The sequence below is a fragment of the Lactuca virosa genome, chromosome 7 (assembly GCF_052849685.1).
Source record: "Lactuca virosa cultivar CGN04683 chromosome 7, Lactuca_virosa_CGN04683_v6, whole genome shotgun sequence".
Taxonomy (NCBI): Eukaryota; Viridiplantae; Streptophyta; class Magnoliopsida; order Asterales; family Asteraceae; genus Lactuca; species Lactuca virosa.
Genome location: NC_136432.1, coordinates 60906100 through 60978188, shown reverse-complemented (window position 1 = coordinate 60978188; position 72089 = coordinate 60906100). Strand labels below are relative to the sequence as shown.

General features: G+C 36.4%; 2 protein-coding genes across 2 annotated transcripts; one reads left to right on the top strand and one right to left on the bottom strand.

The window, feature by feature from the left end:
• Positions 1–52987: 52987 nt before the first annotated feature.
• On the top strand, positions 52988–57636 carry LOC145124232 (phytochrome E-like). The gene is made up of 5 exons (XM_079059499.1): positions 52988–53328; positions 53414–55625; positions 55790–56585; positions 56905–57198; positions 57338–57636. The coding sequence occupies exons 2-5, from the start codon at positions 53588–53590 to the stop codon at positions 57537–57539; spliced, it is 3330 nt and encodes a 1109-aa protein (XP_078915625.1). The 5' UTR covers positions 52988–53328; positions 53414–53587; the 3' UTR covers positions 57540–57636.
• A 391-nt stretch (positions 57637–58027) lies between these two features.
• ML5 (MEI2-like protein 5) lies at positions 58028–65684 on the bottom strand. Its single transcript, XM_079061140.1, has 13 exons — positions 65345–65684; positions 64386–64428; positions 64143–64289; positions 63637–64058; positions 63202–63360; positions 62998–63114; positions 62108–62259; positions 61454–61545; positions 60362–61370; positions 59811–59895; positions 59659–59727; positions 59369–59548; positions 58028–58771 (listed from the first exon to the last, which is right to left on the bottom strand). Exons 2-13 carry the CDS (start codon positions 64414–64416, stop codon positions 58661–58663), a joined length of 2574 nt encoding a protein of 857 aa, XP_078917266.1. The 5' UTR covers positions 64417–64428; positions 65345–65684; the 3' UTR covers positions 58028–58660.
• Between the last annotated feature and the right edge of the window lie 6405 nt (positions 65685–72089).

The following is a 72089-nucleotide window of genomic DNA, read 5'->3' as shown; positions in this document are numbered from 1 at the left end:
GTGTCCTTGAATCATTGTAATAGAGTAGTGTTCTTGAAATCGTAAGATAGCGTAGTGCCTGTTGGGTTATGAGCATTCTAACACTCCTAAGTGTACATGCAACCCTAAATACCTTGGATCTATGTTTTCTCTATTATACATACAATTATGAACATCCAAGTTATTATCCTAATCTAGCATACAAAATAATAAATATGACAAGATAGAATACATACCTCTTTGATGTAGAATGTCTTCATGAAGCTTGAGTGCCTAGTGCCCCAAGTGTGACACCTCAAATGGTTCACACAACACCAAATACACTTGGAATAACTTGAGAGAAACTTGAACACTCCTTGAAATCGTCTAACCCTCACACTCACACATTAGTGTACGATTTCTTGAGCCATGGGATTCTTTTATATGGTGGCTATTAGGGTTACACCATGTAACTCATAACTTTACCCATTCCTTATGCTCCATGGATTTTAACCTCCATGGAGTATCCATGGGTCACCCCATGGACTTAGTCCAACATAAGGAATCTTGGATCACAAGCCCACATATATAAGAATGAATGATTTACACAATCAACCCATATATTTAATTAGTCTCCTTTTGATCACTTAATTAATTCCAAATTAATTCTTGATCAATACTAATTAAATAACCTTATTAATATATTAGAACTTATAATATATTAACCAACCTTAAGTGTTATTTCTCTCATTATAGTCTATCCAAATGCATGATGCCATGCAACCCAAATGGACCATGCCGGGTCGGGTCAAGTCTTACCAATTATAGTTATGGACTTAGACATTAATCCAACAGTCTCCCACTTGGATAAGTCTAAAACTATTATTGCGTATGACTTCAGGAACCGATCAGCAATCGTAGCTCTCAAAAGCTTCTGTCGAACTCTGACCTTGTCGATGAACTCTGACCTTTGTCAATGACTTGTCCATTAGATAAGGGATCATATATTCCTCCATTCTAGATATCATATGGACTGAGACATGGATTATCAATCATTCTCTCTGTCCATTTGTTGTTTCCCGATTTCCGATTCATGATGACTGACTGATTGAACAAATCAAATCAGTCCTGGCTTGGCCAAGCACTCACATGTATCATCTTTAAATCATCGAGGGCCCCACAGATATCGTTTTTATCCCGAAGGTAAAAGGAATGGATAAACTTCGACTCATATGGCTTGTTCTACTACTTGTTGAATCATACACAAAGGCACGTTTTATAACATCGAGTTACCAATGCGTTTTCGTGCAATCAATGTATAACCAACTTATAGTAACAACTCATATCTCTAGGTTTGAAGAATATAAGATATTATCGTCTCATGATCACTCGTGATAAAATCCATGAAGTGATTCAAATGAGCGCGGGTTGAATCCAATACTCAGAACTTATGAGCACTCATGAGTGTTGTAGCACCAGTTTGTCCACCAACTTGGACCTCTACAAACCAACCCATGACAGTTTTGATTCATATCTACTTCCAACATATGACCGACTGTGGATGGTTTGAATAACTTAATCATTCAGGAAGAGCGACTTAGTTATTCTGGAAGTCAAAACATGCAAAGTGAAACACAAGAATAAATGAATCAAATATGGTATCAAACCCTATGAATATAAATAAACACTTTTATTTATCACCATACTGATTACTCATTATTCATTGTTTCGGTTTTATCAACTTTATACTTGAATTTAAAACAATAGTTGTCCCATGCTCCAAGCATGTACACTATGTTTTCTAAACACTAGTCATGCCATACACCAAGTATGCATACTATGTTTGTCTATGATCTTTACTTTGTAAAATAGATCAATTGAACATCACTCCAATGATCCTCTTTTCACAGTCCCAAATCCTTACTGCAAATGCAAGAATTCCAAATTCATGCCATTTACTGAAATCTGTTAGATTCTAAACTTATATGCATTGATCCTCTTAATGATTATGCACGAAGTCAGAAAGACTTGACAACAATCATTACAGAGCATTCCAAAGGAGATCAGCTCCTTGGAAACATCCTTCTTTCATTAAGTTTCCTAATCTTACACAGACTGAATAATTTCTAACTTTGAAACATTTCCATATTCCATTTTGACTATCACTTCTGAACAAGAGTTGCCTCCTTACAGATTATGTCAATATGGTCCTTCCAGAATTAACATTATACTTCCAACTGTCCTTGAGCAACCAATCTTTGGTAAACCTTAGATTGTCCTCGACAATTGCTTAATCATTTTAGTCATATCCAATTCTAGACCTTTCTTCATAATGCCCCAGGCATTTGGAAAATTTTAGAAAGGATGAATATAGCACATGTAATCGATCCTATATCTGAAGCATATGGGACACGATTCATGTTGTCTCACATAAAGACTAAACCAGTCTTTTGCTATAATATTTCCATTTCAATTTGCCAAGTTCTCAAAATTCAGATTATGAAAAGGGATGTCGTAATCATAATCGAATTTTAGAACGCAAATAATGGACCCATATATAGAATTTCCTTATGTTGAGCCATTCCAACATGAAATTCATATATATATATCCTTGATTAAATACGATTAAAATCTCAATCTAAGCTTTTAGAATTGAAATGAAGTATAATTTCCTATCCCTTAATTATAGCAAAACAACTTTTTCAACCCCTGCAACCTCACAAATTGAAACTTTTGTTTTCTATAATTAACATTGCTAACTTGCAACCTTTGTCATAATTATCATGCTCCCACTAACATGATGATTATTAGCATAACACTTATGCTCCCACTAGCTTTGACATGTACTCAGAAATCAGCTGACTTTCTTACCAAAGTTCAGATTTCTGATACTAGATTGTTTTGATAAAACTTTATCAAAATCATACACCTCTCTTAGATAGCTCACATGTGTGTCTAAACAATTTTAGAACTATGAAAAGGGATGCCGTAATCATAGTCTCAATTGTTTAGACCTTTGCCACTTCTCACAAGTCCATGTTAGTGTGCCGGTAAACCACACACACTCCACTAACGACTTTGAGAATGCAAATATCACAATTGCTATCTAGCTAAAATCTACTTAGTGAAAGTGTTTCCTCACCATCATTTTCATGAATCGGAGAGAAACCTTATGACACTTAGATTTAATAGTGTATGTGTTCTTATCCATGTGATTTTGTCAAAACCATAATCACAAGACAAGGTTAGTGACAAATCCAAACTCATATTGATTAAACTTGTGCAATCTTAAATTCTTGCCATTTGGCAGCTCAGGTGCCTGCCATTGCTTCCAAGTAGTTGTGCAACCAATTGAGAACTCTCAGAACTCCTATGCAAAGCCAACTTGAATAGGCACAAAAATTTCAACACGATAGGTTATAAACCTCAAGTCGTGTGCTAGTGAAGGACTTTAGGTTTTATTCTTGATTAAGTCTTGAAACTTTCAAGAGCTTTAAGACTCCCACTGTCCTCTTGACATATAAGACTCCCTTGTCAAATATTCAAGAGATAGTGCAGATTCTTTATCAAGACTAACACTTTACACAATTGGCCTAAGTTGGTCCTTGTTTTATCCAAAACATCACAACTTACCAATTTCAAATGTACAAGAGTAGATAACCTTTTACTCTTACATTTGACTAGTGTTAACAAACCCTCTTTAAGATATGTCACTCAAGTTACAATCTTGGAGTATGACTCTAAGAATTGTTTTGTAACGAAGTATGACTCATCTTTTTGATTTAACCATTTCAACAATTCATGACTCCTCTTCTTAGTCATAAGAATGCACTAAGATGACTTTAGAGGACCAATTGTGATATGGTATCTTAATCATTAAGATGATCATAAACATGATACTAAAGTACTCTCCCATCTTTTCAGATTTGAGAAACTTTTATCTTTCTGCCATACTTTGATTCTTCTTATTCGTTCTGTCTCACATTGAAACTTCTCCAATGCTACAGACTTATACTTAAACTTATAAGTATAACCATATTTACTGAACTTAAGTAAATCATGACGAATAGTCTTCTTGATCTTTTGTGGTTGACTTGACCAGTGCACAAGAATGTGTACTCGATCCCTTAGTCCTTTCCTTATTCACATAAGGAATTAGTCTTAATTTTCCAAGCTGAAAGTTCTCATTCATCATACTATACAACTTGCATGATTCCAAGTTTCGGTCCAATTGAACCTTGGGTGATGAGAATCTTTCCTTATTTGGTAATATTAGACACTACCACAACCGAAAGAATCAAATCCATTTTTCCAATATTGCTATCAATGGAATCTTATAAGCAACAACTTTTCACAAATGCCATTGTAAGGATACTTAAAATAAATAAAATCAAAACCTTTTTCTTTTATTTTAAAACTTTGCGGAAAAACTTATCCTTACAATCCATATGAAAACCATGTTGTTATCTATTCCTAAGCAATATAAATATCATAACTCTTAAGTAATAGCCCAAAATTCTGATCACCGAACCATGCGATTGAAATCCATCTTCGCGATCAGAATCAGCATGTACTTAATAGAGTTAGACAATGGACTTTACCTGAAGTAAAGCCAAACTTATTGACTTTAACATCCTTAGGTAAATTTGGCAGCTTCGTAACCAATGCCCCTTCCTTTGGCAATAGTTACCTATGGACCCTTGATAATGGGACTATCTCAGACTTCGTCTCTCTCTTTACCATTGGGTCAACCGAGTTGACTATGGCCGATCCCTTTCCATTGGGAAGAGAGAGCTTTACTGGATATCCAATGTCATCATTGTCAATGTCCATAGCGTTTTAGGAAGTTGATCTTAGCAAATAGATAAGATCATTAAGGGTCTTGTCTTAGTCTGTTTCATAGGATTCCCAAAAGAACTCACTATGTGACTTAGAAAGTAGTTGAGCCACCAACTTTCTCAAGACTTTGACACCCAACTCTCCCGGCTTGTCAATATGTGACTACATCTCCAAGATGTGATCACACCTAGACCTTGCCTTGCCAATAGGGCTTGAGTGACCTTAAACTTTTTAGGAACTTGTGGGTTAGGGAGAATAATTGGAGGAGGTGAAAGAAGTATGATATCCATGGGACATCATCTTCATTTAGGAAAGCTTGTTTCAAGAGATTTGGGAAGATCATAAATGTCTAGACCAGACATCTTTTTGGGAGATATTCAAGATAGTTGATTTAAAGTCCTTAATATGACACCCAATATGAAATATTAAGGCTAGGACCCAACAAACTATTTTATAACTTAGAAGAGGGATGCCGTAATCCAAGCTATAAAATATTTGAAGGTAGGTGAATGACGATTCACCAATTTCCACCATGAAAAACGAAATAATTTATTAGGTTTTAATTGGATTTGAAAGTCCTAGATCTTTGAGATTCATTGAACTGTTCAAAGGCATGTTTCAATCTCGAATGTGCCCTTCAGGTTTTGTGACTGGGATGCCGAGGATCACAAAACAAGGTGTGAATAACCATGCAAATATACTTGGTACCCTTAATATTTACCCCTTAATCAGTGTGCCGGTTAACCACACACGCTCCACCGATACTATGATAAATATTAAGTTACCCTTTGCCTACCTTGTTAAGTCCAGGTTAGTGTGCAAGTTAACCACACACGCTCCACTAACGACTTAAGCAAAGTGCAAAGTGTAATTTCATGGGTTAGCACCAAATTCACATTTTCATAAGTAACTAAGATTGGGTATTAATAAGAGTTTAGTTACTTAGTATTTATCATTAATACTTTTATTGAAAGGAGAATTATAGTCCTTGTCCTACCCGTTCGGCTAACGACCCTCCACCAGTCAAGGAAGCGGTGGGTGAGAGTGGACACCCATTAAACTGCCATTTTATAGGCAGTAACCTTATACCCCCCCTTATAGACCGGCTTCGTGAATGAGGCCTACTAACGGTAAGACTGACTTTACTCTTATACATATATATAAATATTATTAACTTATAATATTATAAAGTATAAGGGTTGAATTTTAACTTTTAAAATTCTAAGGGCTAACTTGGAATTAAAGTATTCATAAGTGAAAACTTTTCAAATTCCAAAACTTGAGGGCAAGTTTTGAAACTATTCAAAACTAATTAATTCCATAACTTATGAGTTTAAAGTAGTTTTAATTAAAAAAAAAAAAACTCTTCAAGTTCCATAACTTGAGGACAAGTTGTGGAAGACTAAACTAATTAATAAAAAAAAATAACTTTTTTTTATTGTAACTTATGGAACTAATTAAGGTTACACTTTTTTTTTAATTTAATGAAGAGACTCTTGAACCTCCATAACTTGAGGACAAGTTATGGAGTCATAAAACCATTTAATTAGAACTAGACTCTTCATTTTGTAACATTTGCCAACTTTTATGAGTTTTATGATTCTTAAATGTGACTTTTCATATAACTTGAGGACAAGTTACAAAAACACACTTTGGAATCAACTCTTAGATTAAAATGGATTGAAAACAACTATTTCACACAACTTTTCTATTAATCTAAGAACCTCATAAGAACAAGATAATTCAAATCATCAATCTTCAAGAAATTAGCATAAACATACAAACTAATACAAATCTTGAAATTATGACAATTATCTTAGAAATTGGATTAGCATGAACATTACCACATCAAAAACAAGTTTATAAGTCCAAAAACATCTTAGGGTAATGTTCCTAGTCCAATTCCAGCCAAAACAATCGAATATATGCATCCAACTCGATTTTTCAGCTACTTTTGCAAGTATAACAAGAAAACAAGCCTAGTCTCTGATACCACTATTGGGTTATGAGCATTCTAACACTCCTAAGTGTACATGCAACCCTAAATACCTTGGATCTATGTTTTCTCTATTATACATACAATTATGAACATCCAAGGTATTATCCTAATCTAGCATACAAAATAATAAATATAACAAGATAGAATACATACCTCTTTGATGTAGAATGTCTTCATGAAGCTTGAGTGCCTAGTGCCCCAAGTGTGACACCTCAAATGGTTCACACAACACCAAATACACTTGGAATAACTTGAGAGAAACTTGAACACTCCTTGAAATCGTCTAGCCCTCACACTCACACATTAGTGTATGATTTCTTGAGCCATGAGATTCTTTTATATGGTGGCTATTAGGGTTACACCATGTAACTCATAACTTTACCCATTCCTTATGCTCCATGGATTTTAACCTCCATGGAGTATCCATGGGTCACCCCATGGACTTAGTCCAACATAAGGAATCTTGGATCACAAGCCCACATATATAAGAATGAATGATTTACACAATCAACCCATATATTTAATTAGTCTCCTTTTGATCACTTAATTAATTCCAAATTAATTCTTGATCAATATGAATTAAATAACCTTATTAATATATTAGAACTTATAATATATTAACCAACCTTAAGTGTTATTTCTCTCATTATAGTCTATCCAAATGCATGATGCCATGCAACCCAAATGGACCATGCCGGGTCGGGTCAAGTCTTACCAATTATAGTTATGGACTTAGACATTAATCCAACAGTGTCTTCCAAACCATACCTATTATAGTTTAAATGTATGTCGTGTTTTGTGTATTGTACTTAGCAAAATAGTGTAGTAGTTCACAAACTATACCAATTATAGTTTAAATGTAATGTTCGGTAATGTACTGGAAACTTTTGTAATTAATTGTTTGTATAAAGTAGTAGTCAGAAACTTGTGATAAACACCCTCTTGCTCGACATGTTACAAAAGGGTTAAAATATATAAACATATGTTTTATTATAAAATGTATTGATAAATCATTTTGAATCAATTGCAAATGGTTTAGAAATTGTTTGAATATTAACACAAGAATCCTTGTGTTTTACTTATATTCTCCCCCTAAAAATTATTGAAAAATAGTGAAAACGTAGGGGTATGAACTCACCTCTAGTGTGTGTGATTGATCGGACTCGAAGTGATTGCGAATGATCCTCGGGTTAGAACACGTGAAAGCAGTCGTATCAATAATTATTGGAATGTAGAAAGGGGGTTTTCGGTGGACAAAATGGGGTTTTCAGTGAAGGTTTGGGTGTTCTTGGTCAAGGCTTGAAGACTTGAAGATTGTTCTTGGTGTTCTGGGTGGATTTATGAAGATCTGGGCAAAGTTTTAAGAAGATGTGAAGGTTCTCGGATGAGTTTTGAGAGCAAAATTGGCAAGGAATTCAGTGTGAAAAGTGGGAAATGAATTGTGTGTTCGGTTGGATATAAATATATAAGGAGTAGAATTCGGTCTTAATGGGCTAGGCTATTAGTGTGTTCGGTCCTAATGGGCCTTTTTCTTTGTGTGTTCGGTCATAGCAAGACCGAAAACACCCTTGGTTGATTGTTATGGCGGAACACATCATTTAAATTAGATTCCAAAAACCGAATTCTTGTTGCTTTTGATTTCCATGACCGAATTCATGTTGTTTCTAGAATATATGGACCGAAATCCCTTAATGATGTATTCATTTATGGTTTAAGGCTTAGAATTTTGCCTTAACTTGATTTATACTAACCTAAACCAACTTAGTTTTCAATCCAAGCTTAGTTACTAGCTTATAAACAAGCCCTAAGGCTATAGAGAATACAATGCAACAAGGAGTGCAATGTAGATTCACTTGTGCTAGGTTAGGGTTTAAACTTTGCTAGGTTTAAAATTTCGAGTTGTGACATCATCCCCCCGTTAGAGGGAATTTCGTCCCGAAATTCGAATTCTGAGTGGTTACTAGGAACTAGGAAAGAGGTGGGTACATCTGTTCCATTTGATCATCTGGTTCTCCAGTGACTTCAGATCCTCGCTTGGCGTTCCAGCGGATCTTCACTGTTGGGTCTATTGTTCTGATTTGTAGAGTGTGTGTGGGTTTGACTTACTGGTCTATGTTCATCCGAATGGTATAATGTTCACTCGTAGTACTGGGCATCCTTGTTCTGGAACTCATGGTAGGACTCATACCTGGTCCATCTATCATCACCTCGTATATAATTAAGATTGATAAGACAATCGGATGTGCGACTCTGCCCCAGGTCCATAACCAGACAAGGAACAGGAGATAGGGCGGAAGCACACATCCTAAGTCTGTAGAATCTCAATTATATACTACTCTCGCGTATACATTTAGTAGTGATAGGTTAACCGTATTTGTCCCTAGCTTCTGTGCTTGAACTTGACTTGCTGCACGAGGGATATTCCCGAAAGGTCTGTGGGGAATACTCCGGGAGGGTTTCAGGAGGTATGGTACTCCTCGCATGAGTACTTCGGAGGTTTGAAGTGAGAGAAAATTTTGAGGTTCGTATCCGGTTTGTCGTTATGTGTGACGAGAGTTTCGTTAGTCGGTTGGTTAAGGCGAAGGGTCATTCCAGTAACATATACGATTGGTATGGTGAGGACCGAGCCAATCCATGTCGAATGACGATGTCGGAACTTCATAGTGACACATGTGTTAAGTCTATTCTGAAGAAGTGTTTGCTAGAGCGATAGTGCATCTGTGTGTACGTTTCTAGTGCTTTCAGTTTTAACCTTGTTATTCTTACTACGAACGCTTTGTACTGCGTTAAGCATATACTAGTAGTAAGAGTGCTCTGATAGGTAGTGATGATACTTCACGTTATGATCCCCACTAGGTTCGTCTGTAATCGCTTGGTGTCTACAAGTCATATATAATTAAGGCTGAGAAGACAATCGACTGAGCGACTCTGCCCTAAATCCACAATCAAACAAGAAACAGGAAATAAGGTGGAATCACGTACTCTAAATCTGTGGGTTCTTAATTATATATGACCCTAGCGTATACACTAATCCATCGTAGTTTACCTGCAAGGATCTTTAGTTTTTATACGGGTGCTGTAATTTGTTCAGACGATAGAGCAACTTGTTATTACCATTTAGGTGTTGACCGTTTTCGTAAAAAAATTTAAATTTTTTATTTTGGAAGACGTACCGCTGTCTACAGGTGGTTCCGGAAGAGTCTCCCCTGCGGTGATCATCAACACTCTTCCATCGGTGCCAGAGTTCTGTGTTATCGGACAGTCCCTCTTGTAGTGTCCCGTTTCGTCACACCCGTAACAGGCCTGGCTTACTCCAGTGCATGGGACTTGGGAGATTGGTCGTGTCGGTGCCCTGCAGAAACGAGCAATGTGCCTCTTCCTGAGGCAGTTCTTGCAATTCAACTCTCGACACCCTCCAGTGTGATGGATGCCACACTTGTTACACTTCGGGAGGTTTCTGACATATTGTCTAACCGGTGCTGGAGTGGTAGGTGTTGTGGCAGCATGAATCACAACAATCTATTGTCCTTCTGAGGGTTCTTGCGTTGGTTGCCTCTTTTTCTTGTTCTTGGACTTTTGATTATAGTCGTCCCCTTTCTTCGGCTGGGGAGTGGGATTCATCAAGCCTTGGCGGACTCCATGGTCCACCAGTGTTTGAGCCAGACGTTTGGCACTGTCAAACGTGAGGGGTTTCGATGCTATCACGTTTCCTTGGATGGGAGAAGATGGTCCCCAAATGTATCTCTCTATCTTCTTGCTCTCCGGGGTAACCATCCTGGGGCATAGTGTCGCTAGATCACTGAATCTATTAGTGTAGGCTACTATGTTTGAGCCTGCCATGGTAAGGGTCCACAGCTCTTGCTACAGTTTTTGTATTTCGCCCCTCGGGCAGTATTCTTCTATCATCATCTCCTTAAGATTTTCCTAGCCCATGGCGTTTGCCACTGGTAGGTTCAGTTATTTGACATGGCTATTCCACCATGTTAGGGCCCTGTCGGAGAAAGTACAGGCAGCAAACTTGACTTTGCTCCCTTCTGGGCACGCGCATATTTCGAAGATGGACTTCGTTTTCTCGAACCATCGCATTAGAGCAATGACTCCCCCACTACCATCAAAGTATATAGGTTCACAACTCATGAAGTCTTTGTACGAACACTCTCTTGTGCATCTGTGGCTTTCTCCATGGTTAGAGTTGTTAGTACCACTACCCACCCCGCTCGCACCACTTGCATGTATTTGAGTCATGACAGCTGTCACTGCGGCTGTTACTGCCGTCTAAAAGACAATCAGATCATATTGTAGAGGTGGTGACGGTGGTGCGTTGTTTTTGTTTCTGTTCGACTTCTTCGGTGGCATCTTTCTGCCATAAGGTTTAAAAGATGAAACGGTGGTAAGCCTTTAGTAGTGGTTACAAGTCGAGTGTTATTTGAATCTATGTTATCTTAGTTCTGAGTGAGTTATGTTCCGACTTTTATAGTGTTCTGAAAACAATTCATAACAGAGGGCTATGCAAAATAGACTTATAAATTTTTGATAGTGACCACCTTGTAGTAAAATTTCGCGACCTGTTTTACTGTTACTAGTTGTTATGAAGGAGGCGGTAAGTATAACACACAGTGTGAGCAGTGTAATCACTAACTCACTAGGTTATATTAGTTTATTAGTTATTAGTGCGACGCGTAAGGTGTTCTACCTTCTCGCATGATCCGCGAATTATTCCTTCTCGGAATTCTCTCCGGAAACCTCTTCTTGCTCTTCCTTGGCTCTTCTGTTGACTAACTTAGTGGAGTGGCTATACCTAGCTATGTTGTTGGTGCGAGAATGGGGATGTCTAAAGAATCTATGAGACTAAATAAAACAAATTTTATTCTTTTGGGGTGATCCTTACCGGGTCCTCCTATAATCACGCAGTGTATACAAGTTGTATATAACTTAAGATTAAATAGACCTTCGAATAAGTGACCCTACTCTAAAACCACAACCAAACAAGGAACAGGAAGTAGAGCGAAGATCACAAATTCTAAGTCTATAAAATCTCAATTATATAAAACCCTGAGGGTATACACTCCGCAATTATAGACCTACCAGTAAAGGTCTTTTAATTCTCACATAAATTGTTTATAGTGCCTAAAATACTCCTATAGTATTTTAATTTTATGTTTGATTCTAGAGCTTCTTGGTATATGAACTTCGTAAGTTTTTAGACTTGTTGTTATCTTATAGTACCATAAAATACTCCTATAGTATTTTAACTTTTATGTTTTGTTCTCGAGATCCTTTGTATATAGAGTTAGGTAAGTTTTAAGCCTGTTGCAACACCACCATCACTCCCAAACACATGTTGGTCGTATCTCAAATAAATATATTTGATCAGGCTATATTTATCCCATATATGATTACATAACTGTCCAGATTTAATTGTAGTGCCCAACATCTAAATACTTATGTTTTATTCTTCTTGTGATACTTGTTCTAGTATGTATATATGCATGTATGTATACTTATATTTTAAAAGTATACTTTTAGTCAGAGCACTTCGACCCCATTGTATTTATAGTTGTCTATTTTTTATGGGTTGATATACTTGGTTCACTATAAACAATGCTTTGATACCAATCTGTCACACCCCCAAATCGGAACAGCGGAAACATTCAGGGGCGGAGGACTTCATGTACAGTATCACAACAATTGTATAATAGTAATCAAAGCAACAACAACCATTGTATTAATAATATAATGTTTACATTATATTCTATTCACACATGATTGACTCCAAAAGTAAATAGCAAAGCAAGACTTGAAGCTACTATACTCCATATTCTAGAACCTTGTACGTGTACCTTTCTACTAGTGCCCTGAGAATACAAGTGGTTTTGAAAGTGTCAACATTAAAGTTTGTGAGTTCATAAGCATTTTGTTTTAGAAAGCATGTTCTTTATTCCTTGAAAACTTTAATGTGTTCCTCCAGAAAATCCTATATTTTCTAATGTAAAGAAGGTAAGAAATGTAATCCATGCTAGTTCCTTCTACAAGTACTTAGTGGATACAAGTTATATAAAATTTTGGATAGAGCAGACAATCGACTGTGTGGTTCTGCCCTAAGCCCACAACCAAACAAGGAACAGGAAATGGGGCGGAAATCACACATTCCACTGTCTGTCGTATCTTCATTGTATATAACCCTAACGCATTTACTAGGTACTTATAGTGTTAACAGTAATGGTTCTTTTTGAAATGTAAGTATATTCTTCCAGAAAATCCTATATTTTCTGATGTAATGAAATGTAAGTTCTGTTGACTCATGCTTGGAAAAGTAATGTAATACGGTTGTGTTTGTAATGCAACCCTTTTTGTATGCATGTACCTTGTTATACGTACTTTCAGAAAAGTATGTTTGTACTAGAAAATAGCGTACTGTACTTGTATATAGTGGCCTGACCCATACCTGTTTCCCCCTATGATTAATTGGTGTATACAGGTCATGTATAACCAAGATCAAATAGATAGTAAAATGTGTGAATCTGATCTAAGCCCACAACCAAACAAGGAATAGGAAATGAAGCGGAAATCACCCATCCTACTACCTATCGGACCCTATAAATATAAATAACCTTTAACTCATAAAATAGGGAATCATAGAGTTAACATTATAGCTCCCTTCAGGCTTGTATGTTCATGTTACTTGTAAAACGGTGTGGCCTTATTATTAGAATAAAATCTATGAAGTAGTGTTAATCCCGTAAACACCGTTTATTTAATACTATTGTGAGTTTCATATAACCATACTAATATGACCTAGTGGCTTCCACGGCGTTCTTCAGGTGTCGGTATATTATGACATTTGTCACCCCGGGTCTGTCGGCCTAGCTGTTGCAAGCAGCTCAGGTGTGGGATTGTCAGTCCCGTATAGATCTATACACAAATTTAATGCTCTCCATCCAGGAGAATCTGGTTATAAATTATAGGACTTGAACTTGTACCCAGATGGGTACCCCGAAGTAGTGCCTCGCAACCCTGTATTAACTAGTTTACGTGTAGTGTTATAGTGTTCTCTTGTACTTGAAGGTGTATCTATTACCTAGTAATAATGTACTTTGTAATGTAAAATAATTATACTTAAATAAATATTTAGTAGTGTGTCCTTGAATCATTGTGTAACGCCCGCAGATCCGGGCTAGTCAATTTAGAGACAATAAGCATCAAAAATGAGTTTTTGATGGAAGATTATTTAGAAGGATTAATCTTTTCCAAGTGGTAGTATATGTTACAAGGGTTCCGTACATATAAAGAACGCCAAAATCCGAGTTATAACGAAGAAGTTATGGCTCGTCGAAGTTGTACGGCAAAACCGGCACGGCACCGGGAAACGTAAATAGTGAATTTATGATAGAAAACTTTTTAGCCTTATAAATATAAACAAAAGTTGTAGTATACGTTAAACCGAGAGCGTGCATAAAAAGAACGCCCAAATCTGACTTCGTATGAGGAAGTTATGATTTTTCTAAGATTTGGCATAGCAGTGCACGGCCCGAAACTCGAATTTTAGTTCGAGCAGTTTTTGGCCTACACGACCTAAATGAGAGTTGAAGATCTCATTAATAGGAACTCAACGGTAAAAAGACAGACGAAAACGGAGTCCGTATGAAGGAGTTACGAATTCTTCGCGGTCATTTAACAGTCTAATCTCTTCGTACTGTTAAATTTAAGATCGGTCGAGAATTAGCAGACGGAGTCAAAATGAAAGTTGTAGATCTTATTTTTACCTACGTGTGGATATAAAGAACGTCGAAAATGGAGCTCGTATGCGAAAGTTATGAATTTTTGAAAATCGACTGATTTCTACCCTGTGTGCGATGCCACGTGTCAGCACCAGGCTGTGACTTGGAGCCCAAGCTCACTCACGACGTGAACATCAAGAGATTCACGACATGAGAGCCATTTCAGCCTCCTATAAATAGATGTTCGGGGGTAGAGCATTCTTCACACCTCTCAAGCTTTCTTTCTCTCTCTAAAGTCTCTCTCTAAGCCCCCTAAAGTCTAGGTAAACCCCCTAGCACCCGAAGGAAGCCCCGAGGCTCCCGGAGTCCCGAGAAAAAGGGTCTTTCGGTTCAGAAACGTTGCTCCAAGCGAAGCCCGGTTTTCTATAAAATCCGCTGTAAGTGAGCTACGCCTACGCTATTTTTAATATAGCTTTTATTTAATTATAGTAACGTTATTAGGGACTTATAATAAGTACTTGGGCTATTATTATGGGTTATATGAGTGTTGTTTAACGCTTATATAATAATAATAATAATAATAATAATAATAATAATAATAATAATAATAATAATAATAATAATAGCTACACTATTAATTAGTCACGGTTAACGTTAGACTAAACCCTAGTAGTATTGACACTAGGTTTTGTCGAGGGAAACTTATTTTGAGATAACGAAGCGTTGTTCGAGTGCAGAGTCACCACCTTTCAAGTGAGTGCATAGTCCCTTTCATGAACATGATTTTAATACAAGTATTGATTGAAGTATTAATTATATGTTTATGTGCGAGTTAATTGATGTTGCGTGAAATACGTGTTAAAGAACGTACCTGATTATATATGATGATTTAGGATAAAGAGTAAACCTAAATTAATTATGAGGAATATTGGGTAGTATTTTCTTACGAGTACGAGTGAGTTATACTCAGAGAATAGAACTTTAGTATATGTCATTGATCCGGGAGCATGGATTAGACATAGTCATTGTCCCTAGTCCGAGAGTATGGATTGTACATAGTCAATCGTCCTTAGTCCGGGAGTATGGATTAAGACCTAGTCAGTCGTCCTCAGTCCGGGAGTATGGATAGGACATAGTCATTCGTCGTTATTCCGTGAGAATGGATTTACACATAGACACTTGTCCCTAATCCGAGAGTATGGAATGGGCACAATTATTGATCCGAGAGCATGGATTAGATCTGAGAGTATGGATTAAGTAAGAGGTAAAATTTAAGGTCCAGGAGTATGGATAGTCTCGTTGTGAGGATTAACGGGGTGGGGTAAGAGTTGCTATTATATATATGGCAAAATTGTATATTTGTGTGAGTTCTAAATTGTATATATGATATGACATTGTGGGATTGAAAACCCTATGTATTCACCAGGTTTCCCAACCTGACCCACTCAGTTTATTTGTATCACAGGTGTCAATATGAAGTTACATTACACTGAGAGATTAAGGAGATATAAATCACTAGTGATAATGAATGTAAGTTATGTTTATGCTTATGTTTCTGTATTGACGATGACATCCCAAATGTTTTAAAATGAATAAAAATACATTTCTTCAGAAATGCTTTGATAACGTATTTATCATGTTTTACTGGGAACAAATTCCGCAACATTTTTATTAAAAGAGGTACTCTGATTTTTATAAAGCATAAACAAAATCGGTCTTTTCTGGTCGTGAAAATGGGGATGTCACAGTTGGTATCAGAGCATTATTTTAAGCGAACTAGGAATATGGATTTATTTCTAGACTTAAACTTAGAATGCTAAGCGATGATTGTGAGATGAGTGTCTGCTATATTTTAAACACGAGCACTAGTTTATTTTAGGAAAGATGCCTAAAATGTTTTATGTGCTAAATGTTTTATGTTATAGTTATAAAGATGCCTTATATGCTATTATTTGTTCGGATCTATGGTCTATTGCCGACCGGATCTGGAAATTTTATGTGTTCAGATTTCTAAACGTTTAATTACGATATTAGAACTGGCATGTAACTTTTTGGAGTAATAGGGAGATTTATACGTCTATCGTAAATAAAACTTTCCTATCTTAAATTCTCGCCTCGGTACACCGAATGTCTGCTTTGGTGTACAAAACGTCATGGTGAAGACAGACTAGGAAATATCCGAGGAAGATGACAACCTGAGCCAAAGAATGTGATGGGTCATGCATCGGTCATTGCGCCTGCACCCGAACCTATCACAATGGCAGAAGTTCAGGAAGTGATGCGAACCATGATAGACTGATAAAATAGAGGAAATAATAAGGCTTACGATAGTGAATGATACCTATCAGAAGATATCGTAAGAGAGGTATCTTGCCTTTAGAATGCGTCTAATAAATAATACGTCTAGTACGGGAGAATTACGCTTTCGATTGGCAGAAAGAAAGAATTTTTGGTATAATCCATAAAGTTATCCCATGGTTTGGAATTTCCAATACCAACCGAGTTGAAGCAGAATTGATGATTGAAGATGTGCATGGAAGAAGTCCTAGTAGAGTCTAGGGAAATTTTTTATGATTATTTGGACACACTCGTATGTGTTAAATTGTTTTGTGATTTTAGGACTTGGGGACTGCGAGACAATACTTGGGACGAGTATGAGTAGGTGTGAAAGGTAGTAGATGCATATACTACCGGAAGCACAGGACTCACGCTTGGATCAGGGAAAGTCACAAGGTTACCAAGAAGCCAATAATTGATTCTGTTTTATTCAAGCATGTCGTTACCATCGTTTCGGTAATGACTAAGAAGATGATTGTTATTCCGACCCTAGTGGTCATATCAAATTGAGTCCGACTACGCTGAGTATGTTATGTGGTTCAGAGAATCAAGTTCGATGTAGCATCGGACTTAAGACGGAAGATTGAAATAAAAAGCGATCAGTAGAGGTATCGCGATAGTTGCTTGTAGCTAGAAATGTTACCTTTTAAGATGTGATTATATCCCATTAGAACAATAAGGAAGGTATAGTCTGTTCTGGAATTTGACTCTAAGAGACCTGAGTCTAAGCGTTGCAACATACGATGATAGGTCATTAGAATATGACACATTGGTCCATTGTAGTAATAAAAGAACTTATCTTAAGTTCGTGTCCAGTGAGGATCGAGATTGTGACTTGAAGGTCATAATTTGGAGTATAACGTTAGATAGGGAGCAAGTGCAAGATCGAGCACCACCTGCAGACAAGGAGTCCAAGAGTTAGATACTCATTCGAAGGAACTAAGAAGTTAGGATTATTACCTAGGATGAAGAGATAATGTATGGAGTCATTATACAGCCCTGTTTTGTTGATGAGTCCGGGACGTAATCATCCTAAGGGGGAGATAATTGTAACGCCCGCAGATCCGGGCTAGTCAATTTAGAGACAATAAGCATCAAAAATGAGTTTTTGATGGAAGATTATTTAGAAGGATTAATCTTTTCCAAGTGGTAGTATATGTTACAAGGGTTCCGTACATATAAAGAACGCCAAAATTCGAGTTATAACGAAGAAGTTATGGCCCGTCGAAGTTTTACGGCAAAACCGGCACGGCACCGGGAAACGCAAATAGTGAATTTACGATAGAAGACTTTTTAGCCTTAGAAATATAAACAAAAGTTTTAGTATACGTTAAACCGAGAGTGTGCATAAAAAGAACGCCCAAATCTGACTTCGTATGAGGAAGTTATGATTTTTCTAAGATTTGGCATAGCAGTGCACGGCCCGAAACTCGAATTTTAGTTCGAGCAATTTTTGGCCTACGCGACCTAAATGAGAGTTGAAGATCTCATTAATAGGAACTCAACGGTAAAAAGACAGACGAAAACGGAGTCCGTATGAAGGAGTTACGAATTCTTCGCGGTCATTTAACAGTCTAATCTCCTCGTACTCTTAAATTTAAGATCGGTCGAGAATTAGCAGACGGAGTCAAAATGAAATTTGTAGATATTATTTTTACCTACGCGTGGATATAAAGAACGTCGAAAATGGAGTTCGTATGCGAAAGTTATGAATTTTTGAAATTCGGCTGATTTCCACCCTGTGTGCGATGCCACGTGTCAGCACCAGGCTGTGACTTGGAGCCCAAGCTCACTCACGACGTGAACATCAAGAGATTCATGACGTGAGAGCCATTTCAGCCTCCTATAAATAGATGTTCGGGGGTAGAGCATTCTTCACACCTCTCAAGCTTTCTTTCTCTCTCTAAAGTCTCTCTCTAAGCCCCCTAAAGTCTAGGTAAACCCCCTAGCACCCGAAGGAAGCCCCGAGGCTCCCGGAGTCCCAAGAAAAAGGGTCTTTCGGTTCAGAAACGCTGCTTCAAGCGAAGCCTGGTTTTCTATAAAACCCACTGTAAGTGAGCTACGCCTACGCTATTTTTAATATAGCTTTTATTTAATTATAGTAACGTTATTAGGGACTTATAATAAGTACTTGGGCTATTATTATGGGTTATATGAGTGGTGTTTAACGCTTATATAATAATAATAATAATAATAATAGCTAGACTATTAATTAGTCGCGGTTAACGTTAGACTAAACCCTAGTAGTATTGATACTAGGTTTTGTCGAGGGAAACTTATTTTGAGATAACGAAGCGTTGTTCGAGTGCAGAGTCACCACCTTTCAAGTGAGTGCATAGTCCCTTTCATGAACATGATTTTAATACAAGTATTGATTGAAGTATTAATTATATGTTTATGTGCGAGTTAATTGATGTTGCGTGAAATACATGTTAAAGAACGTACCTGATTATATATGATGATTTAGGATAAAGAGTAAACCTAAATTAATTATGAGGAATATTGGGTAGTATTTTCTTACGAGTACGAGTGAGTTATACTCAGAGAATAGAACTTTAGTATATGTCATTGATCCAGGAGCATGGATTAGACATAGTCATTGTCCCTAGTCCGAGAGTATGAATTGTACATAGTCAATCGTCCTTAGTCCGGGAGTATGGATTAAGACCTAGTCAGTCTTCCTCAGTCCGGGAGTATGGATAGGACATAGTCATTCGTCGTTAATCCGGGAGAATGGATTTACACATAGACACTTGTCCCTAATCCGAGAGTATGGAATGGGCACAATTATTGATCCGATAGCATGGATTAGATCCAAGAGTATGGATTAAGTAAGAGGTAAAATTTAAGGTCCGGGAGTATGGATAGTCTCGTTGTGAGGATTAACGGGGTGGGGTAAGAGTTGTTATTATATATATGGTAAAATTGTATATTTTTGTGAGTTCTAAATTGTATATATGATATGACATTATGGGATTGAAAATCCTATGTACTCACCAGGTTTCCCAACCTGACCCACTCAGTTTATTTGTATCACAGGTGTCAATATGAAGTTACATTACACTGAGAGATTAAGGAGATATAAATCACTAGTGATAATGAATGTAAGTTCTGTTTATGCTTATGTTTCTGTATTGACGATGACATCCCAAATGTTTTAAAATGAATAAAAATACATTTCTTCAGAAATGTTTTGATAACGTATTTATCATGTTTTACTGGGAACAAATTCCGCAACATTTTTATTAAAAGAGGTACTCTGATTTTTATAAAGCATAAACAAAATCGGTCTTTTCTGGCCGTGAAAATGGGGATGTCACACATTGTAATAGAGTAGTGTTCTTGAAATCGTAAGATAGTGTAGTGTCTTCCAAACCATACCTATTATAGTTTAAATTATGTCTTGTTTTGTGTATTGTACTTATCAAAATAGTGTAGTAGTTCACAAACTACACCAATTATAGTTTAAATGTAATGTTCGGTAATGTACTGGAAACTTTTGTAATTAATTGTTTGTATAAAGGAGTAGTCGGAAACTTGTGATAAACACCCTCTTGCTCGACATGTTACAAAAGGGTTAAAATATATAAACGTATGTTTTATTATAAAATGTATTGATAAATCGTTTTGAATCAATTGCAAATGGTTTAGAAATCGTTTGAATATTAACACAAGAATCCTTGTGTTTTACTTGTATTCTCCCCCTAAAAATTATTGAAAAATAGTGAAAACGTAGGGGTATGAACTCACCTCTATTGCGTGTGCTTGATCGGACTCGGAGTGATTGTGAATGATCCTCGGGTTAGAACACGTGAAAGCAGCCGTATCAATAATTATTGGAATGTAGAAAGGGGGTTTTCGGTGGACAAAATGGGGTTTTTGGTGAGGGTTTGGGTGTTCTCGGTCAAGGCTTGAAGACTTGAAGATTGTTCTTGGTGTTCTTGGTGTTCTTGTTGGATTTATGAAGATCTGGGCAAAGTTTTAAGAAGATATGAAGGTTCTCGGATGAGTTTTGAGAGCAAAATTGGCAAGGAATTCCGTGTGAAAAGTGGGAAATGAATTGTGTGTTCGGTTGGATATAAATATATAGGGAGTAGAATTCGGTCTTAATGGGCTAGGCTATTAGTGTGTTCGGTCCTAATGGGCCTTTTTCTTTGTGTGTTCGGTCATAGCAAGACCGAAAACACCCTTGGTTGATTGTTATGGTCGAATACATCATTTAAATTATATTCCAAAAACCGAATTCTTGTTTTATACTAACCTAAACCAACTTAGTTTTCAATCCAAGCTTAGTTACTAGCTTATAAACAAGCCCTATGGATATAGAGAATACAATGCAACGAGGAGTGCAATGTAGATTCACTTGTGCTAGGTTAGGGTTTAAACTTTGCTAGGTTTAAAATTTCGAGTTGTGACATTAGACTTCTTTTTCTCTGAGCTTTGATCAAAGTGTGAGACAGGAGCCATAGAAATTTTGTGTCCGCTCCATGTAAACATTAGCACATTATCTCTTCCTTGATATGTAATATCATTTTCATACTGCCAGGGACGACCAAGTATGACATGCCAAACATCCATATCAAGAACATAACAGAGTATTTCCTCACGATAATGCTTCCCAATGGAGATTGCAACTCTACAAGTTAGTGTTACTTGAGCTTGAGAGCCTTTACTTATCCACCCTAGGGCATATGGCTTCTCATGTGTGGCTTTGTGGGTAACTTTAAGAATTCGACCAGTTTATGAGAAACTAAATTTTATGTGTTGCTATTATCCACAATCAAGTTACACACTTTGTCTTTAATAGAACATCGTGTTCTGAATAGATTTTTCCGTTGACCTTCTTCATTAGATGATAACAATATCCTTTGAAGAATAATATTTATCATCTCATTCAAATCTGCAAATTCAACACCTGCATACTCATCTTTGTCTTCATGCTCATCCTCTTCCTCAGGAAAAGCTACAGTTCTTCTACTCGGACAAACATTCGACTTGTGACCATGTCCCTGACAATGGAAACACTTGTCAAGGGTTGGCCTTGCATAAGTATTACCCTGTTTCTGGTTTGGTGTTATACTTTGTTGAGCTTTATCATGACCATTGTTATAACTACCGTATCCTTTGTTACTAGGGCTAGCATTCTTTGATGCGACATTCTTCTCCTTATCTTCAGTTGACTCAAAATTACTTTGAGGGGTGTATCTTTTGAAAGAGGAGAAGTTACTGTTGGATTAATGTCTAAGTCCATAACTATATTTGGTATATACTTGACCCGACCCGGCATGGTCCATTTGGGTTGCACTTCACCGGCACAATTTATATGGATAGTCTTTTGAGAATAGTATATTTATGATTTATATTAATATATTATAAGTTCTAATATATTAATATATAATCATATTATTTAATTAGTATTGATCAAGAATTAATTTATAATTAATTAAATGATCAAAAGGAATTAATTAAATATGGACTCTTAGATATATATGTGTAGTGGGCCAAGTTCATTTAGGTTGGGCTAAGTCTTCATGGATAGTCCATGGAGCTTTAACCCATGGATCCTAGGAAATGAAAGGTCATGGGTTTAGGGTTTAACCTTAATCCTCCACACTATATAAAGGGTCTTATGGTTCATGAAATTAGGCTAGTGGCTAGTGTGGATACACTAAAGAGGGCAATAACCGATTTCATAAGTGTGAGCCAAGTATCCATATTCTCTAAAGGTTTTCTAAGGTGTTTTGGTGATTTGTGATTCCACTTGAGGCTTCCACACTATTGGGGCTAAGCTCTTAAAGTTTAAGACTTCAAGCTTCATTAAAAGGTATGTATTCTAACTTGTTATATTACCCAAGTATCAAGGATTGTATGCTAGATAGGGTAATACCTTGGAATATTCATATTTGCATGTATAATAGAGAAAACATAGATCCAAGGTATTTAGGGTTGCATGTACACTTAGGAGTGTTAGAATGCTCAAAAACCCAACAGTGGTATCAGAGCCATGGGTTGTTTTATGTTATATTCATGCAAATGTTTGAGTTTCAAAGTTGAAAAAAAAAAGAAAAAAAAACATGAAGTTTGTCAAATTTTAAGATAATTACTTGTTTTGTGAAAAACTAATTATTTGTAAAATTTGAATCATTTGTCACATGAGTTGAATTAGGTCAAATTTAGTAAAAGATAAAATGATATGATTATTTTATTAGTTTTAAAAGTTTGATCTAAATGTTTTAAGGAGTTACAAATTTTGTCATAAAATTTTGGAGATCAAAAGTTTTTTTAAAGTTGTGATCTTAAGTGTTTTGAAACCTCCATAAGTTATGGATATGAAAAGGTTTTAAAAAAAATTGATTCAAAGTTTTTATGGAGTTACAAAATTTGGTGTTAATGTTTTAAAGAATTCCATAACTTATTCTTAAGTTGTGGAACATGAAAAGTTTCATCATAAAACAAGCATTTAACTCCATAAGTTATGGATTACCAAAAGTGTTTATGTTTCCTTGATTTATGAGTTAGTTTAGATTAATGGAAAAAAAAATTTGTGCTTTAGTTGTTTTCAATCTTAATTAATCTAGAGGTAGTTCATAAAATGTGTTTTTGTAACTTGTCCTCAAGTTACATAAAAGGTCACATTTATGAATCTTAAAACTCATAAAAGTGCCATAGGTTACATAAAAAAAATGAAGAGTCTTTTTCATTAAATAGTATTATTACTCCATAACTTGTCCTCAAGTTATGGATGTTTAAGAGTCACTTCTTTAAAAGTGTTATTAAAGAATAAGAGGTTACATAAAAAATAAAGAGTCTTCATTTTAATGAACCATTAAACTCATAAGTTATGAAATGAAAAGTTTTGAATAGTTTCAAAAACTTGCCCTCAAGTTTTGGAATTTGTAAAGTTTTCACTTATGAATACTTTAAATCCAAGTTAAGCCCTTAGAATTTTAAAAGTTAAAATTCAACCCTTATACTTTATAATATTATAAGTTAATAATATTTATATATATATATATATAAGAGTAAAGTCGTCTTACCATTAGTAGGCCTCATTCACGAAGCCGGTCTATAAGGGGGGTATAAGGTTACTGCCTATAAAATGGCAGTTTAATGGGTGTCCACTCTCACCCACCGCTTCCTTGACCGGTGGAGGGTTGTTAGCCAAACGGGTAGGACAAGGACTATAATTCTCCCTTCATTAAAAGTATTAATGATAAATACTAAGTAACTAAACTCTTATTAATACCCAATCTTAGTTACTTAGGAAAATATGAATAAGGTGCTAATCCATGAAATTACACTTTGCACTTTGTTTAAGCTGTTAGTGGAGCGTGTGTGGTTAACCGGCACACTAACCTGGACTTAACAAGGTAGGCAAAGGGTAACTTAATGTTCATCATAGTATCGTTGGAGCGTGTGTGGTTAACCGGCACATCGATTGAGGGGTAAATATTAAGGGTACCAAGTATATTTGCATGGTTACTTCACACCTTGTTTTGTGATCCTCGGCATCCCAGTCACAAAACCTGAAGGGCACACTCGAGATTGAAACATGCCATTGAAAAGTTCAATGAATCTCAAAAGAATCTAGGAGTTTCAAAACCAATTAAAACCTAATAATACATTTCGTTTATCTTGGTGGAAATTGGTGAATCGTCATTCACCTACCTTCAAATATTTTATAGCTTGGATTACGGCATCCCTCTTCCAAGTTATAAAATAGTTTGTTGGGTCCTAGCCTTAATATATCATATTGGGTGTTATATTAAGGACTTAAATCAACTTTACGTGAATTTCTCCCATTGTTGATGTCTGGTTTAGACAACAATGATCTTCCCAAACCAAGCTTTCCTAATGAATATGACTTCCCGAGTTTGGCTCATGGAAGTCATACTTCTCTTCCTCCACCTCCTCCAATTATTCTCCCTAACCCACAAGTTCAAGGTCACTCAAGCCCTAATGGCAAGCAAGGTCTATGTGTGATCACATCTTAGAGATGAAGTCACATATTGACAAGCCGGGAGAGTTGGGTGTCAAAGTCTTGAGAAAGTTGGATGTTCAATCACTTTCTAAGTCACATAGTGAGTTCCTTTGGGACTACTATGAAACAGACTATGACATGAACCTTAATGATCATATCTATTTGCTTGGTGCTGCTGAATCAGCAATGATTTGGAACGATAGTAAAGCAAATTTGATTAAAAGATCAACTTCCCAAAAACTTTATGGACAGTGACAATGGTGACACTGGAAATCCAGAAAAAGCATTATCTTCCCAATGGAAAGGGATTGGTCATAGTCAACCCGGTTGACCAAATGGTAAAGAGAAAGGCTAAGTCTGAGATAGTCCCATTACCAAAGGGTCCATATGTTTATTTTGCCAAAGGAAGGGGCGTTGATTGCAAAGCTGCCAAATTTACCTAAGGATGTTAAAGTCAATAAGTTTGACTCTACATCAGGTAGAGCCCATTATCTAACTCTGTTAAGTTCTATTCTGAGATCCTCATTACATGATGTGACTGGGTCAAATGTTGATGTTTTAAGAATCAAAGAATAGAGAGAAATCTTAAAGGAAGTATATGCTGATTCTGATCGCGAAGGTGGATTTCGATCGCATCAGAATTTTGAGCAGTTGCTTAAGAAGTTATGATATATTGCTAAGGAATAGATAACAACAATTTTCCATGTGGATTGTAAGGATAAGTTTTTCCGCAAAGTTTTAAAATAAAAGAAAATTGTTTAATTTTATTTATTTGAAGTATCCTTACAATGGCATTTGTGGAAAATTGTTGCTTATATGATTCCACTGACAGCAATATTGGAAAATGGATTTGATTCTTTCATTTGTGGTAGTGTCTAAATTTACCAAATCAGGAAAGTTCCTCATCACCCAAGTTTCAATTGGACCGAAACTTGGAATCATGCAAGTTGAATAGTATGATGAATGAGAACTTTCAAGCATTGGAAAATCAAGACTAATTACTTGTTCACATGGATGTGTGAGTCAAGTGAAGGACTAAAGGGATCGAGTACACATTCTTGTGCACTGGTCATGTCCACCACAAAGCTCGTTAAGACTATTTGATTTACTAAAGTTTAGTAAATATGGTTATACTTACAAGTTTAAGTATAATTCTGAAACATTGGAAAAGTCTCAATGTATGGCAGAACGAATGGGAAGAATCAAATTAGGCAGAAAGATAAAAGTTTCTCAAATCTGAAAAGATGGGAGAGTCCTTTAGTATCATGTTTGTGATCATCTTAATGATTTATAAATCATATCACAATTAGTCCTCTAAAGGTCATCTTAGTGCATTCTTATGACTAAGAAGAGGAGTCATGAATTGTTGAAATGGTTAGATCAGGAAGATGAGTCATACTTCGTTCCAAAACAATTCTTAGAGTCATACTCCAAGATTGTAATTTGAGTGACATATCTTAAAGAAAGGTTTAAAACACTTGTCAAATGTAAGAGTAAAAGTTTCCTACTCTTGTACATTTGAAATTGGTAAGTTGTGATGTTTTGGATAAAACAAAGACCAACTAAGGCCAATTGTGTGAAGTGTTTGTCTTGATAAAGAATCCGCACTATCTCTTGAATATTTGGCAAGATAGTCTTATATGTCAAGAGGATAGTGAGGGTCTTAAAGATCCTAAAAAGAATTTCAAGAACTAATCAAGAATAAAACCTGAGGTTCTTCACTAGCACACGACTTGAGGTTTATAACCTATCGTGTTGACATATTATGTACCCATTCCAGTTAAAGTTGGCTTTGCATAGGAGTTCTGAAAGTTCTCAATTGGTTGCATAACAACTTGGAAGCAATGGCAGGCCCTGTACTGCCAGGTGGCAAGAAGTTAAGATTGCATAAGTTCAGTCCATATGAGTTTGGATTTGTCATTATCCTTGTCTTGTGACTATGGTTTTGACGATTCACATGGATAAGAACACATACACCATAAAATCTAAGGGTCATAAGGTTTCTCTCCGATTCATGAAAATGATGGTGAGGAAACACTTCCACCAAGTAGATTTGAAGCAGATGGCAAAAGGTCTAAACAATTGAGACTATGATTACGGCATGCCTTTTCATAGTTCTGAAATTGTTTAGACACACATGCATGCTATCTAAGGAAAGGTGTATGATTTCGATAAAGTTTTATCAAAGCATCTCGTATCAGAAATCTGAACTTTGGTAAGAAAGTCAATAAAGTATTGATTTCTAGAAGTCCAGCTGATTTCTAGTACATGTCAAATCTAGTGGGAGCATAAGTGTTATGCTAATAATCATCATGTTAGTGGGAGCATGATAATTATTGTTAGTGTTGCAAGTTAGCAATGTTAATTATAGAAAACAAAAGTTTCAATTCGTGAGGCTGGAGGGATTGAAAAAGTTGTTTTGCTATAATTAAGGGAGAGGATATACTTCATTTCAGTTCTAAAGGCTTAGATTGAGACCTTAATCATCTTTAGTCAAGAATATATATATGAATTTCATGTTGGATTGGTTCAACTTAAGGAAATTCTATATATTGCGTTCTCAAAATTCGATTATGATTACGGCATCCCTCTTCATAGTCAAATTTTAAAAACATGGCAAATAAATCGTGTACCATTTGCTTTGGGTACAGGATCGATTGCATGTGCTATAATATTTGTCATTTCTTAATTTTTCCAAATGCCCAAAGGCATTAAGAAGGGAAAAGGTCTAGAATTGGATATGACTAAAATGATTAAGCAATTATCAAGGACAATCTGAGGTTTACCAAAGATTGGTTGCTCAAGGACAGTTGGAAGTATAGTGCTAATTTTGGAAGGACCATATTGACATATTCTGAAAAGAGGCATCTCTTATTCAGAAGTGATAGTCAAAATGAGAATATGGAGTTGTCTCCATAGGTGGAAGTTATCTGTGTAAGATTAGAAAACTTAATGCAAGAAGCATGTCCAAAGCAATGTACTTTGAATATGAGACTTAGTTTCCATGGATTTGATCTCCATTGGAATACCTTATAATGACTGTTGACAAGTCTTTGTGACTTTGTACATATTCATTACAGGAGGGTGAGTGCATATAAGTTTAAAATCTAAACAGATTTCGATAAATGATAGGAATTTGAAATTCTCACATTTTTCGATAAGGATTTGGGAGTGTGAAATTAGAATCATTGAAATTATGTTCAATTGGTTTATTTCACAAAGTAAAGATCATAGACAAACATAGAGTGCATACTTGGTGTATGGCAAAGCTATTGTTTAAGAAAAACATAGTGTACATGCTTGGAGCATGGGACAACTAGTGTTTTTAATTCAAGTATAAAGTTGATAAAACCGAAACAATGAATAATGAGTAATCGGTATGGTGATAAATAAAAGTGTTTATTTATATTCATAGGGTTTGATACCATATTTGATTCATTTATTCTTGTGTTTCACTTTGCATGTTTTGACTTCCAGAATAACTAAGTCGCTCTTCCTGAATGATTAAGTTATTCAAACCATCCACAGTCGGTCATATGTTGGAAGTAGATATGAATCAAGACTGTCATGGGTTGGTTTGTAGAGGTCCAAGTTGGTGGACAAACTGGTGCTACAACACTCATGAGTGCTCATAAGTTCTGAGTATTGGATTCAACCCGCGCTCATTTGAATCACTTCATGGATTTTATCACGAGTGATCATGAGACGATAATATCTTATATTCTTCAAACCTAGAGATATGAGTTGTTACTATAAGTTGGTTATACATTGATTGCACGAAAACGCATTGGTAACTCGATGTTATAAAATGTGCCTTTTTGTATGATTCAACAAGTAGTAGAACAAGCCATATGAGTCGAAGTTTATCCATTCCTTTTACCTTCGGGATAAAAGCGATATCTGTGGGGCCCTCGATGATTTAAAGATGATACATGTGAGTGCTTGGCCAAGCCAGGACTGATTTGATTTGTTCAATCAGTCAGTCATCATAAATCGGAAATCGGGAAACAACAAATGGACTGAGAGAATGATTGATAATCCATGTCTCAGTCCATATGATATCTAGAATGGAGGAATATATGATCCCTTATCTAATGGACAAGTCATTGACAAAGGTCAGAGTTCGTTCACAAGATCAGAGTTCGACAGCGGCTTTAAGAGCTACGATTGCCAGTTGGTTTTTGAAGTCATACTCAATAATAGTTTTAGACTTATCCAAGTGGGAGACTGTTGGATTAATGTCTAAGTCCATAACTATATTTGGTATATACTTGACCCGACCCGGCATGGTCCATTTGGGTTGCACTTCACTGGCACAATTTATATGGATAGTCTTTTGAGAATAGTATATTTATGATTTATATTAATATATTATAAGTTCTAATATATTAATATATAATCATATTATTTAATTAGTATTGATCAAGAATTAATTTATAATTAATTAAGTGATCAAAAGGAACTAATTAAATATGGACTCTTAGATATATATGTGGAGTGGGCCAAGTTCATTTAGGTTGGGCTAAGTCTTCATGGATAGTCCATGGAACTTTAACCCATGGATCCTAGGAAATGAAAGGTCATGGGTATTAGGGTTTAACCCTAATCCTCCACACTATATAAAGGGTCTCATGGTTCATGAAATTAGGATAGTGGCTAGTGTGGATACACTAAAGAGGGCAATAACCGATTTCATAAGTGTGAGCCAAGTATCCATATTCTCTAAAGGTTTTCTAAGGTGTTTTGGTGATTTGTGATTCCACTTGAGGCTTCCACACTATTGGGGCTAAGCTCTTAAAGTTCAAGACTTCAAGCTTCATTAAAAGGTATGTATTCTAACTTGTTATATTACCCAAGTATCAAGGATTGTATGATAGATAGGGTAATACCTTGGAATATTCATATTTGCATGTATAATAAAGAAAACATAGATCCAAGGTATTTAGGGTTGCATGTACACTTAGGAGTGTTAGAATGCTCAAAAACCCAACAGTTACAAGGTAACTTCTCAATCAACTCGGCCTTCAAATCTAGAGTGGAAGCCTCTTGAACGGTCCATACAGTTTGCAAACCAATATTTTCATGTATAGAACCCTTTAAACCGCTGATGTACCTGGCAACTTTCTGATTTTCTGTTTCCCCAAGATCATTGTGCTCAGAGAAATGCAAGAACTCAGATGTGTACTCTGTTAATGTTCTTTTTCCTTTAACACATTCAATATACATCTTATAAAGGATCTTCTCATAATCTTCTGGTAGAAATCTAACCATCATGAATTGTTTCATTCGCCTCCAAGTCCTGACTGGTTCCTTACCTTGTCTTTGTCTTTGAACAACAAGTTTATCCCACCACACAGCAGCAGTACTCTTCAATCTGATGGCCACCATCTTGACTTGCTTGTTCTCAGGGACACCCATGACTTCAAAGAATCTGTCAACACTTATCTGCCAATCTAAAAAATCCTCCACTCCCATTGTTCCATAAAACAAAGGAATATCAGCCTTTACATGATAATCATGATTATTCTGTCGATTCCTTTGGTCAATCCTATCTTCTATAGGATCTTCTTCATAAGAACTTGAATTTTCAAAAACAACACGATTGTTTCCGGCTCTTTGATCCCTATTCCATTCTCCTCCTTTGTTTCTTGGTTGATCTGTGTTGTTAATATGAGTTGTTAATGTTATTACCTAATCGGTCAAAGCAGTTAGGGCCATGGTAATAGGCTCCGTAAAACCCTGAAGATCTACTCTGCTCAATTCTTGGCCTTCCATTGATGATCAAGCTTCAAAACGAGACAGGAGAAAGCCTGCTCTGATACCACCTGACGCAGTCGGAAAATAAACCTAGAATGAAAACAAGTTCACAAGCGATGAACTTTGAGAAGAAGCGTTCTGGAAATCCACCAGAATAGAGAAAATCACGACCTTAAAACTCAATATGTAACCTCTTGCATGAAATAACATATTGAGGTTACATATTGAGTTTTGTAGTGAAAACGGAGTATTTTCATCTTAAACTCAATATGTAATCTGTTGATGATTAAAAAAGGGAACTTACGAAAGATAGAATAGACTAGAAGCAAGTTTTTGTTAACCTTATTTCATATTTTTGGGGAACAAAAAGTATGATTTTTTGTCACGTTGACAACAATCTAGTCTTGGTCAACCAAACACAGTATAATGTCATGTCGTGGTAACAAAACAGACCCATAAAGTTAAACATGTTATAATGCATAATACATACTTTACAACATCAAATACAAGTCATTACATCACAATATCAACATATTCGACCTGTAGGCCCATAAAGTTAAACATGTTATAATGCATAATATATATTTTATAACATCATATACAAGTCATTACATCACAATATCAACATATTCGACCTATAAAATGGCTTCTACAAGAAACCGTTTTCTAATTGCAAATTCTGTAATTTTCGTTGATCTTATCCGGATTCCGAATAAATGAGTATATATACTTATATTTTGCTCATTTGGAACTCTAAAGAAATATAACAAGCCATATACTCTTCGGAATGGTACTTACTGTTTTGTGCCTAAAACTTTGAGTGTTCCTCACAGAATATCTCAAGTTGAATTTCTCAGTAGCCCAAGCATAGAGAAGAAATATCAATACATAAAGTGAACCTACAAGATACGTGAGATATCCAAATTCTTGATTACCAAACTCATGTTTTCGCCCCTGTAACACCCGTTTCCCAGAATGGATCAGTTGATGATAAAAATGAGTCAAAGGCATGGTTTTTTAGGAAAACCATACGCCACGACATGGTGCATGGAGTGTCACAACGTGGCATGCCAAATGAAGAACGTGTATTTCTGATGGACACCACGACATAGAATGAAGAAGGGCCACGACATGGTGAACGATGCAGCCCAAGCCTAATATTTTTAGGGTTTATTCCATATTTAAAGCCATTAACTCATGATTTAGGACATCCTTTTCAGTCTCCAGCCTCCCTAAACGAATCCCGAGCCCCCATTTCATGTTTGTGAGCTTGTTTGATTGATTGGAGGCCTTATTATTGGTTTTGGTGAAACTTGAAGAAGAAGGAAGTTCATTGTGGTGCGAGGAGGTAAGGATTTAGCTTGGATCCATCTTTCCCTTCAGATTTCTGAGTTGTTGGAGGTATAAATTTCACATCTTGACCTTTGTTCTTCTTGTTTCAAGTTTGAGCTCATTTTAGATGATTTTGGTCCTTTCCATGAATGTTGTTGGAGTTTGAGGAACTCTAGAGCTTGCTGTGACTCTCAAATGGTCCTTGGGTTTCTGAGAATGAGAAAATAGTCATGTTTGGAGCTATTTTGGGTCCATAAACAAGTTAGGATCATATTAAGGACTTAATGGACTTAGGATTTTAGATCTAGCTTTAAGATGAAGTCCTAATGGATAAAGTTGGAAACTTTATCCATTAGGACTGTAAAAAGAACTAGATCTGAAGTTATGGGCTTTTATCTAAAGGGATTAAGCACATAATGAAGATTTTGGCATTCTACTAGAAGCCACGACGTGGCTTAGGGTTTTCCATGACGTGGCTTAGGGTTTTCCACGACGTGGTGGTGCTCAAAATCACGACTGTATTGTCCTGGCATTGTCACGGCGTGGAAAAAGAGGTCCTACGACGTGGAAATGTCCTGCGTATCGACTGTTTTGTCTTTTCGTTCCCACAACGTGGCCAAGGAGGGACCACGACATGGCGTTGACTTTGACTAGGTTAACCGTTAACTTTGTAGACCTTTGACCGTTGACTTTTGACCTTGGGTCAAACTTGGGGATTTGTGTTGCTGATTAAGGATTTATTTGTTTTGGTGTTAGTCGGTTCGAGGGATTGATCAGTGCAAGGAGTTAGAGTGTTGTTGTGCTTCTTCGGTTTTGTGATTCAAGTGAGTTTCTCACTATGCCACATATCCAGGCCCGGCCTAATACATGGGTAAGATGGGCAAAGGCCCAGGGCAGCATAAATAGGGGGCAGCAGATTAGTCTGATAAGCAATAGTATGTTTTAGCCCAAAACAAGTAGCTCAATACTCTTTTCCAGTGCAAGGCGTAGGATCTAGGCGCGGGAAATCGCAAAATAATTGGCAATAGACAAAGGGCGCAAGCTGTAATCCCCGTGATTGGTTGATTGCCAATCGGTGCCTCGAAATCCGAAAACTGTAGAAGATCAAGGAGCGTCGTCATCAAATTTAAATCGACATAATCTTTGTTTTAAATTCGACTTTTGTTTTATTTTCTTCTATTCTGTTATTCTAACGATTTGGCGATTCCCGTTTCCCTTTCTTTGGTGGTTCATTTATTCTTGTTTGAGTTATACCGATTTTTTTATTTGCTGATTCCCGTTGAGGTATAGCATGTTCTGATTTAGTTATTCTTTTCTTCCATTCTATTTAGCTTTTCACTATTCTGATTTGGTGATTCGGTTTCCGATTTGTATGATTAGTACACTTGGAGTTTGAAGTTAGATTGTTGGAGACTAGGAGATCGAAGCTTTAGTTCAAATTTCCTAATCTGAAAGTGTTGCATACTATAGTTCGAGGCCTTATTATTTGGTAATTCCCACATCCTTTTTTCCCATCACTTGTCTGATTCCATTTTGACGTAAACTATATATTAATCATTTGAACTTCTGAATTTTTGTGTTATGTCTTGTGATTCAGTAGGCTGGAGCGTGGAGGTATAGAATACTAATTAATTGAATTTCTAAGTATACTGATTTTTGATTAGGAGGCATTACTAGGTATATAATTTTCCATTGTTACTATTATACAATAGTTTTTAGAACAAATTACTGAAATCGTCCCTGTGGTTTGGTCAAAATTGCGTGTTTGGTCCCTAACTTTTTTTTTGCACTCGGACCATCCCTAACATATCATATTCTTGCGTTTTTCGTCCATAACATATCATGTTTTTGCGTTTTTTGTCTTTTGTAAAGATAAAAAGACTATATTGCCCTTTGTATTTTCTTTTTCAGTTTTTTGTTACTTATTTTTATTGATTAATTAAAATAAATGAATTATAAGTAATTTATAAATAAGTGGGTCCACCTACTCCACCCCCCCCCCCCCAATCGGTCTCCCTTCCCATCCACCGCCACCATCCACCTCCGACAACCATTCCGACAGCACCTACTTTCAAACATGGTTCATCTCCGACAACCACCACAATTTACACAAAATCAAAAGAAATTAAACCAAAATCAAACTCCAGAACAACTACTAGTCTACCACACCCACCACTCTTTACAAAATAAAAACCAAACAAAATCAGGAATCAATGTATACATAATCAAAGCCTACAATTAACACTAAACCGAAACCACAGATCAAAACTAAATTCAAAGCTCAGAACCAAACCAAAAAAAGATAAAACCAAACTTGTAATCAAATCTCAAAATTAAACATAAAATGGGGGTTTGTATCTTGGTACAAACTACAAAATCAAACTTGAATCAAAATCAAACATGGAAACTGATGATGAGAAGCATGGTTCTGGTAAAAATTGTGACATCCCCATTTTCACGGCCAGAAAAGACCGATTTTGTTTATGCTTTATAAAAATCTGAGTACCTCTTTTAATAAAAATGTTGCGGAATTTGTTCCCAGAAAAACATGATAAATACTTTATCAAATCATTTCCAAAGAAATGTATTTCATTCATTTTCAAAACATTAGGATGCCATCGTCAATACGGAAGCATAAGCATAAACAGAACTTACATTATTCACACTAGTGATCTACATCTCTTTTAAATCTCTCAGTGTAAAGTAGCTTCGTATCGACACCTGTGATACAAATAAGCTTGAGTGGGTCAGGTTGGGAAACATGGTGAGTACATAGGGTTTTCAGCCCACAATAATATAATTATTATGTTTAAACATCAAACAATCAACCCAATTACCCATCCCCATTATCTTCTTTACTCTTAAGGATCTACCCTAAGAATCAACTATTCCTCGTTTATTCATTCCTAAGGATCACCCTAAGGAATCGGCACGAAGTCCATCATCACCGGGGTTTAGGCACTAAGTCTGCATAGTCGCCGGAGTTTATACAACAGACACTAAGTCCGCATAGTCGCCAGGGTTTTGGCACCAAGTCTGCATGATTGCCAAGGTTTATACAACAGGCACTAAGTCCGCATAGTCGCCAGGGTTTTGGCACCAAGTCTGCATGATCGCCAAGGTTTATACAACAGGCACTAAGTCCGCATAGTCGCCAGGGTTTTGGCACCAAGTCTGCATGATCGCCAAGGTTTAGGCACCAAGTCTGCATGATCGCCAGGGTTTAGAGTACACCGGGTGAACACATCGTTCACAACACCTACAGGTTGCGAGCCTGCTAGTGTTCCACTGGACTGTCTAGAATAGTCCGTGGTTGTCATCCATACTCTGCTAGATGACGGGGCCATCATTTGGGAACAAGGCTTCTCACATCGTCCACCTCTCACCCTTACCTCATGGTCTATATCACCTCTCAACTCATCATCCAACTCATATTTCATCTACCCATGTTTTACCCAACATATTATGTAGATATAAATACATATACATTTTAAATCATATAAAACTTGTATAAAATCGTTCATCCAGCATAGATAGCAAGTATACAGATAATATGCACACATAGCACGTAACTTATATAAAATACTTCATATCTATGTGTAAGATGAAAGTAACTATGCACTCACCTGATAAGGTGGTGATTCTGAATTCGGACAGCGCTTCGTTACTTCTTAAAACAATTTCTCTCGACAAAACCTAGTATCATTACCACTAGGGTTTAGCTCAATATTCATCGAGATTAATTAATAGTCTAGCTATTATTATTATTATATAAGCGTTAAACAACACTATATAACTCATAATAATAGCCCAAATAATTATTTTAAGGTCCTAACAATGTTACTATATTAAAACATAAGCTATACTAAAGATAGGGTAGGCATAGCTCACTTACAGCGGGTTTTTCGCAAAAATCGGGCTTCGCTGGAGCAGCGTTCCCAAGCCGAAAGGCTCTTTTCTTGAGACTCCGGGAGCCTCGGGGCTTCCTTCGGGTGCTAGGGGTTTTACCTAGGCTTTTAGGGGGGTTAGGGAGCTTAGAGAGAGAGTCTAGAGAGAGAAAGAAGAGGATTGAGGTGTGAGGAAGTTAGAATGCCCGGCAGCTCTATTTATAGGGAGGCTGGCTGATGGACTCGCCGAGTCTTGACAAGGACTCGCCGATTTGGTGCATGTGGCAGCCTTCTGGTGGTGCCACGTGTCCTCTTTCTAGTGGTGCCACGTCACCCAAACTCGCGTATCAGCCTCCTGACTTAGAAAAATCATAACTCTCGCATACGAGCTCCGTTTTCGACGTTATTTTTTTCCACGCGTAGGTAAAATAAATATCTACAACTTTCATTTAGACTCTGTCGGCTAATTCTCGACCGATCTTAAATTTAACAGTAAGAGGAGTTTAGACTGTTAAATGACCGCGAAGAATTCGTAACTCCTTCATACGGACTCCGTTTTCGTCTGTCTTTTTACCGTTGAGTTCCTATTAATGATATCTTCAACTCTCATTTAGGTTGCGTAAGCCAAAAACCGCTCGAACTAAAATTTGAGTTTCGGGTCGTGCACTGCTATGCCAAATCTTAGAAAATTCATAACTTCCTCATACGAAGTCAGATTTGGGCGTTCTTTTTATAGATGTTATCGGTTTAACATATACTACAACTTTTGTTTAGATCACTAAGGCTAAAAAGTCCACTATTGTAAATTCACTATTTACGTCTCCCGGTGTCGTGCCGGTTTTGCCGAAAAACTTCGACGAGCCATAACTTCTTCGTTATAACTCGGATTTCGGCGTTCTTTATATGTACGGAACCCTTGAGACATATTCTACAACTCGATTAAGATTATTTATTCTAAATAATCTTTTGTAGAAAATTCGTTTTCGACCCCTATTATCTCTAAATTGACTAACCCGGATCTACGGGCGTTACAAAAATTATCTTCATCAGGCACCAAACTTGATGAAATCTTGAAACACTCAGTCACCATCAAGAAAAGAAAAATGAGGTTGGTAAAACTTATCTCCATCTCCACACATTAATGTTCGATAATAGATCTGAAACTAAACGTCGGTGGGAAAATCAAACGAAGGCGATGGTCTCGACTACGGTTCCAGATTATCAAGGAGAGGGGCAGAAGAAGGAGAGGTGATGGTCTTTCAGGGGAATCCAATGATCTTTGAGGATCTGGAGTAGAGAGAGATGAGTGAAGAGAGAGAGATGAGAAGTAGATGGTGGTCCATGGGTTTTCAGTGGGTTCCGGCGGGCGGCGGCTAGCTCTTCGACACAGTGCTCCACCTGTGACAGTGGAACGAAACACTCGCCAAGGCGATGATGGTTGAGTGATTTAGGTTCGAAAAACGGAGGTGCTTCCCGTGTTTGATGTATCCCAGATGATGGCAGCGGTGGTGTAGATCTAGGGTTCCGGCGAAAGCTCCGGTTATGGAGAGGAACGAGGGATGATTTTCAATGAAAGGGAATGACGGGTCTAGGGTAGGAACTTAGAGGAGATGAAAGAGTTTAGTGGGCCCCACATGTTTTATCAGTTTTTTTAATAATATAAATAATAAAAAAAACTTAAAAATAAAAAAACAATGGGTAATATAGTCTTTTTAAATGTGTTAGGGACGAAAACGTAACCAAATCATATTACAAGGACGGTCCGAGTGCAAAAAAAAAGTTAGGGACCAAACACGCAATTTTGACCAAACCATAAGGACGATTTCAGTAATTTGTTCTAGTTTTTAAAAGGGATTCATATTTCTGGTTTCATTATTCATTTTCCAGGTGACATCTTGAAATTGGAAACAAAAACATAAACTTTTTTCACGTTGTATATATCTTTGTTAACTTTTATAACTATGTTTGTTGAGTTTAAATAAGTTTAACTCGAAAACAACTATCTGGTGCGCAAAATAGAAAACAAAAAAAACATGAAAGGGTGGAACACCAATCTGAAAATCCATGGGTTGGAAATAAGTGAAGCTCTTCAGAGCCTAAACAACACGACTTAAGAAATATTAAATGTATTAGCATTTTTAAATATCAAAAATCAATTTTTACAAAGTCTTAGATTATTGTAACGTAATAGAGGTTTCTTATACAAAATATACAGGAAGGCATCTTTTTAGGTGATATTTGTATGTTAGTGTTTGTACTAATATCGATTTTGTTTTACTATAAATGTTATTGCATTTTTGTTTTATAAATTTTTTTATATTTGTGTTTTGTTTTTCCTACGGTACAAACATAGGGGCATACAATTTTATTCTCGCCCTGGGCATTCAAACACAATGGACCGGCCCTGCACGTATCCCATTGAATATCCTTTGCATGGTAGGATAGAGGTGTTGTTAGAGTACAAGGGTGTTATTTGTCTAGGATAAGTTCTTGTTATGCCTTGCAGTTTAAAACACTTGGTGCTTTAATATGCTAGAGTGGTAGAGTCTTTCCCGTTGATTGTATGATAGTGTTAGGGGTTATGTTGGTAGGGTAACTTGGGAAGGCCAGTTAGCAGGATTATGTATGAATGACCCGCGTAGGACTTAATTGATAAATGGTCAATGGCAAGGTAACTAGGGAAGGCTAGTTGTCAAGGATATCCAATATTTATGTTATATGTTTATGTTACATGATTAAGTGGTAGTGATAGTTTGGGTTTTATGTAGTCTAAGTTGGATAGCCTGAGAACTCTTAGTATAATGCCTTATTGTGATGCTCTTGTTTGATTGTTCACTCTAGGGTGGATCATCTGTTCGACTGTCTATATGAACCCTAATTACATATGACTTTATGGATTGTATGGAAGACCAGGATTTGGCCCCTGGTAGTGTGCAGAAGACCAGGATATGGCTCCTGACAGTGGAGTCTAGGTTGGGCCCGTTTACTCCTTAGGCGGGGCCCATTATCTATGGTTGGATAGGGCCCGTTATGTGAGTTGAACTCTTGGGTTTGGCCCATTGCATATGATACATGTATGTGGATAGGAGTTTTGTTAGCTTAACGCTAGAGTCGAGAATTGTATGTGGATGCATTGTATGTATGGTGAAATATATTGTATATTGGGGAACTCACTATGCTTTATGCTTACAGTTGTGGATTAAACATTTTGCAAGTCGTTCGTGGGAAGAGCTCGGCGGGACTATACACACGCATCGAAGATATTCGTTTCCGCGGTTTTGTAAACTTAACTCTGGTTATGTATGGTTTTCAAAAAAATCATATGTTATTCAATGGTTTTCAAAATAAAGGTTTAATTGGTTAATCTATTATATGAAGAAAATTTTCTTTGTAATTTTTGGGACGTTACAGCCCTTAGTTTCCTAAAAGCATATGTATGACATTGATACGCCTGTTGTTGCTACTCGTTTTGGGCGGGTTTATCAGAGACGCAAATAAGGGGGAGATTGTAACACTCAAAAATCATAATAAAATTAAAATTTTCAAAATCAACCATCCATCATCATTGTTTACAAAAATTATCATTGTTTCAAAAGTATTATTTCCAATTCAGAGTTTTCCCCAAGATCCAATGACAAAACAGGAAGTTGTGTACGATCACGCCTTTGCCTTTCCACGATCGTCTAAAGTACCTAAAACCATAAACTAAAAACCGTAAGCTAAAGCTTAGTGAGTTCCCCCAAAGTACCAGCACACACACATATAACAGCATATACTGGGTCCACAGCTAGAAAAACTGGAATACCCCTGAGCCCTCAGTATGAGTCTGGCATGCCATTCGGGCCCTTAGCTCATATCTGGAATGCTATCGAGCCCTCAGTATGAGCCTGGCATTCCATTCGGGCCCTCGGCTCATATCTGGAATGTTCACGGGTTTGTTGGCTACAACACAAATCAGTACAACCTCAACCTGTAACGTCCCAAAATTTTAGACTAAAAATTTCGATTTATAAATTAATAAGACCATTATCCAAAACAATATCATAAAAACCATAGTGAATCAGAGTGTATCAATAAACATCCAAGTATATCATAGTCATGTAATATGCGGAACAATGTGGTGTGTGCAATGCAGTCATCCCAAGCTCTTCCCTTTCGAAACAGAAGTACCTGAAACATAAACTGAAAACCATACGCACAAAGCTTAGTGAGTTCCCTAAAATACCACATACCATACATATCAAACATATAATGGGTCCCGCCCGGAATCGAGCCCCGCTCTAAATAGATCTGTCAGTCATCAGGCCCCGCCCAGTATACATACAAACATATAAACACATGCATAAAAATCACAAAGATAATAATATACAATATAATCATCAGGCCCCGCCCGATATACATATAAGCACATAACACATGCAAGAGTCACGCAGACAACTAGCATCATGAACATAATAAACCATGGGCCGGCATTGATGCCTTCGACCCACTAAACACAGTGAGGAAACTCACCTCAATCCAAGATGACCGAACACGCGAGTTGGTGCTACCGGAATCCTCACACTGAATATAATCAAATTATCCCTAATCAATAATTAAGATAAATTCCCAAAATCCAATGCCCAAACAATATTTTGTCTTCCTAAAGGGTAAAATATCATTTTACCCTTCCCATAACTGGTCCAACAACTCATGGCCCAAGTCCCAAAAGGCCCAAGGCCCAAAATCAGTTTCACGGGAGTACGCCCCGCGTACTGCTATCTGATGCGCAATGTACAAGTCGCGAAGCCTGATCCATGCATTAGGCTGAGCATATTCCTACGTATGCCTAACGTACTCTTTGGAGGGCCAAAAACTCTCATTAAGCACTTAATGCTTAAGACCAAATGTCCAAACTCAGATCTAACCTCTAGATAAGGTCTTAAACCATAAAGTTGCCAACTTTACTCCTTTGCATGCCTTAATGGGACCCAAAACCCGTTTTTATCCATCTAAACTTATAATATGAACATCAACTTAAGCATGATTCATCAAAACCCATGAAGATGATATTTTTATGGTTCCTAATAACTCCATAACGGGTAAAGTTTCCAACTTTATCCATTAGAATGGTCCAAACAACCAAGATCTAGTCTTTAAGTCTCAAAGGGACCAAAAATGCATCTTTTCTAACATAGTCCATTAAGTCCAAGTCTCAAGCTTTTAGATCTGAATCAATATGATGTTTAGATGGATAAAGTTTCCAACTTTATCCATAACAAGGTCACAAACTTTCAAGATCTAAACTTTATGCATTAATGTGACCCAAAGCTCATAACACCCCAAAACTAGCTAGATCTAACAAATGCATCACCAAGATTCAAGCTTTATATCTCTAGAAGAAAGATCAAGGTGAACAAAGTTTGGATCTACAAGATCCAATTCAACCAACACTTCTACAATGAGTTCCTTATTCTCCAAGGTGCACCAAGAACACTCTAAAGCACTTAAAAACACCTTCTTTTTTCTCACAAGGCTCAAACTAGGGTTAGGGTTTCAAGACAGGGTGTTGGAGAGGTGGAGGCTGAGAATGGAATAGGTTTGGGGGAGTTAAGGAGCTTAAATAGGGCTCAAACCATGAAAATAGGGTTTGGGCACTGATCGCGTACGCCCAGCATACTAGGGAGGCCCTAGTACGCCCAACGTACGCGGCTCAACCCAAAACCGCCCTAACTTCAAACGGTCATAACTTCTTCGTTTCAACTCCGATTTCGACGATCTTTATATCCATAGAAAGGTGTTGAGAAGCTCTACAACCCTATTAACTCTCCTTTCCTTAAAACTTACCGAAATTAGATCTAAAAATCATAAAAGGCTCGAACTATCTCTTTACGGTTATACCCTTGGGATCCAAAGCACCAACTGAAATCTCGGATCACCGAATCTACATTACCCACATCCAAAAGGGTCTAAATCTCTCTTTCCCTCAAAGCCCGAAGCCTTATGATAACTGGTCTCCAGGTCACAGCCCCGAATTATGAAACGATTCGAAACAAGGTGTGACACCTCTCCCCCACTTAAATTAGATTTTGTCCTCGAAATCACTCCTAACTACTCTCCCGGCAATCAGACGATCCAACCAACTCTTCCAGATCCCTGATGAAAGTCGACCCCAACATACGATGGCCTTCCAATAATCAAACCCATTCTTAGCAGGACTTGGATGCTTACAACGAACGAATGCCTGCTCCCACTAACCTTAACCAATAAAGGATTGTTATCACTACTCAGCTCAAATCCAGGAATCCAATACCTTATCTGACTTCCCGACATGCAAAACCATCAATTTAAACCCCATAAGATACCCTTGGTCAAAACTGGTCAAAATCAACAAGTCAACTTAGTCAACTCAGCCGAGTCAACTCAGGGCTCGTACGCGGGGCGTACTCCGGATGTACAAGGGGCGTACTAGCAGTCCGTGACGTCGGGGCCAAATCTGCGTACGCGCAACGTACCATTTGGTACCCCCAGCGTACGCAGCAGTTTTCCTTCTTAACCTATTAAGAGCTTATTACTTCGACTTAATACGTCCAAATGCAGATCCAAGGCTAAAATACCACTAAGAGTCATAAAGTTTCCAACTTTATGACTTTGCATGCCCAATAAGTGCTTAATACACAAAATCCCAACTTCTTAACACCTTAAGATCTTCTAGAGCATGCATGGGGAAAACCTAAGCATCAAGACCACATTTTTATGACTCCAGACCCCTCATTAGGTCTGAAAGGACGACTCATTTGATTAAGAGCATGTCATGCTCAAGAATCATCATATTTGGGACCAAAAATGCCCTAAATGAAGAAATTGTTAGATCTACAGGATAAGACGATCAAGTAAGGAGCTTTTTACCTCCCCGAGGTTGCTAACAAGTGGAGAATCCCATATCCAGGCTCCCAAGTCCTTGTACCAACTTCTTCATCTTCAAGAACACCATCAAAGCACACAAATAAGCTCAAAATGCACTCTTCTTACTTAGGGTTTGCTAGAGGGACATTTTCTCAGATGGAGACTGATGAGGGAATGAGAAATGAGGTGATGATGATACTTATATATGGACCAAACCCTAAAAATTAGGGTTTGAGGTTTCTTCATGTATGCCCTACGTACGCGGTGTATGCTTAGCGTACTAAGGTCCGCGGTAGTACGCCCAGCGTACACAACGTACACCTAGCGTACTAGGCCTTTGGCCAAAATCACCAAAATGCCATTATGGGCCATTCTTGCAAACTTTTTCAAGCTCAATGGTCAATATGCAATATTCCTTCATACATAGGGTTAAAACTGAAAATACCTCATCATCGGGATGTTACAGAGATAAGGCCTAAGTTTTTATTTATTTAAATTAAGTTTAAAGACGTATTTATATGTTTGTTTTATTTTTGGTAAGTATGGTTTTAACTGGACTTTATAAATAGGGTTTTGATTTATGTTTTTTACATGAATAATAAGAGAATTCACAGACTTTTGGAGTTTTCCATATTCCTCGAATTATAGGCAACCGCCAAACCCTAACTGTTGGTTCTGGGACCTGAAACGTATTATTTGTTATTGGAGCAAGTCGGTTCTAGTGTCAGGATGTCCAAAGAAAACAATACCACCAAGATTGCCAATCTGGAGTCAAAATTGACGAAAATCCGTGAAGAAGCAGAGCTTTTTAAAAAGGAAAGTTCATTAAAATTTGGGGAAATTTTGCAAGTCATTAGTAGCTTAGCCACGATGGTTGAAGGCCACAAGTCGAACAAGGACGAAGAAAGACTCCTGGTCTTCGATTTTGGGGCTTTTAAGACCGTTGGGGCAACTGAGGATCGAAGAAACAACCAAAAGAAGACATGTGTAGAGACTTAGAGTTAAGAGATTTTCGTAAACTTAAGGCACCGGTCTTTGAAGGGGAGGACGCCTACGGCTGGATCTACATGGTGGAATGATATTTTGAAATTCAGGGTATCAGAGGGTGTTCTTATTCACACCCGATTTTGAAGGTCAAAACCACATTTTATAAATTGAAAACCACTTTGATTTCTTAAACCCAAATTGAGATGGCATTTCTACCTATTAAATATTAAATGTAAACAACATTATATAAAATTTTATTTTATATATTATTTAAAACTTTATTTTGCATAATATTTACGATTTTCATTTTTATCTTTTAAATATAATCAATGTAATATATAATCCCACACTTTACGTCTTTTTTATATTTTTCATTTTATAATCTAAACAATATATATATATATATATATATATATATATATATATATATATATATATAGGGAGCGTTCAATCGAGAATATTTTTTATCGCGAGAACATTTGAAAACAAATTTGGACCACACAATTTTTTTAATTAAAATTATAAAATAATATTCATATAAATCAAAAAATAGTTACAAACAATTAAAAAACCCACTAACTAACTTCACTCACCACCCACCGCCACTACCTACCACCCATCGCCACCACCACCCATCACTAACCACCACCCACCACCCCTCACTACCCACCACCCACCACCACCAATCACCACCCGCCACCACCACCACCCCCACAATCTGCCACCACCACCACCCACCACCCACCACAACCACCATCCACCACCCACCACCCACCCACCCACCACCACCACCACCAACCACACCCGCCACTACCATCACCACCCACCATCACCACCCAACCACCACCACCCACCTCCACCACCCATCACCACCACCCACCACCACCCATCACCACCCACCACCCATCACTACCCACCACCACCCGCCACCACCCACCACCCACCTACCCACCATAACCACCACCCATGACCACCACCACCACCACCACCATTACCACCCAAGCACCACCACCCACCTCCACCATTATCATCATCACCCAACCAACACCACCTACCACCACCACCATTACCACCCAAGCACCACCACCCACCTCCACCACCCATCATCATCACCCAACCAACACCACCTACCACCACTACTTACCACCCATCACAACCACTCTCCACCACCACCTACCATCACCACCCATCACTACCCACCACCACCACCTATCACTACCCACCACCCATCACCACCCACCACCCGCCCACCACAACCACCACCCATCATCCACCACCACCATAACCACCCATCATCATCACCACCCAACCACAACCACCTGCCACCAGCACCCACCTCTACCACCCATCACCACCACCACCCACACCCACCCACCAAAACCACCACTCATCACTATCACCACCACCACCCACAACCACGTCACCTCCACCACCCATCATCACCACCCGCCGCCACAAGCCCCGCCCTCACCTACAAAAACCACCACTCGTCACCACCAACCACCACTATCCACCAATCACTACCACCTGTCACCACCACCTACCATCACCACCCGCCTCCACCACCCATCACCACCACCACCACCCCCAACCATCCACTTACACCACCTGTTACCACCACCCGCCACAACCACCCCACCCACCACCACCACCCCCAACCACCCACTTACACCACCCGTTACCACCACCCGTCACTACCACCAACCCACTACAAACACCACCCGCCACCACCAACCACCACCCGCCACCACCATCACCACCCAACCACCACCACCCGCCACCACCACCCACCTCCACCACCCATCACTACCCACCACCACCCAACACCCATCACTACCCACCACCCGTCACCACCATCCGCCTCCACTACCCATCATGATCACCCAACCAACACCACCTACCACCACTATTTACCACCCATCACTACCCACCACCCACCACCACCCATCACTCACCACCACCACAACCACCCACTTACACCACCCGCCACAACCACCCCCACCCACCACTCACCAAGACCACCGTCACCCATCAACACCACCTGAAACCAACACCAACACCCCCACCCATCAAAACCACCCGAAACCAACACCAACACCCCCACCCACCACCACCACATGTGATTATATCTATGCATATGATTTACATGGATACAATTCGTTTTTGTCTAAATAAATCATATGTTATTAGATACCTTTTATCACATATGATTAAATACACGAGAATAAAAAAAATGTATATTATCCACATAAATCACATGTGATTAGACATATATAATCACATCTGATTATATGTTTTAATCACATATGATTTATGTGAACAACATGCATTTTCGCGCTGTTGATTCGTTAGTTGTTCTCTTACATTTAATCACATGTGATTATATGTATGATGTATCTAATCACATATGATTTATATTGACAAGATTCATTTTCACATTTTTCTCTTCAACAAAATTTTTTATGTTTTTAATCACATGTGATTTATGTGGACAATATTTATTTTTGCATCGATTCAATAATTTTCTCATGTATTTAATCATACATGATTAATGTGGACAAGATTCGTTTTTGTTTATATAAATCATATGTGATTAAATACATATAATCACATGTGATTATACACAAAAAAAACTATTGAATCGAGAAAGCGAGAATGAATTTTGTCCACATAAATCTTTTGTGATTAGATACGTATAATCACATGTGATTATATGTATTTAGTCATAAATGATTTATGTGGACAATATTCATTTCTCGTTTTCCATTCAATAGTTGGTCTCGTGTATTTAATCACATGTGATTATATATATTTAATCACATATGATTTATATGGACAATATTCATTTTCATGTTTTCGACTCAATATTTAGTCTCATGTATTTAATCATATGTGATTATATGTATTTAATCACATATGATTTATGTAGAAAAAAAATATATTTTCGCGTTCTTAATTCTATAATTGTTCTCATGTATATAATCACATATGATTAAATGTATCTAATTACATAGGATTTATATGGACAAAATTCACTTTCGAGTTTTAGATTCAATAATTTTCTCACGTATTTAATCACATGTGATTATAAGTATCTAATCATATGTGATTTATATGGACAAAATTGAATCGATATTGTCTATATAAATCATATGTGATTAGATACATATATTAACATATTATCAAATATACGAGAACAACTATTGAGTCGAGAACACAAAAATGAATATTGTCCACATAAATCATATATCACTTGATATATAATCGTATTTGATTATATCAATTTAATCACATATGATTAATGTGGTAAAAGAACAACTATTGAATTAAGAATACAAAAATAAATCATGTCTACATAAATCATACGTGATTAGATACATATAAGCACATGTGTATTTAGTCACATGTGATTATATGTATTTAATCACATATGATTTATATGGACAAGATTCGTTTTCACGTTCTTGATTCAGTAGTTGTTCTCGTGTATTTAATCACAAGTGATTAAAAGTATTTAATCAAATACGAATAAAATGGACAAAAAACCATTATTGAATTGAGAACGTGAAAATGAATATTGTCCACATAAATCATATGTGACTAAATACATATAATCACATGTGATTATATGTACCCTATCACATATTATTTATTTGGACAAATTTCATTATTTCTTTCTCAATTCAATACTCATGTACTTAATCACATGTGATTATATGTATCAAATCACATATGATTTATATTGAGAGTATTCGTTTTCACATTTTTTATTCAATATTTTTTCTCATGTATTTAATCATATGTGATTGTATATATTTAATCACATATGATTAATGTGGAAAAACAAAAACTGTTGAATCGAAAATGCGAAAATGAATCTTGTGTACAAAAATTATATGTGACTAAATGTACAAGACAACTATTGAACGAGAATATGAACATGAATATTCTCCATATAAATCATATATGATTAGATACATATAATCTCATTTAATTAAATACACAAGAACAACAACTGGATCGAGAACGCGAAAATAAATATTTTCCACATAAATTCTATGTGATTAGATATATGTAATCACATGTGATTATATGCATTTAATCACATATGATATATATGGACAATATTTATCTTTGTGTTCTCGATTCAATAGTTGTTCTCGTATATATAATCTTATGTGATTATATGTATCTAATCACATATTATCTATATAGACATCATTATTTTTTGTCCATATACATCATATAATCACATGTGATTATATGTATTTAATCAAATATGATTTATGTAGACAATATTTATTTTTGCAGTTTCGATTGAATAATTGCTTTTGTGTATTTAATCACATTTGATTATATGTATATAATCACATATAATTTGAGGTGGACAAGATTCATTTTTGCCTTCTCGGTTCAATAGTTGTGCTCATGTACTTAATCATATGCGATTAAACATATAATCACATGTGATAAAATACATGAGAACAACTATTGAATCGACAAACCGAAAATGAATTGTGTCCACATAAATCATATGTGATTAGATTCATATAATCACATGTAATTAGATGTATTTAATCGCATATGATTATTTTGGATAATGATTTGTTTTGGTGTTCTTGGTTCAATATTTTTTATCATGTATATAATCACATGTGATTGTATGTATCTAATCACATATGATTTATATAGACAAGATTCATTTTTTCCAAATAAAATCATATGTGATTAGAAACATATAATCACATCTGATTAAATGTAATTAATCACATATGATTAAAGTGAAAAAAAAAGACAATTATTGAATCAAGAATGCGAAAATGAATCTTAGCCACATAAATCATATGTGATTAGATACACATAATCACATGTTATTATATGTATCTAATCGCATATGATTTATGTGGACAATATTCATTTTTGTATTCTCGATTCAATAGTTGTTCTCGTGTATTAAATCACATGTGATTATACGTATCTAATCACATATGATTTATGTGAATAAGATTCAAATTCGCGTTCTCAATTCAATAGTTGTTATCATGTATTTAATCATATGTCATTTTATATATTTAATCACATATGATTAATATGGACAAAGAACAACTATTGAATGGAAAACACAAAATTGAATCTTGTGCATATAAGTCATATGTGATTAGATCATATAATCGCATGTGATTTCATACACGAGAACAATTAACGAATTGAGAACGCGGAAATGAATCTTGTCTGCATTTCACACTAAAAAACAAACTACATTTTGCCTTTCCTTGTTCACTCTACCGGATTAGGGTAAACGTAAACAATATCATAAAACAAGTAATGCCTACATAATAGGAGAGTTAGAGTAACTCGCCTCCTTGAACTTGAAAATAAGCTAGCATGAGCAAGATGGATCCTTTCCTTTCTGAGAACCTACACAACAATCATAACACTATTTAGCTTGTGCTTTGTTGTATTACTCTTATAAAACTTATGTATATATTTTCTTATTTTCTCTTTGATTGTAGTGCTCTTTTGGGATCTGTTTTCTTACCTTTAAACCCATTCTTAAATTTCGATAAAATAATATTGGTAAAGTTCCCTCTTTTATCTTTTCAGAAATATAAAGATCTCGTTCTAATGATTTTTGGTTGATTTTATATTAAATTTACAAATTAGTAACTTTAAGCTGTCACATTTTGGACCACTCAACACCATTGTAATAAAATGTACCGATCTACTAAGAATTACATCAAACCCTTTATATGTAGGAAACTATACATCCATATCTAACTATAGGCTTTGGGATTTTGGCATTTGGAGTTCTGATGAATTTATTATGATTTTTTGAAGACAATGCATGAAATCTGTGACAGCATGGACCAAACTGAGAATATTGCCAATTTTACCCCTCAAGGATATGGAATTTCGAAATGTGATTCAAAGTTTGAAGAAACTAGACACAATAATATTTCCATAAAAATAAGTCTCATGATTTTTAGGTGTTCCTAATGACTTGCACGAATTTTAGAAGTTGGAGGACAGATTTGGGAAAATTGATCATAATAGCTTTTAAATCACTTTTGGTGTTCTATTAAGTACTTAATGGTTAAGCCTTAAGTTTATCACTTTTAACATGATTGTTGGTTACTCATTAGGATATTGAGATGTGAAATTCAGTTTAACCTAAGGACCATAATGTTTGACTTAATGAGAGTTCAAAGTTAAGGATTTTCACATAAAATGTCACTTTTACATTTATTAGGTTCTTTCAGACAATATGACAAACACCTTGTGTGCATGAAATCTTATAGTGATCATTAACTCTCTAATAGACTTCAATCCAGCCCCTAGATCTTACTATTTTCATTTATCATTGACACGAACAATTAACATAAAGAAGAAACGATTCATGATTATAAATGGAACGATGTCAGATTTCACAATATCATGAATCTGACTCATAATTCGATCAGATCCATTGTTTTCCTGATCAGAGTACAAATCAAACTAGAATGTGCTAATGAGAGAGAGAGAGTAGTGATAGTACCTTCGGAAGATCAGATTGTTTATCATACCACCACTTTCTTTTCAGCTCCCAAAATCGAAATCACACAGTCAGATCTCCCCAATTTTACCTCCGCCGCGACAACATTTCATTCCGGTGGACATTTCTCCAGATTCTTGATCTGTATCGTGGAGACCGCGAACCAGATCTGGTGCCTACAACTTCAAATCCAGATTTGAAGAAACTATGTATGATAGGTGGTTCAGATGAGACGAGGATGTGAAGCAGATTCCTAGAGAGCGGAGAAACGACGCTTTCAGTAGTGGTCCGACAGTTAAATGGCCGACGGCGGATATATGGCAGTTTCGGCGGCTGTCCGGTGCTCTTAATGGTGGTCCGGCGAAATTAAAAAGACGTACTAACGTATACTGGTGGGGTGTTGTTGGGATAGGTAGTTTTTATTTGTTTATAGTAAGATTTAAAGTAGTGGGTTAAAATTGTTCTCAAATGTTTTCACGGGAAAAATGTTCTCATTGGAACATAACTATATATATATATATATATATATATATATATATATATATATATATATATATATATATATATATATGTATATATATATATATATATGGAAAAGTGAATATACCCTAAAATGTATATAAGCTTAGGTACTCAAACTCAACATACTAAGTCATTTTTGTACCATATATGCATTGTAATCATCCAAAGTTCTTATAATTCAACTCCTAACTTGATTTACCTACAAAAAATTTAGAAATTTCACAATTATCTTTCTCTAACATAAATTTCATTTCAAACTATCATATATATACTCTGGTAGGTGCTTGATAAAAAGATTTGACTTAAAAGGAAGATAATTGTGAAATTTATAAAAAATTTGTAAGTAAATCAAGTTAGAGTTGAATTTTAAGAACTTTAGACTATTACAATGTATATATGATAGAAAAACGACGTAGTATAGTGGGTTTGAGCACCTAAGCTTATATACTTTCTAGGGTATATTCATTTTGATATATATATATATATATATATATATATATATATATATATATATATATATATATATATATATATATATATATATATATATATATTGGCGGAGCTATGTGGTTACTGGGGTCTCGAGCCACTACTCAGCTTTAGCCCTGCAATTTAATTTTTTTTCTATTAAGGTGCAACAACTATACATATAAGTACAACTACTATTTTATCGGTGTCACTATTACCGAAAGATCTTGCGTCCGCCACTGTAACGTCGCTTTGATCGGTTACAGAATAATTGACTAATTATTATTATATATAAAACTTTATTTTACATTTTATTATTTTAACATCAATATTTATATTTTGTTTTCTAATATATATATATATATATATATATATATATATATAGTTTTAGGTTCTGTGAAAAACAAAAACCCTAAAAATCATAAAAATGCATAAAAAATACTTAGATATCACAAATCTTTTTTTTTACTTTATATTCTTAAAAATCACAACTTTTTATATAATTTTGCTGAAATTTTTTTTTGAAAAAAAACCAAAAAAGTTCGATTTTTTTCAGCGAATTTATAAAAAAAAGCTACGAATTTTTGCAATAGAATGTCAAAAAAAAGTTTTGTGATCTCTAAGTATTTTTTTTATGCATTTTTATGATTTTTAGGGTTTTTATGTTTTCCATATATATATATATATATATATATATATATATATATATATATATATATATATATACTAGAAAGTTTGTGTATGTGTTGTGCGGTGCGGTGCAGTTTGCACCGTGGTTCCGCAATTAAAAACCGCAAACTGCACCATATAGTGTGGTTTTAAAAAGTTACAAACTACAAACCGCACCGTTGAATATCTAAACTGCATTTTGTTGTGCGGTGTGGTGTGATGCAAACGTTTTATGTGGTTTGTACGGTTTAATATACATCCCTGGTTTAAACAGTAACGAATCTAAAAAAACTATCAAAGGATGTTAAAAAACTAATACTAAAAGAATTGTACCATCTATATATATAGTAGCCTTTCTCAGGGCATCTCCAACCCACCCTCAAACTCCATTTCTTCCCCCATTCTTCTCCAACCCTACCCCATTTTCACCTCTATTTTTGGAGATATGAATAGTATTTCCCCATATATGGGGGAATACTATTCATATCTTCAAAAATGGAGGTGAAGTTTGGTTGCCAATTTTAGTCCCTCTTATTTTTATTTTATACATTTCTAGTTTATTTTATCTACTAATTATAATTTAAATGCAATATTTAATATTTATAATATCATGTTATATACTAATTTATATTAATTAATCATAAATATATAGTTTAATTAGTAGAGGGTGTATTTGACAATATATATATAAGTTATAAAAATGGAATATTTTAAGAATATACTTTTTGGGGTAAAAAATTGAGGAGAAAATAAAGTAGGGTTGGAGATGAAATACTATTTACTTCATTTTTTACTCCATTGTTTACTCCATTTATGGGGGAAAATGGAAATGGGTCGGAGATGGTCTCATACAATTGAAAGGGTAATTCCTTACGGCCACACAAAAACCCCTTTAATATATATTTATTAACTTTTTTTATAGAAAAATGGGCTAAACATATGCCCTCTCAAAGCACCTTGGCTATATTAAAAAATAATAATAACAATAATAAAATATGAGCAACTATCCTATCTAAAATATGGTCAAATCAAATGTGCTTAACAGAAATGATTTTAGTAAAATTCCTTTATTTTAATCCAATTTTGTCGTGCAGTCAGTTGCGGTGCGGTGCTGGTTATTATCGAGACTAACAGAGTGAAATGAAACATTGGCACCATGTGTGGCGACAATTAAACCTGCAACTTTCCCCACCACATTCCAAATGAATTACAATGTGCATCCTAGTTTCTACGCCACCAGTTTTCGGTTTTGAGTTCGTCTTTTACATCGTTACCCGATGCCACTTGAACCAGTTTTATCTGCTCAGCAAGGGCATTTTGGAAGGGAGATTTTGGAATTTGGAGTTTCGAGTATTAAGGATAGAGATAAAGATAGTGACAGATGGATTTGTGATTCTCTTGGTTTTCTTGGAATCTTCCTGTTACCTTTTCCTTGGTCCATGCCATCTTTAGAAAAGGTTACAATGTTTCTCTCTTTTTAATCTTTTCAGTAAGAAACTGCATTGCATTTGTTGAAGTTAATCCCGATTTATGCTAATGAAGAAGCCAAGCCAAATCAAGAATTCAGTATTAAGAAGATGAAGATGGTGGGAAATGAAATTGATATGTGGGAAGTTGAAGAACAAACTCAATCATTTACAACAAGTGTGCTTATTCTGTACCTTCTTCTAATCTTTTGCATAGAACCCACTTCAAACTGTAAGAAAGCTTCCATGGATGTTCTTGAAAATGAAATTAGGAGAGTCTGAGGAGCGAGCCATTAACAACAATAACACTACTGAGGCACCTTCATCATCATCAGGCGGAAGCAACATGAACCCAACAGATAAAAACCCGACCTTGGCTCAATATGGTACTGATGCGAGGTTATTGTCAGGATTTGAGCATTCTGTCGGAGCTGGTAAGTCTGTTAACTGTTCGAATTTGCTTACAAATGCACCAAAAGCTGTGGACGGACAACAAATGACAGCTTATTTTGATACAATTCAAAGGGGTGGCTTTGTTCAACCTTTTGGTTGTATGATCGCAATTGAAGAACCCACTTTTAGAATTATAAGTTTTAGTGAAAACTGTTTTAGTATGTTGAGTTTGAATATGAACAAGAACAGTCTCCTTGGAATCGATGCAAGAACCCTTTTCACCTCAAATTCCCGGGAATCATTAGAAAGAGCCGTAGCTTCTAGAGAAATCACTTTGTTAAACCCGATTTGGGTTCACTCTAAAAGTACCCATAAACCATTTTACGCGATTCTCCATAGGATCGATGTGGGTGTCATAATTGATTTAGAGCCTGCTAATTCCGGCGACCCCACACTACTTCTTGCTGGTGCGGTTCAGTCACAAAAACTTGTCGTTAGAGCAACTTCTAGGCTGCAATCTCTCCCTGGAGGAGACATCGGGGCTTTATGTGACACTGTTGTTGAAGAAGTTCAAAAGCTTACAGGTTACGACAGGGTTATGGTTTACAAGTTTCACGATGACGAACATGGTGAAGTTGTTTCAGAAATCCGAAGACCCGATTTAGAACCGTATTTGGGACTTCACTATCCTGCAACAGACATCCCACAAGCAGCTCGATTCTTGTTCAAACAGAATCGTGTAAGGATAATAGTTGATTGTGATGCGGAATCTGTTCGAGTGATTCAAAGTGATGAGTTAAAGCAACCTTTATGTTTAGTTAATTCCACCCTTCGAGCTCCGCATGGGTGCCATGTGGTTTACATGGCTAACATGGGTTCCATCGGGTCTTTAGTGATGGCAATTATTGTAAATAACAATGAATCCATGAAGCTATGGGGGTTGGTGGCATGCCACCACACTTCTCCCCGTTATATCCCGTTCCCACTTCGATATGCATGTGAGTTTCTAATGCATTCAGTTGGTTTACAACTTTACATGGAGCTTCAATTAGCCGAACAAAAAGCCGAAAAAAGGGTACTCGGTAGGCAAACAACCTTATGTGACATGGTACTTAGAGATTCCCCTTTTTCAATTATAACTCAGTCTCCTAGCATAATGGATTTAGTGAAATGTGATGGGGCGAGTTTATATTACAATGGGAAAGTTTGGTTACTTGGTGTAACTCCAAATGAATCACAAGTTATGGATATAGCTGAATGGTTGTGTAGTGAGCATAAGGACTCAACGGGGTTTAGTACTGAGAGTTTGTTGAATGCGGGTTACCCTGGTGCGGTTTTGCTTGGTGATGCGGTTTGTGGTATGGTTGCTGCACGAATCACTTGTAAAGATTTCTTGTTTTGGTTTAGATCACATAAAGAAAAAGAAACGAAATGGGCAGGGGCTAAGCATCACCCTGAGGATGAAGATGATGCTAATAGAATGCATCCAAGATCTTCTTTTAAGGCGTTTCTTGAAGTGGAAAAAAGTCGAAGTTTACCATGGGAAGTTTCTGAGATTAATGTGATTCATTCTTTGCAGCTGATAATGAGATCATCGGTTCATGATGCTGTTGGTGATGGTGGTGGGGGTAAGGTGGTGAAATATGGTCAAGAAAGTGAGAATATAAGTCAAGGGATCAGTTTGGTTGCATGTGAAATGGTGAGATTGATTGAAACGGCGTCTGTCCCGATCTTTGGGGTTGATGGGTGTGGTTTGATCAACGGGTGGAATGCAAAAATTGCAGAGTTGACCGGTGTGATGGCTAGTGAGGCTATGGGGAAGTCTTTGGTTGATGAATTTATACATGAAACTTCGTGTGAAGTTGTTAAAGATCTTCTACTTAGAGCTTTGCAAGGTACATGTTTTATCGAAATTTAAGTATTTAATTTCACATGAAGAATTCTTAGGGTAATGACTAATGAGAAATGCAACTTGGTTGTTAGTTTTAATGTAACTTTTCATGTAAAAGGTGATGCAGGGGTATTTTTAGTCTCACTCTCACATGCTTTGTTTATACAGGTGAAGAAGCAAAAAATGTGGAGTTGAAACTACGTAAGGCTGATATGGACCCGAAAAACAACTCCATTATATACATCATGGCTAATACATGCACAAGCCGGGACTACATGAACAATGTGATAGGAGTATGCTTCGTGGGTCAAGATGCAACAACCGAGAAAATTGTCATGGATAAATTTGTACGTATGGAAGGAGATTATAAAGCGATTATCCAAACTTTAAATCCTTTAATTCCTCCTTTATTTGCTTCCAATGAGGATGCTTGTTGTTCTGAATGGAATGCAGCCATGGAAGAACTTACTGGTCACCGGAGACATGAAGTTCTTGGAAAAGTGCTTCCTGGAGAGGTTTTTGGGGGTTTATGTCGACTCAAAGATGAAGATACACTTGTGAAGTTTATGATATTGTTGCATAGAACAATCAATGGTCATGATACTTCGGATATGCCATTTGGGTTTTTTGGGAAAGATGGGAATCTTGTGGAAGTTTACTTGACAGCAAATAAAAGAGTTGGAGAAGGTGGAAAAGTTTTTGGGTGTTTTTTCTTTTTGCAGACTAGTGCAGGACTTAAAGGAGGTGGTGAAGATGATGGAGAATTTGTGTTGAAACGTGATAATTTGGCGTATATTAAGCAAGAAATAAAGAACCCATTAAATGGGCTGTGTTTCACTCATAAACTTCTTGAAAACTCGGGTCTTTCGGATGATCAGAGGCAGTATCTAGAGACGAGTGTTGCTTGTGAGAGACAAATTGCATCAATCATTGAGGACTTGGATATAAAAAGTATTGAAGAGGGGTAAGAGTCTTAATTCTAGCTTTAAGGTGCTGTTTCTTTTTTACTTGATCTGGTATGCGATATATGGGTGTTTCTTTTTGACTTCATGCTCAAAGAATGACTTAATACAGAAAGGTAAGGAGATGTGGTTGTCCCCATTAAGTCCTAAGTTTTTACAAATTCTATCTCCTTTTTTTTTCTTCCACTTCCCCAAGTGTGTCATCATTTCTCCAATATATTTTAAGCATCATTTATTCTGACAACCCTTTCTCGTTGTCTGTTGTCTGTTGTTTGTTGCATGTTGCAACATGTTGCATGGTGTGTGATTTTCATTTTGCAGGAGCATGGAGCTGAACATGGACCAATTTGTGATGGAGAATCTTTTAGATGCCATTGTGAGCCAAGTCATGATGGTGTTGAAGGAAAAGAATATACCACTAGTTCATGAAATACCTGATCAAGTCAAAACGCTTGCTCTTATTGGTGATCAAATTAGGTTGCAGATGGTGTTATCAGATTTCTTGCTCAGCATTGTGCATCATGCACCTTCACAGAACGGGTGGGTGGAGATCAAAGTGTCACCTGGACTACGGATGATACAGGATGGACATGAGTTCATTCATCTTCAGTTCAGGTGTCGTTTATGTCTTTGCTTTTTTTCCTTTTTTCTTTATGTCTTGAATAATCTGAATCAAGTAGGATGTTATAATACACAATGAAAGTACATTGTTATTTCTTGCACTTAGCACTTATTGACCATCTTGTTCTTGTAGAATGGCTCATCCGGGCCCGGGGTTACCTGCAAATATCATCGGAGACATGTATGAAGACCGAAAAGAATGGGGTACACAAGAAGGACTTGCTTTGAATATTTCTAGGAAACTTCTTGGCATCATGAAAGGCCATGTTCATTATGTTAGAGATGAAAATAAATGTTGCTTCCTTATTGAGATCCAACTTAAAACTAGAAAATAAAGATGCGAAATCAAGAATCTTGTTGACATCAACTGCATTATGTCCAAATGTAAATAATCATCATGTTCAAATGTGGAGGTTGTTGATTTTTATTCCAGTTTTTATAATGTTTATAATTTAGATTACCAAATCTTGATGCGGTGATGAAATCAAATCCAATTCAAAAAAGAAAGTAGGCTTTTCTGAGGTCAAACCTAGTGCTTTTCTGGTTGAAAACTGGTGTCCGTTTTGTGATGAAATCGTTGGGAGTCTGAATCCATGTCAATTTTAAGTTGAAAAGAATCTTTGACTACTAAACTCGAAATGTAACAACTTGTTGCATGGGCTGTTTTTTTGTGATGAGATTAGATAAAAAGGGCATTTACATTTTTATTTATGAGATGAAAGGGCATTTACGTCTTTTAAACATCCATCCTCAATGCATACCTAACTCAGTATAATTTGCATTGTTCAGTGTAACAAAACAAGGCCCAAAAATCTAAACATGGTTATAATATAATACACATTTTAATACATCAAATACAAGTCATTACATCACAATAACCACATATTCAACCTGTAAAATGACTTCTACAAGAAACAGTTGTTCCTCTAAACATGAAACCTGCTCATAACAACTAAAAGGATTGGAGCAATACACCCACCATAAACACAAAAACAAAGATTTTTCCAACTTCAGTTCCCATCAGTTTTTCGTCAAATAGTGAACCAAAGATGAGATTTAAAACACATGAAAAGTCAATTCTACCCCCCACAGGCCCTCACTATACAATTGGCAAGAAACCCTTTTGAGACTTCACCATTTTTTTACTCCAATAAATACCAAGAACCCCAAAACGAAGAGACGATGAACAGAAGATTCGACCAATCGGCAACCTCCACCTGTACATTGCAATCATTCGCCTCTTCCAAAAGCCAAAACACATATTCCTTTTGATCATCTGGTTTCTTTTTTAAATTATCTTTCCGAAAATACACAAAATCTGCACCTTTTTTTCTTTTTCCTTTTTGGTGCGATTTTCTCCTAGTTCTTCTATACACTGTATGTACGGATGGAAAAGCAGCAGTCTTGGGTAATGAGTATTATTTAGACACTAACAAGACTGCTGCTTCACCTGCTGTCAGCTCTGCTCAGCTGCCCCATCCTTCAGAGGGCTGCCCGAAGAGTCACCCGAGTCTGACCCATTTGACCGATGCATTTGTATGTTCAAACTACTTGATGATAGTGGTTCCTGTAAGATGCATATGAGAAATTAAAATAGGTACTTTTATCTCTTACCTATAATAGCAAAGTACCTACATTTCTTAATCCATAATAGCCAAACTTCCATTTTTACTGATAATAGCAATATGTAACATGAACTTGTAAACTGTAATATATCTTTTCACTCATAATAGCAACATGCTTGTATTTCTTTACCGATAATAGCAAATATGTAACATATAAAGTAAGGGAGCAAAATATAATTATGAGTAAAAAAGTATAGTATGTTACGATTGTGGGTAAAAAATAATGTCCACTGCTATTATTGGTAAAGAAATGCAAGTATGTTACTATTATGATAAACAATAAAGGGTGAAATACAGAAAAACACAAAATACTTTCACCATCATACATTTTACTGTTCATAAAAAACACTTGTCCAAGTTATGCAGTTTGTTATCAAGGAAAAATACAGAAAACTTTCACCATTGTACCAATTTAGGCAGTGAACTGTTACTTTTTATTGATTTTGCCACCCAACTATTACTATAATAATTGTAAAAAAAAAAAAAAAAACAACAACAGGGTTCTATTAAGTATATATTTTTGGGAAAGAACATGTCACCTGATCAGTAACTTCTGAGCCCTCTGAATGGAAAAGAATAGGGCGGCAACGTTTATCTTCATTCATCAAACTTGAGTTCTGGAAATGGGTGACAAGTGCTGTCTTTCCTTGGATTCGAGCATAAGCCAAGGAAGCAACTTTCTCACTGTTGAACTTCTCCCATTTTTTCCCATTGAATGCCTAAACCAACCACAATTCACATAAATTAATAAATAATTATAAATCAAGATGTTAAACCTTTCTTTCAGTGTATTTAATAAAGTTAAAGATAGTGAAAGGTAGGAAAAAACCTGGTAAAATGGGACTATGTGCGTTGGAGAAAGCATGTTGATAAATGCATAGCCCACATTGCATTTGTTCTGCATCAAATGATGGGAAGTTTGTCATGTTTATTATACCAAAAATAACATATTCAACTAGCAAGAAATGCGTAATATTATACCTTAAAATCGATGGGTAAGTAAAGAAAATCATAAGTTCCACTATGATTTTCATCGATAGCAGCAAGCAGCATTTTTGAAGTATACCTGAAAGTACAATAAAAAAATCAAGCTCAAATCTTTAGACAAAACAGTTGATGGACCAATGTCAATGATACATAAATTGCAACTTTTCGTCCCACTGAAAAAAGAGGAACAAGGCGGGACATGGAGACACCTTCTAGATCTGTCTTCTGTGAAAAGACAAACACCCTCCTCATCCTCATCATCAAAAATATCCCTAGAAAGCTTGTCCGGTCCCATTCTGCCCCGTGTAGCAAATGTTGCTACACAGGACCGAACTCGACAAGCTTTCTAGGGCTATTCTTGATGATGAGGATGAGGAGGGCGTTTATGTCTTTTCACAGAAGACAGATCTAGAAGGTGTCTCCATGTCCCGCCTTGTTCCTCTTTTTTGAGTGAGACGAAAAGTTGCAATTTGTGTACCATTGAAATCAGTCCAATGCACACCAAACACAGTATACATGATTTGAGGGGAAAAACTAGGTCTTACTTGTTAGGAATGTTTTTAATCATCAAAGTTGTTCGAGTATCTTCCCCACTTGTGATTTTATCAAGATCAAGCTGAAACTGTTTCTTACTATCTGTTTGACTTCCATTCTGGTCAACCCGACGATTCCGTCCACGGTCACTCATAGTTTCAGCAATCGTGGGCCCCAACCCGGGATAATGACCGTTTCCAAGAAACATGGGACTAAGCCTTGGACTAAAACTTGGAGAACCATTTTCAACAGACCCATGAGAACCCAAGAACCCTCCTCTATCAATATGACCCAAACCCACACCCACACCCACACCACCTCCAAAAGCTGGTGGACTCATGAACAATGTTTCAGGAGATTCATGATACCTACCAAGACCAAAATGCCCTTCAAACGGGATCCCAGATGGAGCCGATCCAACATGATGTTGTTGATGGTGGTGGTGGTGGTGTTGGACTTGGGTCGAACCAAGCAAAGATCCATGGCGGGCGGTGATAGGGAACCCATGGGTGGTCAGCCCCTTGGATGTGGCAAACGGGTGACCCATGGATATGGATGGTGACCGGGTTCGGGTTGCAATAGGAAACCCATGGTTAGGTGAAGGTCCTTTGGGTTGTTGGGGTTGTTGGGGTTGTTCAGGGTATATATTGGGACTACCCCATAAAAACTGTGGACCCGATAATGTTTCGATTCCTGAACCACCACCACCACCGGTTGAGGTTGAGCCACCACCATTGAATGAGGATAAGGAAATCGGATCATTAAATTGGCTTAATTTGGATTCAGGAAGAGAATGAGAGTGTTGAAATGTGTTTGAATTTCCATTGAAAAGATTTTGTTCAAGATGGGTTCGGTTAGTACGCGTGTGGTCTTTGCCAATTGGTGCTATTCGGGCCGGTTGAGGGTGCAGAATGGAAGCCAGGCCCGGTAGAGTTGGGCTCATGGAGCCCATGACGGGTGACTTGCTTAGACTTTGAAGTGGGCTGTGTTCAATTGGGCTGCCAAACTGTGGCCACACACCTGCTAGGTCAAAATGGTCAAAGAAAGTCAACTCAAAAGTCTCGATTTCAAAACATGTCATAACTCACAAAAAGTCTTTTTACCTGGAGGAGAGTTGGCCATTGAGGGACCCACTTGAAGTCGAAAGCTTCGGGTGTCGTCTTGTTCGAATTCTTGACTCAATTGCAACATCAGGCTAAGTAACAAAGAAAAAACAAATTGTTAAGATCGATATTCACACACACACATTAATAATAATAATAATTGGAAGAAACGAACAAAAAAGAGTAAAGAAAGTAGAAGTAAATGCTTTTATAGAAATCTTTATTATGGTAATGCATACCCTTGTAATCTGCGTAACATACGTCATTCGCTAGGATTATTACTATATTTTTTGAATTTTATAAAGTACATAAATTGAAAAAGGTCGACGCCATATACAGAAAAATACATCAAAAGGTATGCCCTTAAGAGTGATCAACTTTTTCAACCATCTTATTTGTTTTTTTATGCAAATATAAGTACTTTTAGCGAAAACAACACTATTCATTGTCTAGATGAGGAATTTTCAATAAATGGTGGAAATGTAAACTCAAAAGAAACATTTCAATGGTTCACATAGCTAACCACTCATCTATATTCTATCATCAATGTATGTGGTCATATAAGTTAAAAGGCAGTCATTAAAAATGTGAAAACATGTATGAAAGAAAGGCATAAAATTATAAAAACAAACACAATTTTTTTTTAAAACTTACTTTCGGCGGGCTCCACCAGGACGACTAGGTTCAAGCTTTATGCGTTTCCCAGCTATGTCACTCCTGTTCAGGGATCTAAGGGCTGCTTCTGCTGCTCTAACATCATAATATTCAATGAACTTGTGGTGTCTTTTGTGTGGTGTCTCCCTTATCTGTTATTTTGCAACAAAAATAATAACTAAGTGTATATTTTTCAAGATCCCCAATAAATGGTCTAACTATGTGTTAAGTGTGAGCCAAGCTATTCTGTTTCCTTCGCATTGATTGAATTTTCAAACCACTTGGCTTTTTGTTGGAAACAAGTCACCATTCTTGTGAAAATGCAAAAAGAACATGACAGATTGCAACAACAAGCACCTCAGACAAAAAAAATATTGAGTAAATGCTTCACTTAGCAAGAGCTGAATGTAAGAAATAGCAATGTACTTCCATTTATTTGTGTATTATAAAAGCCTAATTTCATTACTTTTTACAGCAGTGTACTTATTAGTTTTTTTCCTGTTAAGACGTATTTTGAAACTACCAATTAATAGTATTGTACTTCCAAATTTTTTCTTATTAGGACATTATACTTTGAAAGTTTTACCCAATGATAAGTTTATAACAGTGAAAATTGCTTTAAAAGTTGGTGACATTCCTATAATTGGGTAGAATTTTCAATACACAAAACTGTAATAGGAAGAAATGAAAGTAGAATATGCTATAATAAACAAATCAATGGAACTACATTATTAACTCTTGCATTTATCTCTTCTTGCAAAATCTATTGTTTTGGCATCTACATAGTAATGATAATTAGTTTGCAATGAAAAGCCAAATCTAATAGTTCAAAACCTTGATCACTCTTTTTTTCCATTAGAAAGAGCATTGGAGAGAAAGAAGAAAATTACCTCTTTAACCTCACCATATGCCCCAAAGATTTGAAGAAGATCTTCACATGAAACCGAAGGATCCAAATTAAAAACAACTAAAGTTCCTTGATTTATATCTTTGTCTGACGGGTTATCCTAGTACACAAAAGAATATATTATATTAACTTACATGGAGAAGAAAACGGAAAAAAGAAAATGAAAATAAAAAAAAATAAAACAAACCTTTGGAATTGAATAGTGAATGTCTAGCTTCCTTCTTCTTAGTGGCTTATTCTGTAATGCACGCATGGCAGTTCTTGCAGCACGAATATCATAGTAAGATATCATCACAAAACCCCTGTGTTTACATGCTGTGTACAGTGTTCGTATATCACCATATTGCTATAAATGAATACAAAAAAACAAAATTAGTAAATGAAATATGTGAAGATTTATCCACAGATGACTTAAGTACTTTCTAGATTCTTCTATAGTAATGCATAAAAGATTCTCTTCATTGATAAATCAACAACAATACCCAAGTCCCATAAAGCCCATAATGATTATATAAAGTAAAGAAGCAGAAGGGTAAGCAGGTAAATCTACAGATACACAAACAATGAAAGCAGATACTAGCAATAAAGCAGAAAGCAGATAAATTTGGCTAAAATTAGGTACCTCAAACAGAGTTCTGAGTTCTGAATCCTCAACATTACTATTTATGTTACGCACGAATAATGTTCTAGAAGGATGTTCTCCATATGGATGCTCGCCAGCAACAGTTGCCACACCATTTGCAAGAGTGTAGTGGGCCACCCCATTGCCAACAACCCCATCAGTCAAACCTACCTTTGACATGCTAACATTTAAGGTATCCATGTCTGATTCAAGTTCCATACCTCCTCCACTTCCAAATAGATCATAATCTTCTAACTCATCTGCACGACTAGGGAAAGTATTGAGGTCAAAACCGTCAATTACACCTGCTAAAAGCTCATCTTCTTCAGGTAACAAGTTTCCAATTGCATGGTCTTCAAGTTCTTCTAGCAAATCATTGCCTTCTAAAGATTGAAAATCATTCTCCGTGTTATTGGATATCACTGCATTTTTTAAACCAGAAAGGAAAGAGTAAGGTGTTGTTTCTTTTTGACTTTAATGGATACAGACTAACAGAGGGTGCATACACTTCTCATGGGGTAAAACTGGTAATGAACTTGAGAAAAGAGTGGTATCACTTGAGGCATCATTATAAGCATCAGATCTAGTTAACATGTCCCTTGCCCCACTTCCAACCACTTTTGAGAAACTCATTGATGTTATCTTTGAAGGACCTGTCACAAAACAGAGTTGGTTGGTTCTCAATGGCCAATGCATTTTACTCATTACAAGTAAATAAACAGAAAATGATTAAGGAACTTCAAGCTTACCAAAAGCAAAATGTTGTGAAGAATGTTGCATTGTGAAACACTCCTGTCATGTAAATTTAAGTCAAAAGTATCAATATCAGCCAACAATAAACAAATTGACAATGTTTACTTTCCTAAGGTTCATCATTGAGATAACTGTGTGATTAACTATCTATCCCTAGGTTTAAATCATTCAAGTTGTAATAATCAGTTTCAAATCGCAGAACCAAACAAACCCTAGGTTTAAAATCTCTCCCGGGTCCTGACATGAAAACTGTGAATGATGATCCAATTAAGGGAACAGAGTTCTAACCTAAATGATTGATGTTTAAGGTGTTTATGTATAATAACTAAAGAACACTAATCTGATTAAATGAACAATCAACTACAAAACTACAAGGCCATATGTTTAAAGTTATAATGAATCATCAGACCACAAAGAAGTTTGAAATGCTTAAACTCAAACTGAAATAAACACATATTTGTACGAAACAGAATTGTGGTAGTCTGATCATCGAGAGATTATGCTTACACACACAAGTACGTGCAAAATCTTTGCATTTAGATGGGGAAAAGGGGGAAACTTGGAGAATTATACAAAAGTAGTGTGAACTGTTCTAAAATTCGCCATTGATAAGCAATAATTGCTTGAATTTACAACAAATCACAACCAATTCGGTGATCCGCAAAAACCCCAATAAGGAATCTGCAATCTGTACACCGATCGCGACATGCAAAGCAATAAAGCCTCGTAATTTCACAATAACAAACAAAAATTATGCTAATCCGAACTAAACCCCAATTTCCCACCCCATAAACTCGTAAGAAATCACAAACCCCGTTTCAGAATAAGCACGAGTATATCAAAAAAATCGAAACCCCAGAAACAATATCAAAAAAAAACGAAATGGGGTTTACGATTTTTACACACAGAAACATGTGTTTTATGTGTGTGTGAGAGAAAGAGGGAAAAAGGGTACCTGGAAAAAGGTCAAAGCAAAAAGAGAAGCGTAGAAGAGAGTAAAGGGTGTCTGAAGACGAGCAAGAAGAAGAAACAAGAATCAAAATCTCATGTGAATCTGCAACAGATTCGACGGGAACATCATCTCCATGATCGGATGACAGAGAGAGAAAGTTTCTTGCTTTTAGATAGAGAAATAGTGGAGGCGTGAGGGGAGAGAACTGTGTGTATATGTATGTGTGTCTCTGTTTTTCTCTCTCTAGAAAAAAGCACAACACAAAAACACGTACGGAATCTATAGATACATATATTGTGTATCTATATGTAGAGAGAGAAAGTTTTGATTGGAGGAACAAGTGAAAAAACTTCAGGGAATGATTGAGAGAGAGATAATATTGTTTATAAACTGTATTTAAATCTGTTTTGGTGTCCGTATGCTCATTTTTATATTATGCAATTACTATTCTGCCCTTGAACAAGGATATATTACCATATCACTTTATTATCTTTCGGAATTATTAAGGAGCAATTAGTTGTAGATTAATAACAAATATCCGAGGTAAGATAGTTTATTACGAAAGTGTATTGATTGAAATTATCTTTTAGTAAAGGCATTTAGGGTGTGTTTGGGATTGCTTTTTGAACATAAAAGTCATTTTTGTAAAAGAACTTTGTCTAAAAGATGGTGTTTAAAATGTGTTTGCCTTGTCTTTTATGACTTTTAAGTGATAAAAGCTAAAAGTCACAAAAAGATAGGAATTCCTATCTTTTCTCCAGCCAACTTTTCCTTCTTGACTAGAAGTTGATTTTAAAAGATCTTTTTAATTTGTCAAACAACTTTTAGTAATTTTTAACTTTTTGAAAAAGTTAAAAGTCAAAAAGATGATTAAAAAGAAATGTCAAACACCCCCTTAATATATTAAAAGTTGTCTAACATGTCTAGATAAATAAATAAATATCTGCAAATCAATTAATATCTATAAATCAAGAACATTTTCATCTCACATCTTTGTTACAAACCTTTCAATTTTAAAAGAATAGGAATGGAACTTATGAAAGCTGTAGTTTTTGTTACTGTCTTGAAAATCGGACTTGACCAGGGTCGGTTTACCAGAATTTTAAAGACCAAAAACTGTTTGTATACAAATCAGTGAAAGTCGTCCGATTTTTATAAAAATCGGTTCAACTGGTACCGGTTCAATCGCTACAAACCGGTTTGTGAGAAAAAACATATGTACATTTTTTCAATTTTTATGTTTCATAAAATTAAACATAAATCTAATTTAATTGGAATTTTGTATACGAGCCGGAACCATGTTTCTTGCTTCTTGCCTCTTTAAAACTTATTTTTTGAGGTTTTTTTGAACTATTTATAATTTTAAAAATAATTATAATGTAATAACGATGTCATCCGTTTTTTGAACATGTCCAACCAGTTGAACCATCAAACCGAGAAGACGACTGTTTCGATGACCGGTCCGGTTATCAAAACCATGGTTCTTGTTTGTGCATTCTGTACATGTAACTTACACTTGGTATTTATATCGTGCATTTTGTACTTGTTCCAAATTGTAGTTCTTGTCACTGTCTTGAAAATCGGACCTGACTTACACATAGTATTTACCAGAATTTTAAGACCAAAAACTGTTTGTATACAAATCAGTGAAAGTCGTCCGATTTTTATAAAAATCGGTTCAACTGGTACTGGTTCAATCACTACAAACCGGTTTGTGAGAAAAAAAATATGTGTGTTTTTTAATTTTTATGTTTCTTAAAATTAAACATAATCTAATTTAATTGGAATTTTGTATACGAACCGGAACCATGTTTCTCGCCTCTTGCCTCTTTAAACCTTATTTTTTGAGGTTTTTTTTAATTATTTATAATTTTAAAAATAATTATGATGTAATAATGACGTCATCCGGTTTTTTGGACTTGTCCAACCGGTTGAACCATCAAACCGAGAAGACGACTATTTCGATGACCAGTCTGGTTATCAAAACCATGGTTCTTGTTTGTGCATTTTGTACATGTAACTTACACTTAGTATTTATATCGTTTGTTTTGATGATAACAAACATAAAACTCTAATTGTATTATAGTAGTAATGTAACATCCTAAAAATTTCATAAAATTTAAACTATTCAAAACAACCCTTTTTCTATAGAAGTATTTACAAAAACCGTTGTTCCCAAAACATTATTTAAAGAAATCAGAATCTGTTTCAACGTAGTTTCCAAAAAGTTCACATTATCAGAGTTTCCCAGAACTCATAAGTCCAAAACACGAGGATGTGTACGGTCACACCTTCACCTTGCCACGATCCACTGAAGTACCTGAAACCATAAACCAAAACTGTAAGCACGAAGCTTAATGAGTTCCCTCAAAGTACCAACACCTATACAGATTACTTATACAAATAACAGCGTACTATGGGTCTAATCAACCATCGGGTTGGAATACCCCAGGTCCTCAACCATCAAGTTGGAATGCAACATACTATGGGTCCAATCAGCTATCAGGTTGGAATACCCTCGGCCCTCAACCATCGGGTTGGAATGCCAACATACTATGGGTCCAATTAACCATCGGGTTGGAATACCCTCGGCCCTCAACCATCGGGTTGGAATGCCAACATACTATAGGTCCAATCATCCTCGGGATGGAATACCCTCGGCCTTTAACCATCAGGTTGGAATGCATCGGCCTGTTGGCTTACGCACAAAGCAGAGAAGCCTCAGCCACCAATCAAACATGTGCACATATAACAGATAATCATATAACGGTCTACAGCCAGACAAACAGATATAACATATCACTAAGCATAACATCATCCTATCTACCAGGATACCGATCCAACAGATCATAATAGCATAGTAACATCCTATCTACCAGGATATCGATCTAACAGATCATAACAGCATAGCAACATGAATAACATAATATCAATCTACTGGGCCGGCATTGGTGCCTTCGACCCACAAGTACAGTGAGGAAAACTCACCTCAAATGCAGAAGCTCCTCAAAAGAAATCCCTAGTTGCTGCCTTGCCGACTTCCCGAGCTATCAATACTAATCAAAACACCCAATTAGCAATTGGGTTCCATGTCATAATCCATAATCCATACTTGGGATAAATGACCATTTTATCCTTGAGACAACATACACCAAAACTGAGGCCCAAAACCAAAAGATCCACAAAGGCCTACTAATGGCCCAATTTTCCGAATTGGGCCCAACCCCATATGGGTCTTATCCTAAGCCCATACTTTCCTTAAATCCAAATCAGGTTATTACAACACCCATCGGGACAACTTGGTCAAGGACATACATCAAAAGTCAAAGTCAACGGTCCAAGTTGATTCAACTCGCCGAGTTATCCTTCAATTTGTCGAGTTTCTCCATCAGTCTGCTCGGATCGAGAAAACCCAAGCCAACTCGTTGAGTTTACCCACCAACTCGTCAATTTCTTCTATTCATCTGAAAATATCGGGGAAAACCGAGCCAACTCGTCGAGTTTACCCATAAACTCGCCGAGTTCGCTTAAAGTCCAAAAGCTTAACTCATTAAGCACCTAATCCATAAAAGGCATGGCCACAAAGCATAGATCTGACTTCCCTGAGCTGGAAAACCACATAAAGTTGCTAACTTTGCGTCCATGCATGTCTAGATGAAGCTCTTAAGCTTCAAATGAACTTAACACTCGACTTAATGCATGCATGACCTCAAGATCCTCCTAAGGTTTGCACCTTTAAGCTCAAGGGTAGCAAAACAAAATCAGATCTGAAAGGATGAACCTTTACACCACTTATCATATCCATAAACTCAAAAAGGAGGCCAAAATCACAATAAAACCCAAATGAGAAGATTTGAGCTATTAATCACCAAGTTCCAGACTTTTTACCTCAAATGGTTGCCAAAAGTGTGATAGATTCCGGATCCCAAAGCTTCCCTCCAAGCTAAACAACTCCAAGCTCTTCCAAACCTTCACCAAGCACCAAAAGCACACAAAATCCACTCAAAACCGCAAGATTCCCAACAAGAGGCTCACAACTCGATTTAGGGTTTCAGGAGGACAATGAGGCTGGTCAAGGAAGGTTAAGGCTTTTAAATAGGGTGCAAAACCCTGAAAATTAGGGTTTCCTTCTGAGAGGCCAACTCGTCGAGTTAAGGCTCCTCAACTCGTCGAGTTGCCTCATTAAACTTCGCAGATAAGCTAACTTCTACTCGCCGAGTTGAGGCTCAACTCGTCGAGTAGAACCATTAAATCCCAAGATTCCTCATCTTCAACTCGTCGAGTTGACTCCCCCCAACTCGTCGAGTTCAACTTGAATTTGGCATAATTCCACAATTAACCTTCTAGATTCTGGGTGTTACAACTCTCCCCCACTTAAATTAGATTTCGTCTTCGAAATCGCTCCTTGATAACACTCATATCAAAACAACCAACCTGACGACCATAATATTATGGGAAATCACTTACTTGAGGTTAGCTGATTGCATGCATCGCACCCAATTTTCTTTATAAAAATCTTTTTAGAAAACATATTTTCTTTCAGAAAGATTATTAATTCCGCAGTTTGAGTTCAAACACACCCAGGAGTATGCTTGAATCCCTCAAACCAATGATCTGATACCAACTTGTAACTTCCTAAAAATTCAAATAAAATTTTTCATTTTAAAAACATAGATTCATACAAACATTATATATATATATATATATATATATATATATATATATATATATATATATATATATATATATAGAGAGAGAGAGAGAGAGAGAGAGGAAGGATCTTTTGAGAGTCTATAGTTTCCCGAGAACCCGATAACTAAAATAGGACCGTTAGATCAAAATAATAGAAGGTTGAGATGCATTATGGCAGTTTTGTAAATAATTAAAAGAATAAGACACGGGGGGTATCTGATTCAAATAAACCAAAGAAACAAAATTCACATCCCACATTGAATCGTCGGTCTCTCTCTCTATCTCAAACCCACCATCTGCCTCCTCCCCCAGCGACTTTCTTCTCCGACGCTTCTCAAATCAACATTCTTCTCCGGCGCCGATGGCAATGATTCTCTCGTTGTAACTGTCGGTTTCCCCCAAAATCAACTCCACGGTCGATTTCATCTCGTTACCGCCTACAAATCTGTATCCCAATCAATCAGATCTAAGGTAATTATCACGCACCCTCAAACCTGGGTTTATTGGTTTGTCTTCAATGCACGGAATCAAATGAATCTAATTGAAGATGTTTGTGCGATTGATTGATTAACAAAGCAGAGTGAAGATGTTGGCGAATTTCGAATCCAAAAGCAAGAGTGAAAGGGCTGAGTTTCCACAGCAAGAGACCATGGATTTTGGCTAGTTTTCACAGTAGTATGAGATCATATGAAGTTATTGGCACATATCAACATGTTTACATAACGCACGCCACATCACCAATGGCTCTAAGCTTATACCAGGTGTCTGTTTACACTTTCGTCACAATTACCGGTTCACATTTACCCTAATGTTAACGAAACCGAATGAGCTCTTCACTCTTAAGGCTTTGTTGAAAAGCATGACAAATAAGTAGTTATCATCTGATTCCGATTCTGATTCTTTTCTGTTTGCTGCTTTCATATATAAATCACCACCGAATATAAGAGAATTTGTACTTGATACGATATTTTGTTGTTTGTTTCTGAATTTGTTCGATATAAGCTATGCTTTTGCTTCTAAATTTGAAATCCACTCCTCTGGTAAGATCCGTTTGAGCTCGAACATACTCTCATTTCATCCACACATTTCTTTTTAATTTGTATGAATGCATCTACTTCTAATTTGATGATTTTTATGTTTTAATTTACAGTATTGTTATGAGGCCTACAAAACTTCCTTCCCAATTTACTGATATGTTTAAAATCCTTACTCTGTTGTGTAGTCATGGTATATGGAGGATCAAAGGAATTAACCAGGTAATATTCCATCCAGCTGTATGCCAACTTTTGTCATTTTTTATAATTTTACACATCTCTTACTCTATGATCAGGTACTATTTCATCCAATAGTTCTTGTTTTGTTTGTGTTCATTATTTGTGTTTATATGATCAGGTACTATTTCATCCACTAGTTCTTGTTTTGTCTGTGTTCATTATTTGTGTTTATTGTTTCAGATTTAACTTTATTTGTTCAAAAGCAGAGAAATTGAATTTCATTATGCTTAAATTTTGACCTGTTTCTTATCCCAAACCATGAAAGCTGCTGCTTTGAAAAATGCTTATGTGTTATTGGGAAGACATCAGCTAGATCTTGTTGTAGCTTTGTTTTTGCTTGGAGGTGATACTGTTTTCTACTATTAATGTCCGTGCAAAAACTCTTCATGATTAACAACTTTCTTTTTGCTATCCTTTGCTTTATGGTTCTTTCCAGTTGGCTTTTCTGGACAATGTTCATTTCTGATAAATAAATGGAGATCCAATTATACTATAACTAACTAAACTCTATAAGATGGAAATTAGTTGTTAGTTATTAGTTATTAGTTGTACAATAGTCTTGAGAATATTCATCTCATCTAATGTGGAACAAGATTTCATGGTCATGACTGCTTCCATCAAAGACAGTTACTCAATATTTTATAAATTTCCAAAGTGATAGGTTTTAGTTGATTATATAAGATGTTGATGGTGCTGGTGGCTTGTTTGTTGTTGTAAAAGGCCATGCTCCTGAGGTACATGTTTAATTTTATTTACTCCCTGTTATCATATTTTGGTCTTTT

What these genes read in the sequence shown, in the direction of transcription:
- LOC145124232 (XM_079059499.1), top strand. Translation starts at nt 53,588, where the DNA reads ATGTTCTTGAAAATGAAATTAGGAGAGTCTGAGGAGCGAGCCATTAAC. An exon ending in TCTACTTAGAGCTTTGCAAG is followed by an intron (nt 55,626 to 55,789) that starts GTACATGTTTTA and finishes TTGTTTATACAG; the next exon opens with GTGAAGAAGCAAAAAATGTG. An exon ending in TTCATTCATCTTCAGTTCAG is followed by an intron (nt 57,199 to 57,337) that starts GTGTCGTTTATG and finishes TTGTTCTTGTAG; the next exon opens with AATGGCTCATCCGGGCCCGG.
- ML5 (XM_079061140.1), bottom strand. Translation starts at nt 64,416, where the DNA reads ATGCAACATTCTTCACAACATTTTGCTTTTG. An exon ending in CCTGGTGGAGCCCGCCGAAA is followed by an intron (nt 61,546 to 62,107) that starts GTAAGTTTTAAA and finishes TTTGTTACTTAG; the next exon opens with CCTGATGTTGCAATTGAGTC. An exon ending in GCTCAGAAGTTACTGATCAG is followed by an intron (nt 58,772 to 59,368) that starts GTGACATGTTCT and finishes TGCATCTTACAG; the next exon opens with GAACCACTATCATCAAGTAG.